This window comes from Bidens hawaiensis, unplaced genomic scaffold (genome assembly GCF_021521415.1).
Source record: "Bidens hawaiensis isolate Kalapana, Puna unplaced genomic scaffold, B.hawaiensis_p1.1 tig00005003_1, whole genome shotgun sequence".
Taxonomy (NCBI): domain Eukaryota; kingdom Viridiplantae; phylum Streptophyta; class Magnoliopsida; order Asterales; family Asteraceae; genus Bidens; species Bidens hawaiensis.
In genome coordinates, this window is record NW_027491315.1 from 1723410 (window position 1) to 1790152 (window position 66743).

The window sequence follows — 66743 nt, forward strand, 5'->3', positions numbered from 1 at the left end:
AAATTATTATTATTTTTTATTTGATCTCAAATGTGAAGTGCTTCTTTTTTCTCTTTGATTTTCAATCAATTAATATACTGTAGGTTTATCTTATGTAATGTATACATAGTTACGTAATGTTGTGTAGGGACACTTTAAGATGTTGTGTAGTCAAAACTAATGTAGTGTAGGCACACTTTTAAATATTTCGTAGTCATAACTAATGTAGTGTAAGCAAAACGAATGTAGTGTAGGTACACTTTCAGATGTTGTGTAGTCGTAACTAATTTAGTGTAGACAAAAGTAATATAGTGTAAGCACACTTTCAAATGTTGCATAGTCATAACTACTATAGTGTAGGCAAAACTAGTGTAGTGTAGGCATACTTTCAGATATTGTGTAGTCGTAACTAATGTAGTGTAGGCACAATTTCAAATGTTGTGTAGTCATAACTAATGTAGCCTAGGCAAAACTAGCGTAGTGTGGGCACACTTTCAAATGTTATGAAAACATAACTAACATAGGGTGTAGGTAAAACTAATGTAGTGTAGACACAATTTCATATGTTGTGTAGTCATAATTAACAATGTAGTGCATGTAAAACTGATGATGTGTATTTTACAATGGCAGAAAATCCATAAAAGTATTAATTTGTTTTTTCCAAAATCATTAGTTAAAGAACGTTAACAAAGAACAAATTTTATATCCATATAAAAAAGAACGAATATTAAATTTAGCTAATTTAAATAATTTATGTTTTGATAATTATAAATCTTTTTAGCTTAAGTTTAGGAGTAACAAGTGAGAGTTTCATTATTGAGTGCATACATTTAACTACAAAAATACCCTTTTCACTTTAAAAACCATGTATATGAGATTATTAATAATTACTAGTTTGCCATTATCAATATATACCATTGATTAATGTAATCAATGGCCCATATTGACTTCTCGCTATAACTTGACTTCTTGCATGATTCATCCCCTATATATATATATATATATATATATATATATATATATATTGGTTTCAGTTTCATAATGAATGTAACCAAAGCCGACCCAACATGAGTCAACTAGCCATCGCAACACGTGGGTTTTACTGACTGAATAGACTTTGACTTAAGTATGCTATTTTTTATGTCATAAGCTATACGAGTGTTTTGGACGTTTATTAATTAATTTTTTGTGTTTAGTTTCGTGTACTGTAACGTCCTCGTTTCGATAATAAATAAATAAAGTATCCTGAGTTTATTCTAGCTAATGTGTCAGGTGACGTTGAATTAAATTATTAAATATTTTAAGAGAATGGATAAGTTAACAGAGGCTAATGAACTTAAGAAAAATTATGGGCCTAAAAGCCTTTGTGCTCTGCATATTTAAACCCCTAAACCCTAAATCCTCATCATTGTCACAAATATCCATGCACACACAAACAACCTACTGTACCAAACATTTCCAAATCCAATTTCATCCATCCTAGATCTAGCTCAACCACACCAAAAAGGTAAACTTTATATTTATTGCAATTTCTTTTCTTGTTAAGATTATCAACACGTAAACCGAGTCAAACCGACTTAAACGAACTAAGATAAACGAGTTTCCATCAAACTAACAATGAATAATAATAGTAACGGAATTGACAAAGAAAATAAGTAATACAAATAATGAATCGACATGAGAAAATAAATAATACAAAATAGTAAGATAATGCAAACGGGTCTTCTACGAGACCCGAATCCGAACAGTCGGCCGAAACTTAAACCCGAGCTAGATCTGCTATATCGAAACTCGAACCGCAGGACCCGAGGGGTATCTGTTCTTCGTGATAGTCACAAATGGTCGGGTTATGATCCGAATCTCTGTTCCGGCGAGAACGAAACCCGTCACCAGTAAACAGTAGATACACGCGAAACCCGAGGTGTGACCCAACAGAACCAGATCCAAGCCCAACCGGACCCATGACGGCCCGATTTGTAGACCAACGTAAAGACCAGATCTGTTTTGCATAAAAGAATTCGCACCTCGTGCGAATGGGGTGCCGGAAAATATTCGCATCTCGTGCGAATGGCTTACCGGAAAATAATTCGTATACCGTGCGAATCATCTAACATGTGAATTCTCTGATGCGAATCGATCTAACCTATTCGCGCGAATCGTCTAATGCGAACCTTTTTTAGACGCGAATTCTGGTATGCGAATCCTTTGGGTGCGACTTGTTTCACGTAAATCCCTTGCGTGCGACTCGTCTGAGATCCTCGTGCGATGGAGATTGATGCGACTCAAATAAAACCCACACGACTTATGTATATTCCATGTTCCCCATAGCCTTGCCGGAATCAGAAGTGGCGGCGGCAGTGCGGTGGCCGTGGTTATGAAAGAAAGAAAGAAAAAAGGAAGGATGAGGATGGTGATGGGGGTTAGGGGGTTGGGGGTTTGGTATAATAATAATAATAATAATAATAATAATCTATATTACATATAAAAGATAAGAAGGACAAAATGGTAATTGATTATTTCCGGTGAGACGCCGTTATATTTCCGGTGAGACACCGTTATACTTATTATCACCGCCCATCTCCGGCTAGGCTTTATGACATACGGCGTTCAATTTATCAGGAGACCTTAGCCTTCAATTGCAATCAATCCAATTAAAGGCTACAATGAATTCACCTTATCGATTAATTTCCTTTCACCATAGGTTACAACCAGACAGACGTATTGTGTTTCCATCCACCGGTCTCAATTCAATTGAATTCTTTTCAATCATCTTCAATTTACAGCACTGGCGATTCAATGGTACAACATGTGCAGACCTCGTACTAGCCAATTTAACCTATCTTCCTCTAAATTTCTTAAAAACAAATCAACACTCTATGCCTGGTTCCTACTTAGGGTTGATTTTGATTTTGTAATTAACTTTCCTTTTATTTGGGTTTCTTTGTTCGCTTTGGGATTATGCTTCATTCTCGGCTCGTAATCAGTTACAAAACTACACATTGAGAGAGGCTATGTCATCAATTAAAGACCCTATCGTCCATTACCCTCAGGCTTTAAGCCCTCCCCAATTCACAGTTTCTCTTCAAAACCCCTGTCTTAACTATGCAATTAATCTAGGTATTGGTACAAATTAGTGTCGATTATTTTAAATTAGCATTCAAAATCGTTTCTCCATATCTAAATTTACAGTTTTATTTTATTTATAGTTGTAAGAGATATTTTCTGATAAAACCGGTTTTGGTTTGTCTTGAAACTGCTTTCATCGTTGGTTGTTTTTTAAATCGGTTTCTGACCAGTTTTGGTTTGAATTAACTGGTGGTGAAGCAGAAGGAGCTATTGATGTGGTTAATTTATTCAAACTCACTCTTCGTGGAGTCCAATTGCAGGTTACTCCGGTACCAATAATATTAGTATTCTACTACTCTTGTTACTGTTATTTATTGTGTTTTTTTGCCAGTGCATACGAATACCAAAAGCCTATTGAAAAAGATCCAGTGATACAGAGACGGTTGCAACCCGTTTAAGTGGCTAACCTGTTTGTTGATGAAGCAATAACAATTTTAAGGGGACTTAGATAAAGATATGAAATACGTCGTAAGCTTTGGTACAATGATACTGCTTTAGTAGCATCAACTGAGTTGTCACATCAATATATAAGGTATTTAATATTCATATGATTGTATATATATCATGTTTTCACACAACTGTGATTTATTTGTGCCATTTTTCAATGTTTGATGAGTTTTATCACTGGCCGGGTTCTGAAGTGCAGATGTGAATAAATTAGGCTGTGCAAATTGCTGACCTAATACTGGAGGTATGTATATTTCTTTGATATTTTTATTATTGTTTTTGATTGCATGCAAAACTTATGTTTTACTATATTGATGCAGAAGATAAAGAAGATGTTTCAAAATTTATCAAACCGCCCGGACGACCCGAACGAACTGTGAACAGCCTATGATCTGCCTAAAGATTCAGCGGACGACCCGAACAAACCATGAACAACCTATCATCTGCCTAAGCCTGGAAAAACGGGTCGGCCGGGTCAAGTAATGGGTAAAAATAGGTTTGGGTCAAACGGGTTGTTCTAAAACCCTGGCAAAACGGGTCGCCCGGGTCAAGTAATGGGTCAAAGCAGGTTCAGGTTAAATGGGTTGTTCTAAAAAGTAACAATTTGGTTAAAGGTAAATTGGGCTTTCACCAAAATTGGGTGAGGTTGAAACGGGTTGTTATAGATACAAAACATATATCAGCCACCATATGTTTTTTATCCTGTTCGTTTAATTTTATTGATGTGGTTTAATCCTTTTTGTGTTTGTTTATAGACTGCCCAACATATCACAATTTCCCGGTGTTCAAACTGGATATCAAAGAAATATTCTTGATAAATTACTTTGACGGTCCTGAATCTCTTACGATTGATCAATACCTCCATGTTCAAGCTTACAAACATGTATTTTTCCCATCTGCAATGATGATTGAACAACAATTTAGTAAAAAAAACGAGCATGATTTCAAGCGTGTTTTGAATAATCAATTCGAGAGTTTGTAAATTGTGTCAAGTATTTGTGTAATATGACTACTTGAACATTGAGTATTTGTATGCCAAATGCCATTGTTACATGAAAATAACAGTTACAGAACAATCAAATCTAGAAAAGTTTTTGTAATTTACCTATATGTACATTTAACATGATGTAAATGAAAAGGTTTTTTTTTCTAATATGCATCTATTTAATGTTCAGATCATGCTACTAGCTCTGTTTCGTTTGATGTGTGAGCTTGAACCAGCAAAAGTTGAAACAGCTGGGTCTTGCTAAAGGGCGGTAAAAATGAAGCTTATGGTTCGTAAGGCACACTTGCCTTTGAGTTTATGATACTTGGAATTCCTTATCTAACAAAGTTATTTACTCCTTGGTTGATAACATTTATATATTTTTTTAATGTGCTGTTAATTTTTTAATGCCAAAACATACGCACACTTTCACTGAAACCGACATGCTTGGTTATGTGACAGTTATCACCTACACCGAAATCGATAATTCGGTTATGGTCGGTTTGGTAGCCAATGTATTCGATCTGAAATACAAGGTAATCTTAATTATCTTTTATTAATATTGTTATCATCTTGAGTAGGCTCTTGTTTTATTTTATGGATGATCGATGTTTTGTTTATCAAATTAAAGGTTTTTATACCTTTTTAATAGGAGCCCTAATCCTTCTCGAATTGGATTAACCGGAGACTAGCCCCTCTTGAATCGGACCTTCTATCAAATTAATATTTTTATTCTTTGGGGGGGGGGGGGGGGGCATTGGGTTTATGATTGCTGGATTGGTGTTTTATATAATGTCTGTCATTGTATCCACTACTTTGGTTCAGGTTGTTGATTTGGTCTACTGGTTGATTTGGGTTTTGACTGGGGAAATTTCAAACAGTGGTTCTGCTGCGTTCATTAGGGAGTTATGTGCTTTATAGTGTTATAAAAGGTCTCTACAAATGCAACTGGATGAGAGTGAAGACTTCATTACACTTTGCTTATGTTTTGTATTGGTTGGTTTGTTTGAATTTTGTAATGTTTGTTAGGCGGTTTGATCTTTTCCAGAATGAACATGTCGATTAAATTGTGTTGCCAGTCCTTGTAAGGTTGTTTACATTGATTTTTGGTTACGTAGAGGATGGTCTTGGTGAAATGTCTCAAAAAAAAATAAATATCTGCATACGGCTTTTCCAATAATTTCATTCTTTCTTAATACAGTTGTCTAAAATGGCAACTCTTGGTATCGTAAACTAAACAAAATCCAAATATTAATGTCGAAAATGTCGGTAACAAAACGACCCCCTATGAACTAAATCACAATTGTGTCCCCGCCGTAACGCGCGGGAACTCTTGCTAGTAATAATAATAAACTTATAATAATAATAATAATAATAATAATAATAATAAGCTTATGTTAAAAGAAAGGAATAAGAAACTAAATGAGACCCAAACCCGAGACCCGACTCGTTTAGAACCAGCAAACCGCCTTATGCTAGGACCGAGGATTTATGGGACCCGTTCAGTAACACTTGAACATAAAAGCCCGTCATATCAATGGAGGAATTGAAAGGAATGTACGGACGGAAGATAAATTATTAAATACTATACACACACACACACACATATATATATAATGCAAAGTGTGAAGACGAGGACTTACGACGAGTTAAGAATGTGAACTAAAATAATAATGAAATAGTATAATAATAGATATGCATACAATAATAATAAATATCGTTAAGAGTGCAAACTAAGGAAGTCGGTCCAACAATAAAGTGAGGTTAAAGTATAATATATTACTATGAACGGATAAAGAAGGTTACGTGTCGGTTCAGTTAACTTAAAAGTTAACCCTGCTAACTTAAGAGAATGATTAATAAATGAATAAAGGGAATTCATATGTGTGTATTATTAACAGTTAGTCGAGCTCAGTTAAAGAAATGAATTACTATTAATTCAGAGAGGAATCGACTAAGGGGCCAGACCCTAATAATATCTGAGATAGAAGGGACCAGACCCTAATAATATCTGAGATTGTGATAGATGGGACCAGACCCTAATAGTATATAAGATAGTAGGGACCAGACCCTAATAATATATGAGATTAGAGGTACCGGACCCTATTAATATCTGGGATAGAAGGGACCAGACCCTTGAAAATATCTGAGATTGAGGGACCATACCCTAATAATATCCGAAATAGTAGAAGTAGGATAGTTTACGGTATACCTTAGGAAAGTAGGAAAGAAAGTGTGTAAATACGTATGTATGTACGTTAAGTATATATGTATGAGTAATAGCAAGTAAAGTACAAAATATGAATCTTTGGAAGCGTATAAGTATGGACGTGAATGTATTGTATGTTAATTGATTAACTAGAACTCACTCAAGCTGACTTTTAGTATGCACGCAGGTGAGTAGGATGAGACAGGTTGCATGAGGGAGACACGTGGCAAATAAACGAATACTGGCATCGAAGAAAAGAAGAGTCACGTGTTATAAATGTTTATGTTTACGAATTGTGTTATTTCTGTTTAAGACAAAGCATTTACGCTATATATGAATGGTTGACCTTTATTTCCGCGTAATGTTTTAATTAACTATGATTTTCCGAATTATGTGAATGAGTATATCCAACCATCGAGAAAGTAGGGCACCCTGGCTCGGGGGCCTTACAAGTTGGTATCAGAGCATAAGTTCGAGAGAATAAGCATCCTACATGCTTATACTCGAACAGATAATCATACAAAAAGAAGAAAGAAATAAGATTTTAGTCAGAGAATGCCATGTGTCACTCAAACAAGTAGGGATAAGTAAGGAAAGCTATATGAGTTGTTAGTGATAGAATTGTTCGTTTGTATTTGAAATGCTTGATTATTTGACTGCTTTAAGTAAAACCGAGTATAAGTAGACTCACGAAAGGAAGTGTATAGGACACGGAAAGTAACGTGAGCAGCTAATCCCAGCTGGCCACTGTTATTACCTGTAGCCTTACTATCCTTGTACTAAATAGTTCCTCACGTGACGATGTTTGCGTTTTTCCGTTAGAATTCGAATGGCTGGCGCTAAGACGACTACTGAGCGAGGAGGGCGCACGGGACACCTTGGTAGGCAACGTTTTAACCGAATACCCTCTGAAGAACCAATTACTTACTCTAGTGAAGAGGAAAGCAAGACCGTACATGAAGAAGAGAATCAGGTCGACCCTGCTATTCAAGCTGCCATTACTCGAGTAGTAGCTGCCGCAGTAAAGAATCTTCAACAGGAAAAGTCTACTGAGGGCTGTGCAAGAACTGTGGAGAAGAAAGAGAAGGAGTGGATTGCTCCTGCTAAATGACCTGGTACGTAAATGTGGAATCCCAAGGATAAGAAGCAGAGGACGGGAGAGAGAAAATTGTGCAAGACTTGTGGAAAGATACATGGTGGTGAGTGCAAGTGGGTTGCTGGTACTGCTGTTTGTCACAAGTGTGGAAAGGCTCATGGTGGTGAGTGTAGGTTGGGGTCGAAAGTGTGTTACAGATGCGAGAAGATGGGGCACTTTTCTTGGGAATGCAATATTGCGGAGCTGGTGGTCACAAGGATTACGAATGTAAGAAGCCTAAAGCAGGAGGGGGAGAAGCAGGAAAGAAGTTGCAGACTTAGAGTTCGCTGTCAATGAATGAAGCTGGAGGAAGGAGCACTCAAAAAGGACGAGTTATTTTGTTTAAATATTAGGTTATGTATGACTTTAAAGATTTCGTGCTTACTATTTAAGTTTAAATTTTAGATTTATGATTGAATGTAATGATTATGGACTGAATTATGATATGAATAGGTCCTTGTGAACGGCAGTCATTTGATACGTGACCTTATAGTTTAAAGTAAACGATAGTGTTAGAATAGTATAATACAATGCCTCTTAAAGAGACGAGACGAGACTTGTTAAGTTAGGACAACAAGCATATCGTCAAGGGCTTCATGGGCAAGCTACCTTAAACAGCTAACACTCATGAACACCACTCGATGACTTCAATATCGAGAGTAAAAAGGATAAACCGGTAAACTAGTAAGCTAAGACATTTGAAGACTCATGAAAGTACATACCCGACGCATGACTTAGAGTTACCAGCTGTAGTACATGCTCTTAAGCTCTGGAGACATTACTTGTATGGTAGACGTTGAAGAACTCCCGTATGCTGGGGAGAGATTGGCCAGAAGGAGATGGGTAGTTTGGAAGTCGTGCAAGAAACCTCCTCGAGGTTTGACCAGATCAAAGCAAGAATGAAAGCTGCTCAAGATCATCAGAAGTCTCATGCCGATAAACGGCGACGACCGATCGAGTTTAACGTTGGCAACAACGTGACGCTTAAGGTCTCTCCATAGAAAGGTATCATTCGTTTTAGGAAGAGAGAAAAGTTGATTCCGAGGTATATTGGACCGTTTAAGATCATAGCTCGTGTAGGAGTGGTGGCATATAAGCTCGATCTACCTGCAGAACTGGAAGGGATTCACTCTACCTTTCACGTTTCTCACTTAGGGAAGTGTCTTGCAGGTGACATGTCCCACGTGTCGTTAATGGACACAGAGGTAGATAAGCGATTGAATTACGTCTAGCAACCAGTTGAAATCGTTGATCGAAAGGATAAACAACTTCGTCACAAAGTCGTTCCTTTAGTTAAGGTGATTTGGAAACACCGTAAAGGATCCGATGCAACATGAGAAACAGAGGAGGAGATGCATAAGTTCTACCCGCAATTGTTCATGTTTTAGGAGAATGGATAAGTTAATAGAGGCTAATAGACTTTAGGAAAATTATGAGCCTAAAATCCTTTGAGCTTTGCCTATTTAAACCCCTAAACCCTAAATCCTCATCATTTCATCATCATCTTCCCATCATTGTCACACATATCCACACACACAAACAACCTCCAGTACCAAACATTTCCAAATCCAATTTCATCCATCCTAGATCTAGCTCAACCATACGAAAAAGGTAAACTTTATATTTATTGCAATTAGTTTCTCATTAAGATTATCAACACGTAAACCAAATCAAACCGACATAAACGAACTAAGATAAACGAGTCTCCATCAATCTAACAATGAATAATAATTGTAACGGAATTGACAAAGAAAATAATTAATACAAATAATGAATCGACATGAGAAAATCAATAATACAGATAGTAAGATAATGCAAACGGGTCTTCGACGAGACCCGAATCTAAACAGTCGGCCGAAACTAAAACCCGAGCTAGATCTGCTATATCGAAACTCGAACAGCAGGACCCGAGGGGTCTCTATTCTTCACGATGCTCACAAATGGCCAGGTTATGATCCGAATCTGAGTTCCGGCGAGAACGAAACCCGTCACCTGTAAACAGTAGATACACACAAAACCCGAGGTGCAACCCATGACGGCCCGATTTGCAGACCAACGTAAAGACCAGATCTGTTTTGCACAAAAGAATTCGCACCTCGTGCGAATTGGGTGCCGGAAAATATTCGCACCTCGTGCGAATGGCTTACCGGAAAATAATTCGCATACCTTGCGAATCATCTGACATGCGAATTTTCCGATGCGAATCGATGCAACCTGTTCGCGCGAATCGTCTGATGCGAACCTTTTTGAGACGCGAATTCTATTATGCGAATCCCTTGGGTGCGACTTGTTTCACGCGAATCCCTTGCGGGCGACTCGTCAGAGATCCTCGTGCAATGGAGATTGATGCGACTCAAATAAAACCCACACGACTGATGTATATCCCCTGTTCCCCGTAGCCTTGCCGAAATCGGAAGTGGTGGAGGCGGTGCGGTGGCTGTGGTTATGAAAGAAAGAAAGAAAGAAAGAAAAGGAAGAGGGAGGATGGTGATAGGGGTGGGTACGGGTGGGGCTTGGGTGTTTGGTATATATAATAATAATAATAAGAATAACAACAACAATAATAATAATAATAATAAACTTATAATGATAATAATAATAAATAGTAATAAAAGTAAAAGTAATAAATAATAATAATAATAATAATAAGCTTATGTTAAAAGAAAGGAATAAGAAACTAAATGAGACCCGAACCCGAAACCCGACTCGTTTAGAACCCGCAACCCGTATTATGCTAGGACCGAGGATTTATGGGACCCGTTCAGTAACACTTGAATATAAAAGCCCGTCATATCAATGGAGGAATTGAAAGGAACGTACGGACGGAAGATAAATTATGAAATATTATATATATATATATATATATATATAATGCAAAGTGTGAAGACGAAGACTTACGACGAGTTAAGAATGTGAACTAAAATAATAATGAAATAGTATAATAATAGATATGCATACAATAATAATAAATATCGTTAAGAGTGCAAACTAAGGAAGTCGGTCCAACAATAAAGTGAGGTTAAAGTATAATAAATTAATATGAACGGATAAAGAAGGTTACGTGTCGGTTCAGTTAACTTAAAAGATAGCCCTGCTAACTTAAGAGAATGATTAATAAACGAATAAAGGGAATTAATATGTGTGTATTATTAACAATTAGTCGAGCTCAGTTGAAGAAAAGAATTACTATTAATTCAGAGAGGAATCGACTACAGGTGAGTTCCAGCCCATTTCTCTGTGACGTTTTTCGGGGTTGTGTGCATACTCCTATATGATAGTTAATACACTTATCCTAAGCGATAAGTGTATGATGTGTGTATGATTATTTATTTAATGTTGTTATTAATCGTTGTATGAACATGCGTATATAAATATAATTATTATATATGAAGTTGAAAGATGTGTAAAGTATGCACGTATGATAGGAAACATAGGAAGTAATGTATGGACGATTGACGGGACATGTATGGTTGTATGGTTAAATGAGACAAAGGGGCCAGACCCTAATAATATATGAGATAGAAGGGACCAAACCCTAATAATATCTGAGATTGTGATAGAAGGGACCAGACCCTAATAATATCTGAGATAGTAGGGACCAGACCCTAATAATATCTGAGATTAGAGGGACCGGACCCTATTAATATATGGGATAGAAGGCACCAGACCCTTGCAAATATCTGAGATTCCAGACCAGACCCTAATAATATCCGAGATAGTAGAAGTAGGATAATTTACGGTATACCTTAGGAAAGTAGGAAAAAAAAGTGTGTAAATACGTATGTATGTACGTAAAGTATATATGAATGAGTAATAGCAAGTAAAGTACGAAATACGTATCTCCGGACGCATATAAGTATGGACGTGAATGTATTGTATGTTAGTTGATTAACTAGAACTCACTCAGCGTAGCTGACTTTTAGTTTGCACGCAGGTGAGTAGATGAGACAGGTTGCATGAGAGAGACACGTGGCGAATAAACGAAGACTGGCATTGAAGAAAAGAAGAGTCACGTGTTATTTATGTTTATGTTTACGACTTATGCTATTTCTGTTTAAGACAAAGCATTTACGCTATGTATGAATGGTTGACTTTTATTTCCACGGAATGTTTTAATTAACTCTGATTTTCTGAATTATGTGAATGAGTAAATCCAACGCGAGAAAGTAGGGCACCCGGGCTCGAGGGCCTTACATGTACCATAACAAACCTAACCGATACCAACAGAATTTATGTCGCTTTGATAATAAGTTGTATTATATGTTAATTTTTATGTCATAAGTTACACGGATGTGGCTACTCTTTTCTACTGACATGTTATTTTTTTTTCAATTTAGTACCGATATGTTACTGACTTAACCCATACCAACTGAATAATGCGCTGCCACAACGCATCGGTACAACTCTAGTTGAAATCAGTTTTCCGAAAAATCAAAAACTTTAAATGTGACCATCAAATATTTTTTTAATTCATTATTAATTAACTAGCAAAAGTATTCGCGCATTGCTGCATGTTCGAGCAAGTTATCTTCTCGTATTGATTTATAGTGTTTGGCGTGGTGTGTAATGGTTTATTAGTGCGAGCACGTTTCTGCATGTGCATTTGGATTATTGGGTGTTGTTTTTGTTTTTTTGGATTTTGGGGGATGGGGGTTGCACGCTAAAATATTAACAGGTGTATATATATTGGATACATTATGTTTTGTGAAATATTTGTTGATATTCTTGCTTGTCAGTTTGTAAGGCACCAAACAAAAACTTTTTGTTCCTGCAAGTTAAGTACCAGTTACTTTATAACATCATCGATCCAATATATATGCATGCTCAACCAACTTATGTATGCCCATCCCTTTACCCTTTTTACCATTCGTTAAGTGACATCTTACTCGCTTTAATTTGAGTATATTTTTCATCTTCTAGATAAATTTCAACTTTAACTACATACCAATTAACACACGTTCAATCCAAGCCAGTCAGGTTCTAAAGCTATTAAATGGAGTAAACTTAAAAATAGCATCTATGTGACTTTTGAATTTGATTCTGATACTTCACAAAGGGTAGATCTTCATAATGTTCCTATGTTGGATGTGAGCTTATTAAGGACTCTGATAGAAATGTCACTGTAGATGGAAGAGGATGATAGTTTGGGTGCTAAGTTTGTAAAGTTCATCAAAGACTCAGCCGAGAGAATATTATCAAGATAAGACAATAAAGCAAAAAATAAATTGTTTAGGTATCATCAGTTAAGGGGGAGATTGTTGAAACTAGTAAAGAACTTATGGCCAAACACCAAACAACTAATGACATAAACATCAGTTGTTCTTAATTATGTTTTGACAAACTGTTGCTCCAAGCATCTAATCTTACAAACTGTTGATACGAACGAACTGAAGACTCAACAGTTGTTCAAGCAAACTATTGAAGATCCCAACAACTTAAGACTAAAAATTGATGACACAAACATCAGTTGTTTCAACAAAGACTAGTAGTTAGCATAGGATTCTTAAATAGACAGTTGTTTTGTATTTTGTTCATCGATAGTGTGTAACTGATTTGTTAGATGTCGCTTTCACCTTTAGCTCATCAGTTGTTTCACACATGTATATAATGAAGAAGAGAGTCTTTTCTTTATTAACACTTTTCGCACGTTACAACATTCACCTGATCAATGTACTCTGTACTAGAAAATCATTGAATGAATGATGATTGAGGGGGAGCAATATGTTGTAATCTTTCGATTATGATTAATTCAAAGTTGTTCTTCATGAACCTGTTTTTAGCTTTATGATTTTCACTACTTAACTTGTTTTGTTAAATACTAATTGAATTATAGTTCAAATATTAATTGAATTAAAATGATACTAATTCATACAAAGAATTAAACATTTTTTTACTGTTTCATTGGTTGTGATTGTGTTCATTAGCTTAGATTAAGATCTAGAATCCTAACATCATGTGATGAAAGTATATTTGGCCAGTAACTTCTAGTTACTTGTCATATTCGATGTTATCTGATTTTTTTTTTTGTGCAATCTGTTCTAGTTAACAAACCTTTGTTCTCTAATATGATCTTCTGGCCATATTATTTATATGTAATATGAAGATATTTAGTATCATTTTCGTTTACAATTTTAATGTGATAACCGTTTTTATAGAAATTTTTGAAACTTAATTAAGCTTCTTTAGGTTTTACTAGAATATAAAACATTTATTAAATAATAAGTTTGCCACCCATATGGAAGATGTTGATGCTCTTCAGGAGCAATCGATATCTATCATGTATGTTAGCCGCATTCACTTCAAGGATTGTGCTAGCACCAACTGGTCATGTCTGGTGGATTTTAAGTATGAGTTTGTTTTGATCAACGACCAAAGACATGATATGAAATCCAACAATTTTGTTAAAAAGATATTATTTTGTACCGAAAAGACATTTGTGTGCTTATGTACACACCACTCAAAAACAAGTAATTATCTATTTCACCAAGCCTATTAAGTGATTTATTAGGGACGATGTCTTGATTGTGTAAACTATTGTGGCATGAATTGGATTAACAGAGCTAAACAAGGTATTTGACCCACAATAAATTAAAACCACAATATTAATTAATAAATAATTCTAGGCATGCTTCTTTGTGTAGTTGGTTGTATGAGAAACTACAGTGTCCTTTAAGTTAGAATACTTTACATAATATCTATTTTATAGAATCGACTACTATAAATAAAATTTGTCACTGATATTCGTGCCCATGTTTAAGATGTCTAGAAAGTAATATTGTGATTTAGAAATGTGCTTTTATATATATATCAAATAGACCAGTATTCAATATTGATGATTAAACACATGATTAGAAATATGGATTCTATATTCCAATAATGCTTATATTTATGACATATTTGAACTAATAATCACCTTTATCCTTTGGAATTTGGACATAATTGTGATTATTCAAAATATATGATGTAAATTAAACTCATAAATAACTTACAACAATATTAGTCAAGTCATTTAAGTAACATCACATAACTAAAATAAATAGCATCTAACAGATTCATTTAAGTAATCATTAATTCACTAATCAACCCTTTTATAAATTGCATTATTAATAAACCAACGTTTGCTAATAAAATTATATTATATCAACAATGCCCATTATAATAGAAAGAATAATACTTATGTCATTGTATTGGCATAATTTAAGACCCGCATCTTTATTTCTATAACAAAAATATTATTATTATTATTATTATTATTATTATTATTATTATTATTATTATCCAAAACCAGTCAAATAAAAAAAACTAATCAATTGTATTTATTTTGGTATATTAGCCAATGCTCAAATGCTCAATTCTAAGTTGGGTGAAAACTTTAGATGAAAAAAATGTGTGGGTGATATTCATAACAGTTATAAGATATCGATTTAAATAATTAAAAGAAAGAAAATATTAAATGCATTATTTGGAACAAGAACCTGGCAACCTGCAGTATGCAAACCAGCGGCCCTCTCGATTATATGTATTTCTTGCTCCTTAAAATATAATAATGTGTATATCTCATCTCAATCTTCACTTTTCTTCCATGATATTTTTTAATGCAGTCATTAACGATGTATGTAAAACCCAGAAATCAAACACTAATGATGCGTTCGTTTCACGGACTTTTTTTAAAGGATTTGAAATTGGAATTGGAATCGGAATGGAATGTTTGAGAATCCATATCATGTGTTTGGTTGGTTAATATGTATTGGAATTGAAATCTTCTTCATTCTCGGTTTTTTTTTTTGAAGAACGAGAGCGAAGGCGGAAACGTTTTAGTTTTTTTTACATTTTTCGTTTTTGACTTATATTTTTAGTTATGATTTTTTTATTAATTTTTTTGAATATTCAAAAAAATTAATAAAAAAATCATAACTCAAAATACAAATCAAAAACAAAAAATGTAAAAAATACTAAAACGTTTCCGCCTTTGCTCTCGTTCTTCAAAAAAAACGACCCGAAACCATTTTGACCTGTTCCGAACTTGACCCATTCCGACCCGGACCCGTTCTGACCCGAACCTTTTGACCCTAACCGGTTCCAACCGAACCAAAACAGCCCTTTTTTTAGTTGACCCATTCTGACCCTAACCCGTTCCGACCGAACCAAACCTGATTAGGGTTAATAAAATAATCCTTTATTTTCCATAACAATCCTTATAAAATAGGTGGGATTTTAAAATCCCATGAAATATAGGATTTGATAGGATTTAGTTTTCATTCCTATTCTTTCATTTAATGAAACGAACATATGAATTTAAAATCTCATTCCATTAAATTCCTTTCAAATTCTTGAAACGACCAGGAACTAAGAGAACACATACATAAATATAAATTAGGTATAATAGCAAGACAATCATTTGTGTGTAACCTGGTTGATGGTACATAGGCAAATGATGTAATTTTCGGTCTTGTAGAAACGTGGGTTATCTGCGTCCTTGTGATTAAGAATAATAAGGAGACTAATGTTAAATAATATGAGTGGATAGAAATTTGAATGCTCTTTGTAGAGCAAGCGCAGTGATAGCGTGCTAAAAATAAGAGATTGTAAAGAGAAATTGGTGTGTAATTCATCATTATATTGTTTACATTATATGGTTACAAAAACTAGGATATTGTTCGTGTAATATATGAGTGGTTAAAAAAAACAAACAAAAAAGTTAAATTTAATAATGTACGAACATACTTCATGGATTCATAAGTTATAAAAATGATTAATAAAATTTTATAATTTAAAAATATCTAAAAACTAATTTAATACAACATTTAGAGCATGTTTGGGATTGAGTTTGAAAAATGTTTATTGGCTTATTGGTGATTTCAAAAGCTAATAAGTTAAAATGTGCTTGGTAATCACAAAAATCTTTTTTATTTTAGTTTTTTGAAAAGGCTAAAAAACAGTTTTTCAAAAGCCCAAATCCTGGCTTTTCAAAATAGCTTTTTGGAAAAGCCAATAAGCGTTATTCAAACTCAATCCCAAACATGCTCTTGAAGTTACATTTATAGCTTTGTTAGTAATATTATAAATGGTAATAGTATTAGTTGGCATCCTAGTTGGCCACTTTAGTTGAATGACATGTGGAAAAATGGTTTTGCTTTAATAGTATACTAGGTTATTGACATGTGTACTACACGGGTGGGAAAAAAATCATCTACTAAACACAAATATAATTTAAAACGACAACATATTCTTGAATATGTTTGTTGAGAAGAGAACACGATTTATTATTGCAAGTGTTATTCAAACGAAAACATGATATTGAAAGATATATACTTTAAAAATAACATAGTAGATTGTTTACAAACATAAATTATAACTTTAAAAGTAGGTTTATTGGATTTTAATAATCCCTATTGACTTATATTAGCCGATAATAATCCATATTCACTTTATCACCACTGGCGGTCCCAAATTTAAAAACGTTGGTCCCCAATGGTCCCCGTTAAAAATGACTTAACGGTGTTATCTTTTTTCCGAATTTCAAACTAATGTTTTAGGGCTTTTGATTAGAAGAAGGATACGAGTCGATTGATGTGAAACTCCGTTCGAAACGGTGCTCCAAAACGACGAAACAATGCTTCAATTCGGGTGTTTGAACTTACAATTAACAAAAATCAAGTCGTCTGGATTACAGTTTCGAGCTAAGTTTTACATCAATCGACTCGTATCCTCTTTCCGATCAAAAGCCCTAAAACATTAGTTTGAAATTCGAAAAAAAGTATATACGTCGTTAAATCATTTTTAACGGCAGACCATTGGGGGCCAACTTTTTTAAATTTGGGACCGCTAGTGGTGATAAAATAAATATGAATTATTATCGGTCAATACCAGTCAATAGGGATTATTAAAATCCAATAAACCTTAAAAGTATAATACAAGGCACTTTTACTCTATCAAGAACATTTCCTCAAGGTAGAAGTAAGCCCTTGAAAAACAAAAAATACCTATATCGGTGCGAACTATAAAACTACATTCAAATCTAAATCTGATTTCGCGTCGATACACTTTCTAAAAAATAGACTATCGGGATGCAATTACAAATACCAGACTTAAGCCTTATCTTATAGGCCCAATCAGGAGTAAGCCCATCTTGAGTCAAGCCCAATATAGTTAACCAATTCAATTTCAATCTAATAACCCAACCTTGTACTTGAAATCTCAGTCCATGTTTTAATTCAATCCACAACGAAATCCCATTTGTGAACCACAACATGAAGACTGCTACATTAGTTGTTGCACCACCACTGAAGCAGCCTATTGAACCACCGGCCTTGACCCAGTTGCAAATTAAATGAAAAATAATTGTACTATCAGTGCCAAACTTCAATTAGCATGCATACTAAATTTGCTCATGAGCCAAAAAAAAAAATGAGCTTCAAGCAAGATACAAAAACACCACAAAAGTAAAATAATAATAATAATATATTATTATTATTATTAATACCGTAACAACTAAAAATATAAAGGTCTCAAAAACAAATTATGGGTCATGTGAAAGTTTATCAGCCACAAAGAATATTAGAGGTGGCATGACTTTCATAGTTTCTCATCACTGCCCTCTAAATATTAAAAACAAAGATAATTGCTTTGAACAACTATATATAATGAATATTTGACTCACATAAAAAACAATAATTATGAACATAAATAAATAACTGTAAGCTGGTCTAAACAGATTTGGGTCAAACATGAGAGCACGTTTAGACTGACATACATTCACAAACCTAATCAAGCTCAATATGCAAAGCAAGAGCCTTGAGCTGCTTAGACCTGTTACGCATACCAAATATTATTCTTTCCCAGTTGACATAAGTGTAATGTTAATCTGCAACTTATAAAACAGAGAAACTTAAACTTCACTTTTTGTAAGTATAAATACAAAACATTAATATATTATCATGCCTACATAAATTAAAATTAAAATATATTAAATAAGTATTAATGTGGCATCTCATATTGTAACACATAAGTCAATGTAATAATATTAATTTATTGCTCTTTCCTAGTTGACATAAGTCACTGTAATATTAATTTATCATGCCTGGTTGGGTTTAGCCCAACTAAACGGCGTATTGTGCATTTCATTTCATGGTCATCTAAATATTTTAGAAGATAAAAACTCTAAATCCATAGCACGTTCAAAAGCTAACCTCTATAAGCCAGTCGACAAGAATACTACGCATTTCCTGTGTAATATCACGCTACATGGGTTTCATTGTAACATTTCGAATTTTTCCAAACCCGTAGTCGTTTACGTTTGAACCAACCGAAACATTTTTAGACCTTTATTATTATTATTGAAAATCAAGTGTTTGTAAGTAATTAAGTTTATAATGTTCACTTTAGGCCCCTTATACTTTATATGTTGTTCAAATCTTAAACTATGCATAAAAAGTTCGTTAAATGACCTAAATTCAAACTATAGGGACTAAAGTTGACAAAAACTGAAATCTCCTTTGTTTGGTCGGAGAACCACATGGTGGGGTGGCCTAGGCCCACCACGCGGTGCCTTGGGCTTCCTGCACAGCTCGTTTCATTTAAAATCGTTTCCTAGTTCGTTTTTGGCCCGAAATCGATTATTTTAGGACATAATCGAGTGTTTTAAACCCCAAGAAAACTAATATAACTAAAATACATGTCCATATACTTAAACCCTTGTTCAAGAACGGATTTTACAGATTATAATGCTGATTTGATCATTAAAGGCCCATTTGGTTCTAAAACGAGTAAGTTACCATATTTAGTTCGTTTTAGTGAATCCTATATAAACATATCATATATTCTCTGTCACAAATCATCCCTAAACCCTAACTCACCTACTCCAGCCCTCCTCCATCTGTTCATCACCAATCTTCTTCGGTTTTTGCATTATTATTGAAGATACACTCATAAACGGTTGACTTTGCATACATGTGGACCTTTGACTCTTCGTTTCGCTTGATTCTTTCACTTTCCGGGTAAGTTGTAAACATAGGAATCGTTCATAAATATTCCCTGGTCAATAAACTTCAATCAATTTCGGTGGTTGAAGAGTGTTGACTGGTCAATTCGCTTAAAACCCGTTAAAGGGCAAAACAGTCAACAAGTTTGACTATACGTTTTCTCATACTTCTGATCGGATTCAACGTTCGGTCCAGAATACTTTTATTCTCGTAACGAAATTTTAAGGCTACTAACCAAGACCTGACTTCCGGCTCGCTGTTTGGATTCTGGTTAGTACCAGCTCACTTAAATCTTAAATACAACATAACTTGAGTTCTAAACGTACGTTTGGATTGATTCCAGTGGCCACGAGTTCGTTTTTACTTATATTATCATATCTCAAAGTTTCAGGTTCTGATCATTAATCTCGTTCGACGCGTAGTGGACGACTCGCTTAATCTTTAGTTCGTTTATCTTAATTATTAATCACTTGCCTTTAATCTAAGGTGAGTTTTATCATTCCCCTATTTTACTCAATTTTCACAACGTTTTAGGGACATATGCGTATATCATACTATATATATATATATATATATATATATCAAAAATAGCAAACGTGTAATTGTGTGTGATTGATCAAATATACTTGTTATGTGCTTACTTGTCTATGATGCATTCGTTTGACATATCCCCTTGGAGAGGATTCTCTTATTATGACCACCGCCCGATTCGCTTGGCAACGGTCTTATTAATATTTGCTCATGGTTGATTTACTGGCGCCCAATTCGCTTAGCAATGGCTTAAATCGACAACTTATTTGCTCATAGTTTGATTTCATTACCGCATTTATTACGTTTTGCTTATTTTTCTTATTTATTATGTTAACATTATTTTTGGTGTCAAAAATTGGTGATAAACTCACTCAACATATTTGTTGACAAAACTCTATTTTCTACGCATATGCAGGTTGCTTGTATTGAAGATTGAAGTTTGAACACGTAGACAAGACCTTAGGATACAAACAATAAAATATTATTTGAGCTTACATTCATGTACTTATATTGTTTGCTATATTTGAATTTTGTGTATTCTTTCAATAAAATAATCAATTAGGGGATAGTATCCTCAAGCTATGAGCAATCATGCTCACGCCCCGACATTTCCGCCTTAGGTTGGGGTGTGACAGATTGGTATCAGATCCGAAGGTTATAAGATAGGTCGTTAGAAATTGTCCTTGTCATATGTTAGGAACCCTATACGTGCCTATCTGAACTGCCTTATATGCTATTTAAATTGTTTATAGCTTGCTTAGATTAATTATTTTGTTATATTCATCTTATTTATCGATTACACGCACACACAACTTCCGAGGCTATGCCTCACATTCAAAATATTTTTCTAAATCTTTTAATTTGGTAGATTATCTTTTATTGTGGGAAATTCCTTAAGAATTCCCGTGTTTAGTTTTTGCTCCTTCACCTTGAAGCATGGGGTATGACAAATGTCGTACAACCATAACTTTAAGTGGTACCCGTAACCGGCTAAACGGTTGCGTGGTAAACATAACCGGCTAAACGGTTATACTTCTAAATTGTGTTTTTATTTATTTTAAATTTATTTGATTCGTTGATTCGATATTTAGTTGGATCGGTTAAATGCCATGTAACGCTCATAGTCCGAACAACTCCATTGATTCGATAATTCATTAATTAGTTGGGTCAGTTAAATGCCATGTACAAGCTCATGGGCTAAACAACTCAGTTGTTTATTACACATTATTTGAATTGGGCCATCAAAATGCCATGGAACGCTCATGGGAGGCCAATTTACAAACTTTATGTTGTTTTATTTAGTTGGGTCATTCAAATTTCCATGGAAAGCTCATGGGAGGCCAACTCATTGAGCATGTTTCGTTATTTAAATTGGGTTCTTGAGCTACCATGGGAAGCCCATGGAAAGCCCAACCCAATAACATTTTACTTTTGATGTAATCGTGTGTGATTAATCAAATATACTTGTTATGTGCTTACTTGTCTATGATGCATTCGTTTGACATATCCCCTTGGAGAGGGTTCTCATATTGTTGACCACCGCCCGATTCGCTTGGCAACGGTCTTATTATTATTTGCTCATGGTTCATTTACCGGTGCCCGATTCGCTTAGCAATGGTTTAAATTGACAACTTATTTGCTCATGGTTCAATTTCATTACCTCATTTATTACGTTTTGCTTTTTTTTCTTATTTATTATATTAACATTATTTTTGGTGTCAAAAATTGGTGATAAACTCACTCAACATGTTTGTTGAAAAAACTCCATTTTCTACGCATATGCAGGTTGCTTGTATTGAAGATTGAAATTTGGACACGTAGACAAGACCTTAGGATATAAACAAGAAAATATTATTTGAGCTTACATTCATGTACTTATATTGTTTGCTATATTTGGATATTGTTTGTATTCTTTCAATAAAATAATTAATTAGATATTGTCACATTTTATATATGATAGTATCCTCGAGCTGTGAGCAATCCGATCACGCCCCGACATTTCCGCCTTAGGTTGGGGTGTGACATTCATATAGTTAACTGAAGGCCTCCCCTTTAACTGCAGAAAAAGAGGTACAGAGATTAAGTGAATACAAGTGCTGAAAGTAAATGAGAATATGTAATTTTAAAAAAGTTTGACTTCATTGATTTACCAGCAGATAAAAAATACCTCTGTCACGCATAAATTGTTAAATATTCCAGTTGTATATAAGCTGAACATTATGTCAAGAATAACTTGATCATTTGCAGCCTCCACTTTGTTAATAATATGTATTTTTCCTACACAAAGCAACAATTCTTTAAAATATTAAATACCATGGATTCTGATATTGGTTTATAAAATATTAAACACGATATGTTAAAATGAAACTGGTTATGAAAGAGGATTATATAGTATGATTTGAAATCATAAAAATAAGTTTACAAATAATAACCGAATATAGATCAGTGATAATTAGGCATGAATTTAAATTTTAAATGATAAAGGTTATCATATAATACGCAACTGAATGCTTGACTTAACACTAATTTCGGTAAAGAATTAAAGACGAATGTTCAATTTTGGCATTCATTTTAAATTTTTGTAATTTCCATAAATAAAGCAATTATTTATTCAATATCAAATGAAACTCAAATGGAATTGACCAACGTTTAAATAATTGATCATTGAAATAAAAAATTCCAAAAGTATCAATTTTATTTCATAATATTGGGGATGCAACAAATTAAGGGGATTCTATGCAAGCCTGCAAATTATTAAGAAATCAAACAGAAAGAACTTTAGATTATTAGCTTTATAAACAAATATTGATTGATTAAACTAATTTCAAATCAAGATTTATAATTTTATAGCATACAAATGCATAGTTCATTTCAAATATTTGAGCATATCGGCCCAAATAAACATCATACTATCGCTCCAAATTCCACAGAGTGAAAGAGTTCTTTTTTTTTTGAGAAACTGATATCGTATGACTACACATTATCTAATTCTCATTTTCTTAGTGGGATTGATAATTAATTCTACTTATAACAAAAGAAGAGAATATGCGAAAGAGCAAAAACATGATGAATATGGCTAAAATAATAATAATAATAATAATAATAATAATAATAATAATAAAGAAAAAAAAAAGATGCACGATTTTACCAAAGCCATAGCTAATGCCCACTCATGAAGCAATCAGCTATATATCTCCGTTTCTTCCAACACCAAACAAAATCTTGATATTATTATTTTTCTTGCTCTTTTGAGTTCATAACATGTGACGGACAAACAACCTGCAAGGCTGCAATCGAATCTAAAAAAAATTCGAACAAACCAACGTGAACCATAATGAACCAGCAACCACATTAAACTTAATAACAAACCAAACTTAATAGGTTCAAGATTGAGATACGAAATAGATTATTAAGATTGATTCTTTCAATCGATGGCTATTAGGCTTTTTTTTCTTTAATCTGGTCATACCTTTAAATTGATAAATGTTTCTCGCTCAGATATGGTGTAACATTTCGGGTTTTTTATCGTATTCGTTTGTCATTGTTGGAACGTTATTCGGATCTTAATATTTATAAAACCTGGCATTATGAGTTATTAAGTTTCATTAAATTCACTTTAGGCCCTCAAAGTTTTACATATTAGTTGTAACAAACAAATTACTAAAATGATCACTATAGCTAACTTGAGGGACCATTTTTGCACAAAAGTAAAACACCCTCGCCGGAGGCCGGAGCGCTGCGCGACGGCAGGCCCCAAGGCCGCCGCACGGCGCGGTGGATGGTCTGCACAGTCAGCTTGTATTATATTGTTTCCTAAACTCGTTTAAGGCATAAAATCGCGTATTTTCGGCATATTAGAGAGAATTAAGGATCAAGATATCTCCATATAATTAAGATACATGTTATAACTCGTTTCTTAATCACCAAGATCAAATCTTTTAATCATATTCAGTGATTCTTTTATTAATTACGTAATTTCTTGCTTAAACGGGCCAAAAAGCCTTTAATTAGTTCGTTTAGCCTTTTCGTATATAAACCAACCATAAACCCCTGCCACAAAACTTTACCTAAACCCTAGCTAACATATCTCAGCCGTCACCCTCTCTGTCTCTCTCAATCCTCTTCGGTTTTTGGTGTTTCGTCAAAAATTCGTTATTATTCGGTTGACTTTGCAAGAGTTAGGATCTTTGACTCGTTATATGTCATCATTCGTGCACTTTCCAGGTAAGTTGTAAACTGAGTTTTCATTCATAAACATTCTCTAGTCGATAACCTTCAATCAATTTCTGAGATTGAAGGGTATTGACTGGTCAATTGCTTTAAAACCCGATAAAGGGTAAAACAGTCAACAACTTTGACTTCTTGTGTTCTCATACTTCTGATCGGATTCAATGTTCGGTCCAAAAGACTTTTCTTCTTGTAATTAAATTTTAAGGGTTCTGACCAAAACCCGACTCCCGACTCGAAGTTTGGATTCTGGTCAGACTCGACTTGTTTTAAACATTAAAATCGACATAACTCGAGTTATACTTATCCGTTTGGATTGATTCCAGCGGCATTAGATCCACTTTTACTTATAATTTCATATCGTTAAGTTTAAGGTTCTGTTGGTTTTCACCGTTCGGCGCGTTAATCGGAAGACTCGTTATTCTTTTTCTCGATTATTATTAACTCGCTTATTTTAAGGTGAGTTTTGTCATTCCCCCGTTTTCACATATTTTCAAACGTTTTGGGGGCGTATACGTACTTATAGTATTTCATATTATACATATCTCAATCATTAGCAAATGTTATATTGTGTGTGAATTGCTAGACATAAATGCTAATTGATTACTTGTTTAATTTGCGCATTCGGAGAGGTCCACCATATTCTCATTATAGTATGATCATACGACCGTTTAGTTTTAACCAGCGCCCGATTCGCTTGGCAATGGTTCGCTTGACACTTTATTTGCTCATTGGTTTGGTTTATTTACCACTTTATTTACGTTTTGCTATCTTTTCATATTATATATTATTGCAAAATTAATGACTTGCTCACTCAACATATTTGTTGACAAAACCTATTGTATTTTCTACATATATGCAGGTTATCGTTTGTTTTGAAGATTGGAACTATTAAATTTAAGTTATTGAATTGTTTCCATTTTTGTTATGAGATATTGGCATGGATTATTTGGTTATTTATGGATGTTTGTTTTAATTGGAATAAACTTTATTATTAGATATTGTCACAATTATTGTATGATAGTTAAGTCGAGCTATGAGCAATCATGCTCACGCCCCGACATTTCCGCCTTAGGTTGGGGTGTGACAGATTGGTATCAGAACCGAAGGTTTAAGATAGGTGGTTAGAAATTGTGCTATTCATATGTTAGGAACCATATAGGTGCCTATCTGAACTGTTTAATTGTTTCTTAATTGTTTATAGCTTATTTAGGTAATTATTCATAATATCTTTTATGTTAGGTAATTATTTATGATATTTTTTCATTTTAGGTAATTTGTTAGCTATATCTTTTATTTTATGAAATTATACATTACATCTTTCTATTTAGGTAGTTTGTTATTATTATATATTTTATTTTTAGATAAGTATTCACTAGATTTTTTATTTTTGGTAATTATTGCACACACCAAATCTGAGGCTATGCCTCACTTTCAAAAATATTTTTTTAAATCTTTACAAATCTTTAAAAATATTTTAAAAAAAACTTTAGTAGATTGACTTTCCATTTTGGGAAATTCTTTAAGAATTCCCAAGATTTGTTTTTACTCCCTCTCCTTAGGGCATGGGGGTATGACATGTTAGGTAGTAACTGTAAAGGGTGCAATAACTGTGAGTCGAGCTTTGGCAAAACGGTTCCGAGAACCCATGGTAAGACGCTATTCCTTACCTGGAGGATAACCTGCCCACTGTATTCGAGCCCCTAGGCCAAAGCTGAACAATATGTCATACAGCCGGACCTTAAGTGAATCCAACGTGACCGATCAAACGGTTGCATTCCTTTAATAAAATCCGAATTCACGGTGGTTCGTGGCTAAATTCGAAAACTTTCCTAAATGGCGTTTTAATTATTTTTAAGTGGTTAGTTGGGTGAAAAATCCATGACAATCCATGGACACTCCAACTATTCGTTTCACAACCCGTTTTGATTCGATATTTTGTTGGAGATATCACCGTGGTGATTCACGAGATTCTCCAACTACTCATTTTGATTCACGTATTCGATAATTAGTGGGCTCAGTTAAAATGCCATGTAACGCTCATGGGCCGACCCACTCCATTGAATTGTTAATTCGTTAATTAGTTGGGTCAGTTAAAATGCCATGTAACGCTCATGGGCCGACCAACTCAAATTGTTTTTTAATCGTTATTTAATTGGGCCAATAAAATGCTATGGAACGCTCATGGGAAGCCCAGCTCTCAATATTTAAGTCCCGTTATGTAATTGAGGTCATTTAAACTACCATGGAACGCTCATAGGAGACCCAATTCCCGAAGCTTAATTTTATGATTTAGTTGGGCCATTCAAATTGCCATGGAAAACTCATGGGAGACCAACTCACTTGATTTAATTCGTTATTTATTTTGAGTTTTGAGCTGCCATGGGAAGCCCATGGAAAGCCCAACCAATAACATTTTACACTTTAACTTGAAATAAATATTTTAATTAACTATCCCAAAAGTTAATCACATTATTTTAAATCGCGACTTGTCCATGATGTGGTCTCAATTATACATATTTTTATATAAGTATTTCCTACACTTGTAAGTACTTTTGAGTCAAATTTTTATTGAATAATATTATTAGTTGGTTCGTATGTGGGTTTTAATGATTTGGAAAGACAACGAGCTAAATATAAAACATTTTTACTAAACTTGAACCCAACTGTATTATGTCATATTTTACTATTATTATTAATATGTATATCTACCATATTAAGTCTATATATTATAAGTATGACATATTAGTATTAATAATAGACATACACTTAATTGATATGGATTTCAATTTATGACTTCAAGTTATTAACGTATGATGTTTTGGACAGTGAGTTAATTGAGAAAGAAAAATTTGGTTGTTGGGCCACAAAGAATCATAGAAGCTCATCAATAATTATGGACCCGCTTAAAGAATATTTGGAGAGAAAGGGTGTGTTAGGAGAGTCGGTTAAAAGAGAATTAATATATGGAAAAGAAAGGCAGCCTCAGGGGACTTTTTGGAGAATATTCAGCCGCAATATATTATTATTATTAGTGATTGATTGGGGGACGACAACCTGAGGCGATCTTTGAGAACAGAGGGCAGAACCCTACGGATCAAAAGAGAAAGAAGAGAAGAGCATTTTGGTTCGAGCAGAAAGCGTCAGGGTTCAACACCTACTCATCCAAACATCGTTATTATTGGTTTGAATATATTATTTTCGTCATGAATTTATTGTTTAAACCTATTTATTTTCTTTTGTTCTTGAGTATGGTTGTTGGCTAAACCCCTAGACCACCTAGGTTTATGATGAACTTTTGTTGATATTGGATTTTAGTTTGGACTTTTCTTTGATTATGGTTTATGATTAAGTAAGAGGTTTCTTGAATTTAAGTCGATGCATATGTGTGCTTAGGATTGTTTGACGAGTTTTATTGTTTCACAGTTTCCTTGGTGATTGTCTGTCATATGATAGGATTCTGTTAGGTCATCTACTGTGTGTTTTTGACTAGTTTATGGTTGACTTGCAATAAAGCCATAGGAACAATATTAATAAATCAAATAGACCTAAGTGTGCTGCTAATCTAAATAGCTGAGAGGTGATAGATTATATGATAAGTCTTGGTTGTTTAAGATTGCTAGATTTAGTTCTTCGTAAGGAGTCCGTCTAGGTTTGATTTTTCAGCCTTGTTTATCTAGTCGAGTGAATACTTCTAACTACCTTTGATTTTCGCGCTGTAAGGTAGAATTTCTTATAGAGGTACTTATCATAAAATAAATTAGCGACCGTAAGTGAGTCTAATTAAATTGGTGTTTTTAAGAATTTAATAGAATTCCATAGGTGTCTTCTTGAGAAGGGTCAAGGGTCCTGTTTGGGTTTTCTTTAAGTGAATAATTTAAGATCCCAGTTCCATAACATGCATTTTCCAACTAATTGACAATTGATACATTAGGGATTCTAGCCTAGATGGTTGTTTGTCATCATTTGAATTAAGTCCTAAGTTAAGTCGTCTTTAGTTTTATTAATTAGTTTTAATATTAGGTTAATCTTAGTTTTAAGTAAAACCCCCCAATAATAATAATAAATACTCGTGTCTGTAGTTGAGTCTAATTTAGCTAGTTAACGTAATCAAAAGAGTCACGTGGGTTTGATATCCGGACTTACTTAGCTGTACTAGAGTCAACCGGTTAACTTGCCGGTTAGTAGTTTTAGTTAAGTTAAGAGTCTAGAATTATTACTTAGTGTCTAGATTAGCGTTTATTTAGTTAATAAATTAATAACTACTTTTAGCACATCAGTCCACAAGTCATGACAAATCACTAACACACATATTATTCACATTTCATTGCCTTTTATTGACTCGTTTACGCAACTTACCCGATTCTCATAAAATTTCACGTTTGGTCCCCACAGAATGTCTTCTCAACTTCGTCGCCGTAGCAACCGCCGTCCATCGGCTGCTCATGATTTCCGTTTGGCTGCTCGCATCACGAAGGAGTTCACCGCTGCTTTGCCTGAGGTGGTGGCTCAACTATAAAACATCCACTCGAATGGATCAGCTACTTCGACTGCATCCACCAACAACTATCACTATAAGAATTTCACGAGTGCCAAACCTCCTCTTTACCTTGGCGAGGAGAATGTTACTAAACTCCTCCGCTGGTTTGAGAGGATGGAAAACATCTTCATCCATTGTGAGTGTCCGGACGACAAACGGACTCGTTTTGCCTCAAGCGTTTTCGAGGAACGTGCCCTTACTTGGTGGACCACATTCAAGGACCTCCAAGGTGTTGACGAAGTATTAGCCATGCCTTGGGAGGAGCTTAAGGAAGCCATGAAGAGAGAGTTTTGTCCCAAGCATGAACTACAACGGCTCGAGATGGAGTTTTATGAGCTAAAGCAAATTGGTGGTGATCACTCCACTTACTCGAACCGATTTAAGGAAATGAGCCGGGAGGTACCACATCTTGTAACCCCTTTAACCCGCGGTATCCGCAAGTATATCCGTAGACTACCCACGATCTTTTGTGACGCGGTTGTCAGTCGAGACCCTCTCACGCTGAAAGAAGCCATAGCCCTCGCTACTTCCTTGACTGATGATCACGTTTGTGATGGTACCCTATCCCGAAAGGACTCCAAGCCTGCTGCTGAAAAGAGTAAAAGCCGAATCCTCTACTGATGCTAAAGTCGATCCTAAGCCTGCCCAAAACAACAACTCTAATCGTTACCAAAAGAACAACAACAACCAAAAACGAAAGACTCATCACCAAAACTATGTTGTGAACCAACCCAAAAACCAAGCCCCGAACCAAAATGCACCCAACAAGAAGCCGTATAATGGACCGCACCCTTTGTACTCAATCTGTAACCGCCATCATCCCGCATCCACCACTTGCCGTCTTTGCACCTCGTGCAACCGTTATGGGCATCTTGCCAACACTTGTCGTGCACCTCCAAATGCACGAGCCGCTCCTCAACAACCCGCATCGTCTGCTCTGCGAGCTGCTAATAACCCCCAAGCTCAAGTCGGTGTTCCAAATACCCGTGCTTGCTACCATTGTGGAGATCCTAGTCATCTACGCAATATATGCCCATTGATAGCCCGTTCCAATCAAGCCCATGTGATGCCTCCTCCATGTTATGCTCATCAAGCCCAAGTGGTTCCCGCACCATTCTACACCCTTAGCCCCATCGCTAAACAACCTTAGCGAATGGGTATACATTAACGAATGAGCCTCCATTCGTTAGACTGTAGTAACGAATGGGCTCCTAACTTAACAAATAGCCTAGTCTTTAACGAACGAGGCCTCGTTCGCTAAACATGCTTAGCGAATGAGCCTTTATACATTAAGTGTAAAGACTAAACTAGCCCTAGCCTATTCGAACAGCTGCGGACACCAAATCCGTGCACTTACAGACTCCCCCTTTTTTGTAGCTGTCGAATGCTTTCCAATACTTTAGCATCCAATACTTTAGCGTCGAATACGTTAACGACGTATACGTTATAGGTAGAATAATTTTACCGTGAATACTTTAACTGCATATCATCAGCCGTACAGCCAACCTCCCCCTTGGCTGACGATTCTCAGGCTTGTGCAATCAGACAAAATATAACTCTTTGTAATTAAACCAACAACTTGTAGCTACTCGTATCAGATCTCCCCCTTAAATAAGCATCTCCAGGTGATCATTCCAATCATCCAACTGCCATATGATATGGATCAATCTAACGAGTCCATCCGCAGCAAGTCATCGACTATCTATCGCACTGGTAAAGTAAAAATGTCTTTACGTTCCACCTCGTCACACATCTTTATGAACAACCCGATCATTCCATATTTTTCACATCGGTCTTCACTCTCTCGATAACGTCTATCCCAAATTATCACTTTTTGAAGCTCTTCGGCAACCAATACACTTGGATGCACTAATGCTTTGGGCATACACTTGGGTACGTTCTCTATTAATAGCCATTCTGCTTCCGTGTTATTCGATACTGGTGCCGATAAGACTTTGCATACATTATTGATAAGCCTTGGGATAGGTTGTCTAGCCTTTTTCCGTAGAAGTAGCTAATGGGAATTCGATTACTATCGATTCGGTTATTCGGAAATGTGTCATAATTCTTAATAAGTTCAAGTTTCGTATAGATCTTATTCCGATGCAAATAAGGAGTTTTGATGTTATAGTTGGGATGGACTGGCTGACTTTAAATCACGTCGAGGTCGTTTGTTTTGATAAGTTCCTTCGTATCCCTTTCAAGATGGTCGTATCCTTAAAGTATACGGTAGTACGCCTGCTTCTAAGCTTAATCTCATGTCGTGCTTTCAAGCTCAACGTTATTTGCGTAAGAAGTATGTCGCCTTTTTGGCACTTGTGGTAGAGAAAGATAAGGAGAAAAAGAAGATTCAAGATATTCCCATTGTGCGTGATTTTCCCGACGTCTTTCCCGATAATGTTGTTGGACTTCCTCCTATTCGTCAAGTCGAGTTTCGCATTGATCTCGTACCCAGAGCTAATCCTGTTGCTAAAGCACCCTATCGTCTTGCACCGTATGAAATGCAAGAGCTTTCGAGCCAATTGCAAGAACTCTCCGATAAGGGTTTCAATCGCCCGAGTTCTTCTCCTTAGGGCGCACCTGTTTTATTTGTGAAGAAGAAGGATAGATCGTTTCGCATGTGCATCGAATACCGTGAACTCAACAATCTTACCGTCAAGAACCGTTACCCACTCCCTCGTATTGATGATCTCTTCGATCAACTTCAAGGAGCCGCTTGCTTCTCAAAGATCGATCTCCGTTCGGGTTATCATCAACTTCGCGTTAATGAAGATGACATACCCAAGACTGCTTTCCGTACTCGATATGGGCATTACGAATTTTGTGTTATGTCTTTTAGGCTAACCAATGCACCCGCGGTTTTCATGGACCTCATGAACCGTGTGTGTAAACCCTACTTGGACAAATTCGTAATTGTGTTCATCGATAACATTTTGATCTACTCAAAGTCCGAAAACGATCACAAAGAGCATCTATATGCTATCCTTGACCTCCTACGGAAGGAACAATTGTATGCCAAGTTTTCGAAGTGTGAGTTTTGGCTTACGAAATTTCAATTTTTGGGCCACATCATTAACGACAAAGGTATTCATGCCGATCTCGCAAAGATTGAAGCCGTCAAGAATTGGAAGACACCGACGTCTCCCACCGAAGTTCGTTCTTTTCTTGGTTTGGCGGGATATTACCGTCATTTTATTCGTAACTTCTCGAAGATTGTGTTGCCCCTCACCGCTCTTACACATAAGGGCAAACCTTACGAGTGGGGGTCAAAGCAAGAAGAAGCTTTCAAACACTTAAGGACTTTCTTTGCAATGCTCTTATTCTTGCTCTTCCCGAAGGTAGTGAAGATTTCATTGTATTCTATGATGCTTCTAACCAAGGCCTAGGTTGTGTTCTTATGCAACGAGGCAAGGTTATCGCGTATGCTTCGAGACAACTCAAGGTTCACGAAAAGAATTATACGACGCATGATCTCGAGCTTGGTGCCGTCGTATTCGCCTTGAAGATTTGGAGACATTACCTTTATGGTACTAAATGTGTAGTATTTACCGATTATAAAAGTCTCCAACATATTTTTGATCAAAAGGAACTCAACATGAGACAACGTCGTTGGGCCGAGTTGCTTAGCGACTATGATTGCGAGATTCGCTACCATCCCGGTAAAGCGAATGTCGTGGCCAACGCTCTTAGCCGTAAGAAACAAGTCAAACCCATGCTGCTTACTTGTGTTCTCGTTCAAAACGATCTCGAAGAGCGTGTTCTTTACGCGCAACACGAATCCGTCACTAAGGGCAATATGTATAACGAAATGTCGTGTGGTGCGGAATCTCAATTGGAAAAACCAAGCCCAATGGTTTGCTTTATTTCCTTAATCGCCTTTGGATTCCCGATCGTGATGACCTTCGCACATTCATAATGGACGAGGCTCATAAGTCACGATATCCCATTCATCCCGGTGCTGATAAAATGTACGCCGATCTTCGTTCCATCTTTTGGTGGCCCGGAATGAAGAAAGACATTGCTCTCTACGTGGCAAAATGTCTCACTTGCTCTAAAGTTAAAGTCGAGCATCATCGACCTTATGGTTTGCTCGAGCAACCTCCCGTTCCCGAATGGAAGTGGGAAGATATTGCTATGGATTTTATCACTAAGCTTCCTTCTACCCAAAAGCAAAATGATAGTATTTGGGTAATCATCGATCGTCTAACGAAGTCTGCTCATTTCATTCCCATCAAGGAAACGTATTTGGTTGATCGATTGGAGCATATCTATGTTGAAAGGATTGTTTGTCATCATGGAACTCCATTAACCATTATCTCCGATAGAGATGGTCGTTTCACTTCTCGATTTTGGAAATCTCTCCAATCCACTTTGGGAACTCGTTTGGATCATAGTACTGCTTATCATCCACAATCTGATAGTCAATCTAAGCGCATGTTTAAACCCTTGAAGACATGCTTTGCTCATGTGTCCTCGATTTTGGTGGCAATTGGGATAATCATCTACCGCTTATTGAGTTTTCGTAAAACAATAGCTTTCACTCTAGTATTGGTATGGCACCTTTCGAAGCTCTTTATGGCCGCAAATGTCGTTCTCCTATTTATTGGAATGAAGTTGGAGAATCTCAAATTACTGGTCTGGAGTTGGTTCAAGAAACGACTGATCGTATTGCTCAAATCCGCCAAAATCTACTCGCTGCCCGTAGTCGTCAAAAGAGTTATGCGGATAAGCGTAGGAAACCTCTTGAGTTTAATGTTGGTGATCGTGTTCTACTCAAAGTATCTCCATGGAAAGGTGTTGTGAGATTTGGAAAGAAAGGGAAGTTATCTCCTCGTTTCGTTGGTCCTTTGAAATCATCGAACGTATTGGTCCTGTAGCTTATAGACTTGATCTTCCATCTGAACTCTCAAATATTCATCCGGTATTTCATGTTTCGAATTTGAAGAAGTGTCTTGCCGAGGGTAATTTCCAAATACCTCTCGACGAAGTTCGTATTGAAGAGACCATGCATTTCATTGAAAGACCCGTTGAGATCATGGACCATAAAGATAAAGTCACTAAGCGTAGTCGTATACCGTTAGTCAAAGTGCATTGGGATCGAAGCAAGGAGCTGAGTTTACTTGGGAACGTGAAGATCAAATGAAAGAGAAGTATCCTCATCTGTTCGCTACAGCTATTCTCTAATTTCGGGACAAAATTCCTAAAAGTAGGGGATACTGTAACATTTTGGGTTTTTTATCGTATTCGTTTGTCATTGTTGGAACGTTATTCGGATTTTAATATTTATAAAACCTTGCATTATGAGTTATTAAGTTTCATTATATGCACTTTAGGCCCTCAAAGTTTTACATATTAGTTGTAACAAACAAATTACTAAAATGATCACTATAGCTAACTTGAGGGACCATTTTTGCACAAAAGTAAAACACCTCCGCCGGAGGCCAGAGCGCTGCGCGACGGCAGGCCCCAAGGCCGCCGCACGGCGCGGTGAATGGTCTGCACAGTCAGCTCGTATTATATTGTTTCCTAAACTCGTTTAAAGCATAAAACCACGTATTTTCGACATATTAGAGAGAATTAAGGATCAAGACATCTCCATATAACTGAGATACATGTTATAACTCGTTTCTTAATCACCAAGATCAACTCTTTTGATCATATTCAGTGATTCTTTTATTAATTACGTAATTTCTTGCTTAAACAGGCCAAAAAGCCTTTAATTAGTTCGTTTAGGCTTTTCTTATATAAACCAACCATAAACCCCTGCCACAAAACTTTACCTAAACCCTAGCTAACATATCTCAGCCGTCACCCTCTCTGTCTCTCTCAATCCTCGTCGGTTTTTGGTGTTTCGTTGAAGATTCGTTATTATTCGGTTGACTTTGCAAGAGTTAGGACCTTTGACTCGTTATATCTCATCATTCATGCACTTTCCATGTAAGTTGTAAACTGAGTTTTCATTCATAAACATTCTCTAGTCGATAACCTTCAATCAATTTCTGAGATTGAAGGGTATTGACTGGTCAATTGCTTTAAAACCCGATAAAGGGTAAAACAGTTAACAACTTTGACTTCTTGTTTTCTCATACTTCTTGTCAGATTCAATGTTCGGTCCAGAAGACTTTTCTTCTCGTAATTAAATTTTAAGGGTTCTGACCAAAACCCGACTCCCAAATCGAAGGTCGGATTCTGGTCAGACTCGACTCGTTTAAACATTAAAATCGACATAACTCGAGTTATACTTATCCGTTTGGATTGATTCCAACGGCATTAGATTCTCTTTTACTTATACTTTCATATCGTTAAGTTTCAGGTTCTGTTGGTTTTCACCGTTCGGCGCGTTAATCGGAAGACTCGTTATTCTTTTTCTCAATTATTATTAACTCGCTTATTTTAAGGTGAGTTTTGTCATTCCCCCATTTTCACATATTTTCAAACGTTTTAAGGGTGTATACGTACTTATAGTATTTTATATTATACATATCTCAATCATTAACAAACGTTATATTGTGTGTGAATTGCTAGACATAAATGCTAATTGATTACTTGTTTAATTTGCGCATTCGGAGAGGTCCACCATATTCTCATTATAGTATGATCATACGACCGTCTAGTTTATCGTTTGAGTGAGCAAGTCATTAATTTAACCGGCGCCCGATTCGTTTGGCAATGGTTCGCTTGACACTTTATTTGCTCATTGGTTTGGTTTATTTACCACTTTATTTACATTTTGCTATCTTTTCATATTATATATTATTGCAAAATTAATGACTTGCTCACTCAACATATTTGTTGACAAAACCTATTGTATCTTTTCATATTATATATTATATGCAGTTTATCGTTTGATTTGAAGATTGGAAGTATTTGATTGCTAGATGAGACCATAGGATTTATCGAGAACTATTAAATTTAAGTTATTGAATTGTTTTTATTTTTGTTATGAGATATTGATATGGATTATTTGGTTATTTGTGGATGTTTGTTTTAATTGAAATAAAATTTATTATTAGATATTGTCACAATTATTGTATGATAGTTATCTCGAGCTATGAGCAATCATGCTCACGCCCTGGCATTTCCGCCTTAGGTTGGGGTGTGACATCTGGTGATTCGTTAACAGAACGGCAAGATATCTATTGTATTTTCTGGTTGAATCTTGGAAGATGATGGAGAAGATAGAATGAGGATGGAGAGCGATAGTCTGGTTAATTGAAATTAGGATGTGAATTAGGATTATGTTATATTTCTTGAATCGGGTTATGGGTTATAATACACAAATGTGGGTCCATCTAGAAGATAAATTATTTTAGTTTTGAATTATTTTAATATCAAGAAATTATATGATGGATTAGTATTTTAGGAAATTAAGGTAGTGGACCAATATGAAGAAGCCAAGCGTCCAAAATAAGTATTGTTTTAATAATAGATGTAGATTATATGATATCTTAGTATTTTAGGAAATTAAGGTAGTGGACCAATAGGAAGAGGCCAAGTGTCCAAAAGAAGTATTGTTTTAACAGTAGATATAGATAGGTAGATATGAAACTCCAAATCTTATCATCAATGGTAGTTAACACATAGTTAAAATAATTTATTTGAGGTTTGATGAGGTAATAATGAGTTGTTTCATAACAAATAAGTTTATTTTAATGATTAAATACCGAAATATGCGAATGTTTTTTTTTTTCAAAAATTTCTAAAATGGACATATTTTTGAAAGAGATTTTATTTTTATTCCCCAAACTTTTAAAATTAAAAAATGTTCTCTTCTAACTCATCTTTGATCATAACTTCCTAATACATGATCAAAGATGAGTTGGACCTCCAAAACACATGCTCAATGATGTGTCGGCATCCAAACACATAGTCAAAGATGTGTTAGCCTCTTGTTTGTTTTTTCAATAACATATTACTATAACTAATTTTTACTTATATTTGAATTTCTTTTATAACTTTTAATATATAAAGATTTATATTATTTCGAATATGCCGATGAGACATGCTTATTTTTATCTACAGACTGACATAAACTTATTCAAACCCAAGCCGTGTCAATTAATATCGAAATGTTCAATAAAATTTGACCCCACAGGATTTTAAATAAAATTTATGTCAATATGTAAATAAAAATAAGCATGTATTATTAATATGGGGAAAGTGAATACGGTGCTGTATTACACCTAATCTTAGACGGAAAACCTTTCAAAACTATGTTGTTTATAATTTGAAATTTCCATATATATTTTTTACTTTTTTTTTTTGGATTCTTCATGACTCTTCTACCAAAGTTGAGCTTACTAGAAAATCCATGTAAATAAGAATTATGAAGCTAAACAAGGTTGAAGAGTGCTCGCAATTGCAAAATTGAAATTCTTTAAATCACAAAAATATTCATACTTTATAATTAAATTAGTTCTTGCAGTTTCGATTGAAAACCAACATTTTAAGGTGTAGTTTTTTAGTTGTTTTTAGCTTCAATTAAAAAATAGTAATTAAAATTAATTTCAATTATTAATTACTTTGTATTTTCTTTAATTAATTGGGACAAAACAGTAAAGGATATTGGCATTTCAAATTAATTTTGGTAATTTTTAATCAAAACGAAGTAGTTTTAAAAGGTTTTCCGTCTAAGGTTAGGTGTGTGACAGCACCGTATTCACTTTCCCCTATTAATATATTTGAAATAACAAAAATCTACCCATCTACCTATATATTATTAAAGCAACACAATTATCCACATGTCATTCAATTAAACACTCCATATAGGCGCCAAGTATACATGTTTCCATTTTTACAATTTCTCCTTCATTAATGACAAAATAAAAAATATGTTGTGGATGGGAATCGAACTCACTATCTTACTTTTAAAATATTTGTGGCTTACCAACTCATCTAGGATAAATCGATATTCTTAATTGGTATAGATTCACTACCTTTCATTTTATTTTATCACCCGTGTATCACACGGGTTCTATCCTAGTTTTATATGTATCTAACCTTACTAATAAAAGAAAATGATAAGGATGATGTGTCAATCCCACATTCATTTTTTGTCTAATCTATCTTCTCATTCATTCTACATATCCATGGGTTGTGGGCAAAACCATTTTGTTAAATGGGTTATAATTTCCTTTCTAATCTTTAATCTCATTCATCTTATCTATCGATGGATCATGGGTCAAAATAATTTTGCCAAAAGAGTTATAATTTCCTTTATAATTTTCTAATTCCTCATCTTATTTTTCCTACAAATCCATGGGTCATGGGTCAAAACAATTTTGACAAATGGGTTATAATTCCCCTTCTAATTTTCTAACCTCTCATCTCATTCATTATAGTTATCCATTGGTAATGAGTCAAAAATTTTTTAACAAATCTATAATATATATAAATGAAACCCCTAAAATCCTACGTGTCACGATGTGGTCGCTCCCCCCTTTTATGGAAGCCACCAGATTGCTTGATTTTTAAATAGAGGTCTCTCATTGATTTAACCTAAACTCATGGGTATGGGTCTTACCAAAACCAGATAGCTTTTAAATCGGTTATAACATCTCATTAAGTTAAAAATTAATCTTACCAATTATTTGATATGAAAATCCTATAAAATAGGGATATACTAAAATTTAATATCCAATTTAAAAATAAAAGGATATTATTTATAATTAATAAACAATTTTATAGTAAAAAACATAAGCAGGTCATGGGTCACCAAATCCAGATAGCTTTTAAATGGGTTATAACATATCATTTATATATGAAACCCTTTTATCATCAAACCCTAAGTATATTATTAACTTTCTTATAATAAAGAAAATTAAAATCCAAAAAATAAATATTAAAAAACGAAAAATGTAAAACAACCATTCTCTCAAGCCATCAGATTGCTTTATTTGTAAATGAAGGTTTCTCACGCATTTGACCTGAATTCACGGGTAAATGTCTCACCAAATCCAGATAGCTCTTAAAGGGATATAACATCTCATTATATTAAAAGTTAATCTCATAAAATATTTGATATGAAAATCCTATAAAATAGGGATATAATAAAAATTAATATCATATTTTATTTAAAAAAGATATTATTTATAATTAAGAAACAATTTTATAATAAAGAAAATAAACGGGTAATGGGTATCACCAAACCCAGATATCTTTTAAACCGGATTATAACATATCATTTATTTGTGAAACCATTTTATCATCAAATCTCAAGTATATTAATTATTAACTTTCCTACCATAAATAAAATTAAAATCCAAATATACATATATAAATATTAAAAACGAATAATGTAAATGCAAATACACACACACACACACACACACATATATATATAGGGGAAATATAAAATGAAAACCCACTTGAGTTGTGAAAACCCTATGTAACATCGTTTTATTTTGTTTTTTTTATTACACACGTAATATATGTTGTTACATTTAATACAAAACATCGAAAAATTAAAAAAAACATTTTGTTTTGCTATTTTTTAACATTTTTTTACTAATTTTTATATATGTTTTTAGGAGAGAGAAAATGTTATATATATGTTTACATTTTTTATTAACTTTAATTGTGGATCACAAGATTTAAACTTTAATTAAAAACATATGGTTGAGAATAATTTTTTAAAGTTTTGACAACTCGAGTGGGTTTTTATTTTAATCTAACCATATATATATATATATACATATATATATATATGTATATATATATATATATATATATATATATATATATATAGGGTAAAGATAACATACAAATAAGAAAAGTGTGAGAAGCGTACGGACTAGAACAAATTGGAGGCGGTGACATTTTTGTAAATAAGTGGAAATCATGTTTGCAGTGTAATTTAATACTCTATACAGTTTACAATAGAGTAATTTTATTACTCTATTTGTAAATTATATAGAATAATTTTATTACTCTACTTGTTTCAACTAGAGTAATTATTTTTTTGTAGAGTAATTATTAAATCTGTTTCATCTTCTTTCTCAAATTGTACTCTATTTGTAAACTATACAGAGTAATTTTGTTACTCTACTTGTTTCAACTAGAGTAATTATTTTTTTAAGAGTAATTATTGAATCTGCTCATTTTCTTTCTCAAATTGTCTGCTTAAAAAACTTGTAACTACAAATCGATTGGCAAATCACACACTTTTTTGTTTCAATATGCCATAAATAGCTTCAAATCGGCGAAATTGTAAACATATATCTTCTGATTCTTCTCTAACATCATCACAATAATTCGGTATTGCCGGAGACGTAGGGATTTAACTTCCGATCGGAACGATACATCGACTTTGGTGGTCAGCCGCCGCCAATTAGAGCGAGTATGTCGCAGCAGAGAATGACGGCGATGCCGCCACCAGAGTCAAAGTCTCGCCGGATTTGTCGCGGTTGTAGATACGGGAGATGCGGTTAGTGTCGGCGGCGAGGCAACAGAGCCTTGGTTGAAGGAAAGGTGTCGGAGGTTGGCGGTGGAGTGATTGGAGTCCGGTGATTTTTATGGTGGATGAGGAAGAAGATGGAGATAGGGTTTTGTGGTTGAATGAGGAAGAAGATGGAGATGTGGTGTGGTGCGTTTCTTCAGTTTGTATGTTTAGTACGGATTTTTTATTTGTATTTGATCCATCTCCTATATATATATATATATATATATATATATATATATATATATATATATATATACAGGGTAAGGTTAATGTAAAAACACATTGTTCTCTAGGAATGGTAAGAATAAATATAGACCATTAGTTAAACTAATCTAATGGTTGAGATTGAAAGTTGTAAAAAAGCCATGGTGTTCCTTAACTTTACTCTTCCAGCGTAGTTTCTAAGGGGTAATTTTGTCCAAGTAGTTTTACAAAAACCAATGAACCGCCAAAATCTTAAATGAGGAGGTGCGATGATTATGCTTACTTTGTAGGCGTTTCAATCAGTTTTTGAAAACCATATCTCATTTTTAAGTTAAAAAAACAACCCGATTAATTAAAAACCTATAAATCTCATCGATCGGCACATAGTTCATATTGCCAGAGTTTCCAAAGAAATATGAATCAGCAATCAAAGGTAATTCATTATATCATAATGTTTTTCAGTTTTCAGTTGTTCTTTGTCGAGTAATCGGTTCGTGATAGTTTTCTTTTTGTTCGATTCGAGTTGAATAGGCATGGCAGGCAATTCGGAGGATTCTAACCCCAAGCAAAGCAAACTAATGCGTGATTTGGCAAAACTCATAGGTGTGTTTAGTTAAATTTTTATGTATCGAAAAACCCCCAAATGTTAGGGTTCGACATTTAGATTTTTTTTGGTAGTTTTGAACTTTTGTAACCATATTGTGCTTAAAGTTTGATCTTCGCTAATGAGTGTTTACCGCATCAAGTAGTGCCATATTATAGTATGTTAGTGTGTGTAATCAGTAAGTTTTTTTTTTTTAAATTGGTAGTGATAGATATGCCTTGGCGAACATAAAAACCTTGAGTTTTTGCAATTGGTCATATGGAGACGTACAAGAGAGGCAGCATGAAAGATTGGGAAGCAAGTTGAATTACGAAGGGCCTTATTGTAGGTAGCAACAGATGAAGCTTGATGAATTACGAAGCAAATATGTTGCAAAAATGTTGACGTTAATTACATCAACATGGTAAAGGAGGACGTTCTTCGTGTTTGAAATAATGGATGTTTTATTTGAGACTGTTTTTGTGAATTGTTCTATTGGATAAATAATGTTATGCTTGTGAGACATTAATGTCCTAAATGATATTATGATTTATACGCGTTTCGAAAAATTTTGGGTTATTACTTATTTGTAAGATTTATTAAGTTTAATGAGTGACATTGTATTATGTAGCCTATATATTTTAAAACATTAGTGTGCTACAATAAAAATGGATGTTACGAAATATGAGTCACACGAATCATTTTGTGATGCCGTCTGAATGGAGAGTATATATGAACCACGATAGACACTAGTATGAAACGGTTATAAACAACAAAAAGATGTTTTACAACCATGATGTTAAGGTTACATAGTCATGGAAAATTATGAATTAAAAAATAAAAAAATGAATTTAGTTTTTTTTAATGATAAAAAACAATATATTGACCTTTACCCATTAGTCCAATAGATGTTGATAAACAAGAGCTCACAAACTAATGTGGTTTTGAGAGTGTACAGACAGAGACAATGGAGAAGAAGAATCTGGAGATGGAAAAGGCGAGATTATTAAGTTTAGCTCTCGAATTCGGATTCGACCAGGAATCCGCTCGCGTCTGCCTAGACCGTCTTGTTCATCTCTACGGTTTTATTTTATTTTAAACCCTACCCGATTCTTACTTATTATTATTATATTACCTTTAAATCTTAATAATTTTCTTTTCAATTAACTTGAAGTTGGATATGATTTTACATTTGCCTCATAGAAAATGATTGGAAAACCTAATAAATTCATTCATTCATTCTTGTGTAGGTGATGATGGCTCTGACTTCATCACTGTGGAGCATTGTGGGGATGATTTTCTTGCGTCTCTTGCTGAAACCATGCAACATTCTGAGGACTGGGATGATGATTTTCAAATTTTGGAGACCCAAGCCTGTGGGACCCTGGCTGATATTATGTTTAACAAGGACCCTGAGGAACCTTTTGTTCATGTCATTGAGGACTCACCTCAGAAGCATCGAAAGTTTTTGCATTTGGATTCCACAAGTGAAGATGAAGATCCTGATTTTGTTATCTCTAGCAGCAAGGATGTAAAAGCTACACGTTCTGCGCCTGCTAATAAAAGCAATCAGACGCTCTTACATTTGGACGAAAGCATGGTGAGCGACACTGGCTTGTTATACTCTTAAGGGTCAAATTAGCTGTTTCACCCACATCCAAACATTCCTCTTAGTTATGAGTCTAGTGTTTCACTTATGCTTAGTTATAACTTATAGCAGCCAACGCCTATTCTTTCAACAAAGACTCAAAGATGTGTACTGGAAGGGATCAATGAACAAAATAACTAAAACATTACCGTAAATAGGTTTATTTACAATATAATAGTTTTGATTTGTTTGTTATCTGTTATAGGATGGCAAGATCAAAACCACACAAACTTCAGTTTTATCATTTTTTGGTAAGAAGACTAACACCACCACCACGCCTTCAAACAATGGAACTCTTAGCTATGAAGAGTTGAAGTCACTAGACGATCTTGAACTAGCAAACGTGGTGATATTCGGTAACAAAACATTCCGTCCCTTACAACATCAGGCTTGTAAAGCATTTGTGGAAAAACGTGATTGCTTCATTCTTATGCCTACAGGTGGCGGTAAAAGTCTATGTTACCAGGTTAGTGTTGTTGTTGTTATTATTATTATTTACCTAATACTTGTTATTTTATTTGAGTTGTTAACAAATGTAACTGACATTTACATACTTATATTATGCAGCTACCAGCAACAATGCAGCCAGGTGTCACTATTGTTATCTCCCCTTTACTGTCTCTTATTCAGGACCAGATAATTACTTTGAACCTTAAATTTGGAGTACCATCAACTTTTTTAAATTCACAACAGACTGCTTCACAAGCGTCTGTTGTGCTCCAAGAATTAAGGTAAGGCCTTTATTGTCAAGTTTGAAGTCTATAGATTCAATTTAGAGACAAAAAAGTTGGTTTTCAAGTGTCTTAACTCAGTTGTTAGTTACTACATGTTCTCATTGCTATACTTGGATATACATTATATTTTGTAGTATAGAAAAAGGTTAAAATAATAAGGGTTCTAACCTGCAAAGTGTAAGAAGGATTTTGCACCCTTGATCATAGTTATTAAAAGCCCTCGCTTCTTGCGCCTAGGCCCATTTTTTAGGTGAGGCTCAATAAATGCGCTTCTAATTCCTAGGCGAGTGCTTCGGCATTGTCTATACCAAGAACATGAGAACATAAAAGCCGAGCAAAAGAAATGCAAGGTTTGCTATTGAAACTTAGATCTAGGAGAAGTCAAAGGCATTATATTGATACATTTTGTTATTCAAGTTTTGGTATCACATTTGAATGTTGACTATTTTAGAACTTTTGGTACTGATTAAATGATATCAAATGCTATATAATAGCTTTTATTTATTTTATTTGAAGAATAGTATTGTTTTTCATATACATAATATGTTTTAAATGTTTTATTTAAGTGCGCTTATTTTTCCTCAGGCCCTCGCTTTTTTTTTCACCTTGCGCCTAGGCCCTGAGTGAGGCCGGCCTATGCGCCTTGAGTGCGCCTAACGCATTTGATAACTATGCCCTTGATCAAGAAAATCAAGGGTTGAGATGATGGGGGTGCCATGTCAGCAGTCTAAGCATGAAAAGGGTCTGGAGGGGTAAAACTGGAATAGCCGGCCATTATTGATTTCTTCCAAGTTCCCCCCGTTTATTTAAAACAAAAATAACTATTTTATATGACATTATTTCTTTTTAAAAAAATTACTCTTTAAATTTAGAATTTATTCTCTTTGATTTGAGCAAAATATTGCAAACTTTTTTTAAACCGCGATGCGTTGGCCTATAACGTGCATAATGATTAATGTGCGCAACTAAAAAAAAAGGTTGTGTGATTATCATATACGTTGCGTAATACATGTGTGTTATTAGTTATAGGAAAATTGGAAATAAATAATCCCACCTTTAAAAATCACCAGCAATGGTCCCACCTTTTAACTATTTTTGTCTCACTGGTCCTCCGTTAAAAAATACTTAACGCTGTTATGTTTTTTCCCTAGTTTCAAGCCGATGTTTTCGGGCTTTTGATCGTAAGAACGATAAGAGTCGACTGATGTAAAATTTATTTCGAAACGGTGATTCAAATGGCTTGATTTTTGTTAATTGGAAATTCAAGCACCCGAATTGAAACAATGTTTCATCGTTTGGATCACCATTTCGAGATAAGTTTTACATTGGTCGACTCGTATCGTTCTTCCGATCGAAAGCCCTAAACATTGGTTTGAAACTAGGGAAAAAACATAACGACGTTAAGTATTTTTTAACGGAGGACCAGTGAGACAAAAATAATTAAAAGGTGGGACCAATGCTAGTGATTTTTAAAGGGGGGATTATTATTGGCCAATACACAAAAGGTGGGATTATTTATTTCCAATTTTCCTTAGTTATATATGTTGCACAATTATTTATAGTGTGCGTAATTATGTAATATTTGTGCGAAATTATGACGCAAACAAATTTACCCTAGCCCAAGAACACGTGTCAGTTCCGTTGGCTTAACTTTGCACGTTAACTTGACCCTTGCAGTATATAAATAGTAAACACTATACGGTTTTTTCATATTTTAGGAGAGAAAAACCGTCTTGCAAACTTTTGTATGTTACACCTGAAAGGATTGCTGGGAACCTTTCGTTTCAAGACACCTTAAAATCATTGCACCGCAAGGTTTGTTTCGAAATTTGTATCAAGAATTGCAAAACATAGAGAATTTAAATAATGTTGGTGAGCATTGTCACAGGGTCAACTAGCTGGATTTGTTGTTGATGAGGCACATTGTGTGAGGTACAACATTTAATAAACATATGCATACGTATGATTATAAACATTTACTATCTTTTTTATCATGTTTGTTCATCAGCCAATGGGGACATGATTTTCGTCCGGATTATAGATTGTTAGGATGTCTTAAGCAAAATTTCCCAAATGTTCCTGTAATGGCGTTGACTGCTACTGCAACAGAGGCGGTTCGTAAGGTATTCTTGCTTGTTTGATTTTATGTTTTTAAAGGTGCCAATTTTGACCTGTTTACCTATAAATGGATAGATTTGGGGAACGAGAGAAACAGGTTGAAAGTCACCCAAAGTCTCTATTAAATGCACACAATCTCCTATAGTCCTGTTTTATTCAAAGATTCAAGTTGTTAATTGATAGTAATATTGCTTTTAAAATTGTAACTAATTATCTACAAATTGCTTTATACAATGGACAAAAAAGTGTATGCAGGTCAGCCCGTCCCGGCCTTGCTCATTTTGACCTGTACTAAAAAAACTATTTGTTCGTTTTGACCTGTCACCCAACCTGTTCATTTTGCCGCCTTTTTACGTATTATTTATCTGCAACATTGTTTCAAAATATCAAGCTAAAAAATGATTTTTGGTCTGCATTAGCCAGAAAGTCAATGTTGACCTTTTGACCAAAACGCCATAAAATCCAATCATCTTCTGTAGTCCATTTATGTGCAATGTTGATGTTTCAATATATCAGACTACGAATAATATTTTTTGGTCGGTGTTGACCTGAAAGTCAACGTTTACCTTTTGACTTAAATTCCATAAAACCAATCTTCTTCTATAGTTCATTTATGTGCAACGTTGATGTTTTCAATATATCAGACAAAACATGATTTTTGGTCAGCGTTGACCAGAAAGTCAACGTCGAATTTTGACCCAAATTCCATTATCTAGTCTTTTTCTATAATCCATTTATGTGCAACATTGATGTTTCAGTATATCATTCTATTTTGCACAGGACATTTTGAAAGCTTTAAGAATCCCGCATGCTCTTGTTCTAGAAACAAGTTTTGATAGACCTAATCTGAAGTATGAAGTGATTGATAAAAGCAAAGAGCCATTAAAGCAGCTTGGAAAGCTACTATCTGATAGGTTCATAAACTCATCTGGGATCGTTTACTGCCTTTCCAAAAACGAGTGTGTGGAAGTTTCTAAGTTTCTAAATGAAAAATGCAAGATTAAAACCGTGTATTATCATGCCGGTTTGTCAGCTCGTCAGAGGATGACGGTCCAGCAGAAATGGCATACGGGAGAGGTGCATGTGGTGTGTGCCACTATTGCTTTTGGTATGGGAATCGACAAGCCCGATGTTGTAAGTACACAAATTTCTGTTAAGTTTGAATTTTTGTCATGAAACTAGTAACTTGATAAAGACATTTTGGTTGTGATTATCTGATTGATTTGGGGTTAGATACTTGGGTTTGCATAGTCGGTCTCATATTTTATAGCAGAATTGGTTGTCTACGAAATATTATGGTTGCATATTTACCTCCTTATGGTCATTGTAAGTAATGCTATTAGACATAATAATCTTTATACACAATCTTTTTAGAAAAAGTTTATAGTTTTTACCCTAGTTAATAAATTATAACTTTTACACATTTCAAACCTGAATACCTAAAAGTATATAAAATGTCCATTTTGGTCGGTTTATTAATTAAAACATTGTTATCTTTTTTTTTGTAACTTAATAGAAGTTGATAAATTGATTTTGATCATCTAATTGTTTTGGGATTAGAAACTTACTTCTGGAAAATCGGTCTCATACATATAGCAGAATTGATTATTTAAGAATATTTTGGTAGTTTATCTACCTTCTTTCACCATGTTAATTGCTAGTAATGCTAGTGAATATTAGTAGAATTCTATACAATTTTTTTCATAGAAAACAGTTTATTGTTTTTTCGCCTAGCTAATAAGTATAAGTTTTCCATTTTCCAAATTTGAGCACTTAAAAAAGATATAAAAATGTCCAGTTTTGGTCAGTTTAATAATTAGCTCATCATGTTATATGCATGTCCTATATAATTTTCCTTTGAAGCATTATGCATATATCTGTGTGTGTTTCTTTATTGGTTTTTATTTATTTGACGAACAATGTAATTTATTTCAGCGGTTTGTGATTCACAATACACTGTCAAAGTCAATAGAAAGCTATTATCAGGAATCTGGAAGGGCAGGGAGAGACAATCTGCCTTCAGAATGTGTTGCTTTATATCAGAAAAAAGATTTCAGCAGGATCGTCTGCATGTTACGAAGCGGAGGTAATAAAAAAGAAAGTTTTAAGACAGCAATGGAACAAGCTCGTAAAATGCAACAGTATTGCGAAAACAAGGTATCAAGCCTACTTATTATACGCGTTTGCAGTTTACTTATAGGGTATGTTTGGCAAAACTAGCCGGAAGCTGGTGGCTTGAAGCTAGTAGTTGGTAGCTGTAGCTTTTTAGATATATTTAGATGTTTGACAGAGTAGTTGGAGCTTTAATAAAATATATAAAATGACAAAAATGGGCATAACTAAAAAAATAATATTAATTGTACTTATTTTGGAAGGTTATTTAAGTAATTAAAATACTAAAAGCTTGTAGCTTTTTCTAAACGCTACTAGTAGGAGCTTCAAGCTTTAAGCTTTTTCTCATGACCTAAAAGCTTCAAGCTCCTAAAACCAAACAAGGCTTTTAATTGAGTATGAGCTTTTTCTTAAAAGCTTGAAGCCCCTAAAAGCTCCTTGCCAAACATACACATAATCATGTTAATCTCAGGGGTGTTAAAAAACTGTTAAAACTGACATGACCGGTCCAAATTGGCAGGTTTAGAGTTTGGAAAACCAGCCGAGCCGAACTCATTTAAGCTCAAGCTCGACTTGTAAGTTAAACAAGCGGAGCTTGAGCTTAAGCTCGGCATGGCTTGGCTTGTTTTATTAGCATATATATGGTTATATTGTTATTGTTGTTATTATTATTATTATTATTATAGAATAGATTGTATTTGATCTAGAATATAATTCATCTCTAAATTAGAGGAGGGACACCATGTATATATTAGGGATTATTGGTTAATGAGAATCATCGAACTTTATCAGTTATCATGGTATCACAGCCTAGCTGTAAACCTTCCCTCCTCTGGTCACCTCTCTCCATCTCAGATCAATTCCTTTAATTTTTTTTCTGCTCTTCTAAATGGATAAAATACATCAAGCGGTTACCGTTACTAACATCAAGAACTTCATCCCCCTTGTTCTTGAAACCGAAAGCTCCCAATACAACTAATGGGCGGAGTTGTTCAGAATTCATTGCAGAGCTTTCGAGGTTTCTGACCACATCGATCCTAAGGCCCCCAAACCTGCTTCCTCATCAACAGATAAAGATGACTCGACTTATGTTAGCCTAGTCCTATGGAATCGATTAGATGCGATCGTGCTCCAGTGGATTTATGCCACCATCTCTCATGATCTACTACATACTATCCCAAAACCCCAGTCCACTGCTCTTCAAGCATGGACAACTTTGGAGAATATCTTTAAAGATTAACCAAGCCACACGAGCCGTCTACCTTGGCAAAAAATTCGCCTCCACTCGTTTGGATGATTTTCCAAACATGTCAGCATATTGTCAAGCCCTAAAAATGTTGTCGGATCAGCTTGCTAATGTGAACGCACCGGTGGAAGAGGACAGGTTGGTGATTCAACTCATAACAGGTTTGAATGAAAATTACGAAAGCACAGCTCAAATTCTTGAAGGCACTACTCCCCTACCAAGTTTTTACGAAGCCCGATCTAAGCTCATTAACGACGAAATAAGGAAACAACATCATAAAAGAGTTTATGGTTATTAATTCTTTGATGATTTCATTGATTTTCTAAAAAATAGGAAGAGATATACATGAATATGGAAATGATATACAAGTCCAAAAATTAAGCAACTAATTATCACAAATCTATTCCTATAATAATGGTGGCATTATTATCGGCTAAGACATCCCTGAAGTTTGAACGGGCGGTGGACAGACGTTCAAACTGGACCGAAAAGACTGAAACAATTGCTGTGAGATTCCCTTAGTGAAAATATCCACGTACTGTAAGGAAGACGGAACATGAAGAACCCGAATATGGCCTATACGAACCTTTTCTTGGACAAAGTGAATATCAATTTCGACGTGCTTAGTACGTTGGTGATGTACTGGATTATCTGAAAGGTAGACGGCTGAAACGTTGTCACAATACACAATAGACGCCTGGTGTAATGGAGTATGCAATTCAAGAAGAAGATTATGAATCCAAGTGGCCTCAGCAACTGCGTTTGCAACACCTCTGTATTCGGCCTTAGCACTAGATCTAGAAACGGTAGGTTGTCTCTTAGAGGACTCAACAACTAAGTTATCACCAAGGAATACGCAATATCCACTAGTCGAGCGACGGGAATCCGGGCAGCCACCCCAGTCGGCATCAGAGTATGCAACTAAAGAATTAGTATCCGAAGGAGTTATATGGAGGCCATAATCTATGGTGCCCTGCAAATACCGAATAATGCGCTTCAAAAAAATAAAGTGAGGTTCATGTGGATCATGCATGAAGAGGCATATCTGTTGAACCGCATATGAAATATCGAGATAAGTGAAAGTGAGGTATTGCAACGCCCCAGCCAAGCTTAGGTAAAGTGTGGGGTCAGGAAAGGGAGCACCATCTGTTGCACTCAACTTGGCTTCCAAATCAACTGGGGTGACACATGGTTTACAGTTCGTCATGGAGGCACGTGCAATGATGTCCTTGGTGTATTGAGCCTGACATAAAAATAGACCCTTGCTGCTGCTGGTGGCCGTGATGCCCAAAAAGTGATGCAGATTACCCAAATCGGTCATGGAGAATTCCTTGGAAAGCATATCTATAATTTGCCGTAGTAGAACAGACGATGAAGCGGTAAGAACAATATCGTCTACATACAACAACAGGTAAGCCATGTCCATCCCTGAGTGATATATGAATAGAGAATTGTCACATACACTGCTTTTGAATCCTCTGGAAAGAATGAAGTTGGCAAACCTTGTATACCATGCCCTGGGAGCTTGCGTAAGCCCGTATAGAGATTTTTTGAGACGACATACAAACTCTGGATGGCGTCTATCCACAAATCCGGGCGGTTGGTGCATAAATACAAGCTCATTTAAATGCCCATGTAAAAAAGGCATTTTTAACATCCAATTGATGTATTGGCCAAGACCGAGAGACTGCTAAGGACAGAACCGTCCGAATAGTAGCCGGCTTAACAACAGGACTAAAAGTATCTTCACAATCAACTCCAACTGTTTGAGATTTCCTGTTAACAACCAACCGGGCTTTATACCGTTCCAACGAACCATCAGACTTAAACTTATGTCGAAATAACCACATGCATCTAATTATCGGTCTATCAGTCGGCCTTCGAACCAACTCCCAAGTATCATTCTCTTGTAAAGCAGAAAATTTGGTTTGCATTGCATGTAACCAATTAGGATCCACGAAGGCTTTGGCATAGGTTGTTGGAACAGGAGAGATGGACGTGGATATAAAGGTCTAGGAAGTGAGGGCTGATGTGAACTGGCTTTGGAGCGGGTGACCATTGGATGAGTGTTGGTTGGAGGGTTCGGTGCAGGTTGGGTGGGGTGACCAGGGGGTGCTGTTGGAGCTACAGTGGGTGCGGGTGTTTGGACATTGGCTGAAGGCTGTGTAGAAGTGGTAGGCTGCTGAGCAGCCAATGGCTGTGGTACAGGCATAGTCACAGGAAACGTGGTATCACCCGTGATCTATGTTCCGGATCGTTCGTATCGGAAATGGGTACAAAATCGTACTGATCGCTTCGGAAGCGTGATCTGGATTGGTAAAATTAACCGTTCCTGTTTGTTGCAAGAATCGGACAGTTTTCATCAAATTCACGTTTTAGGTTAATAAAATCGGTGTCTGGGATCGTTTATAAACGCGAACCGGCCGTAACATGGGTAAATCGAGCACTTTTGTAACTCAAATCGGAGAAGAATGTAGACAAAGAGTTACCGGAGAAGACAAAGAAGAAAAAAACGGCCGTCAATTTAGAAATTAGGAAATTAGGTTTACATATCTTACCCATTTTATATTTAGAGTTTACACTTTTTACCCTTAAAGATAGAGTTTCTATTAACATTTACTCTTAACTTTAAAGATGAATGTTAAATAAAGCTTAGTTAAAGTTAGTTTTCTTAACTTATTTTATAAACTTACATAAATTATTACAAAATATTAATTTAAACAGTTTTGTATATGATACGATGTACCCGACTATATGGTACACCGTACCACGTACCGAATTGGCGTTCCAAATGAGCCTACCCCCGCTCGTACCGAATTTTTGAAATGCACGAATCGAGTACCAGTTTCCGTACCGCGTACCGAGCCGTACCGCGATCCATGTGACTATGGGTACAGGTCTAGCTCAGCGGGTGTAGGTAATGGGATAGGGTGTGGTACTGGGGTGGGGCTGGTGTGCGGCTGTTGTGGGCGGAGCGGGGGTTCGGTAAACGAAAGGTGGAGGGATTGAATCATCCAAGAACTCATAGGAGCTGGTAGTGGATGGGATTGTGTATGGAAAGGTGTTCTCGTCGAAGGTGACATGACGAGAGATATGAACTCGACTAGTGGTGGGGTCAAAGCACCTATAGCCTCGAAAATCTGGGGGGTATCCAAGGAATATGCATCGAATCGAGCGATGGTGTAGTTTATGTGGTTGTGTGGCAGATGTGTTCGGGTAGCATGCACAACCAAAAACTTGTAAATGGTCATATGTGGGATGCGTAAGTATAGGGCAAATGTAGGTGTGTAAAAGTTTAGACGTTTTGTGGGTAAAATATTATGTAAATAGGCTGTGGTGTGAAGTGCTTCGACCCAAAACATTGGTGGTAAGTTGGCATGAATGAGTAGGGAGTGGATGATGTCGTTTAGGCGGCGAATCATGCGCTCCGCTCGGCCGTTTTGGGAAGAGGTTTGAGGGCAGGAGAATCTGAAGAGTAAACCATGTTGATTAGCAAAGGTTTTGAAAGCATTGTTATCGAACTCACCCCCTAGATCACATTGGAATGTTTTGATGTTTCGGTTAAATTGGGTAGCAATTAATCGGTGGAATTTAGTGAAAGTTGTAAATGTTTCGGATTTATATTTTAAAGGATAAATCCAAAGAAAGTGCGAGAAGTTATCAATAAGAACCATATAATATTTAAAGCCACTTTTACTAGTTACCAGAGATGTCCATAAATCACAATGGATAATGTCAAATGGTGAAAAAGTGAAAGAATTTGAAGCATAAAAAGGAAGTCTTTTACTATTAGATAACTGACAAGAATGACAAAAAGACTTGTTTTTATTACAAGGAAAATTGAAATTGCGACTAAGAACATCCAAAACTTGAGCACCAGGGTGGCCGAAGCGTTCGTGCCAAGGTAAAAAAGTAGTGGTGATGAAACAAGCAGAGGGCGGAAGTTGAGGAGCAGTGAATGGGTAGAGATCCCCGGTGCTATTGTGGCGCGACAGAATTTGTCTAGTTGTTAGGTCCTTAAAAAAAAAACCGAACGGGTCAAATTCAACAGACAAATTATTATCGCGAGTAAAGCGTCTAACAGAGAAGGTTTTTAATGATTTTAGGACTGTAAATGATATCGGGTAAAATGTATGTGCGGTTGAAAACGGTATGAAAACCTGTGCCAGATCCATGTGTTGGTAAACATTGACCACTGCCTACCAGAATTTTACTACTAACAGGAGAAGATAAAGGTTGTTGAATCATACCTTGGTTCTGAGTCACGTGCCGTTCAGCTCCTGTATCCATGTATTTAGTGGGGTCTGGTTGCTGCAGTTGCATGGTTGTGAAAGCAGCCTGGAGATCGGATGGGCACAAGGCATTGTATCCGGGCGGCAGTTGAACCGAAGGGGCTCCAGGCTGGAACTGATTCTGATCAGGTTACTGGTACATGAAGTTAACTTGTGGAGCAGAAGGCTGCCCATGCTGACTAGGAGGACCCCACACTGGCTGAGTCGGGTATGCCCATTGTGGGTACCCGGCTGTTTGATAAGACCAGGGGCTGCTGTTAGGCTGCTGAAAACGTCCACCCCACGTCCTCAACCTCCGCGACCATGGTAACCTTGTCCACGACCCCTTCCCCGACCTCATTGGTAACCTTGAGATGGCGGGTAAGTGTTGTGGGAAGGCTGGGAGGGTGGCGGCTGGTAGGAAGAAGGTGAGTGAGGACTTTGGGCTTGAGGGGTGAGGAGGACAGATTGGGGGCTTTGGCGTGCAGCTTGGCGAATGACTTCATCTTGCAACATACTTAGTGCTAGATCCCAGTCAACGTTTTGTGAATTGATAAGAGAGGCGGTAGTGTCAAATTCAACGGGCAAGCCACGTACCAGTTGTAACACAAGTCGAGACTCAGTCACGGGCTGATCAACGTCTCCTAGTTGATTAGCGAGATCTTTGAGATTTTGGCAGTAATCGTCTAGAGAAGAACAGTCTGCCAATTTGAGATTAACGAATTTAGTTTCCAGGGCAGCCGCACGTGCTTTCTTATTACCCGAGAAAATCTTCTCAATCTTGACCCATGCGGCACGTGCTGTTGTCTCGGTATCCAAGACCCGAGTCAGAATATCATCTGATATGGTACTATAAATCCACTGCAACACGAGGGCATCAATTTCCTTCCACGATGCATACTCGTCTGAGTTTTCAGGTGGAGGTGGGGTATTGTCAAGGTTATCGAGTACCTTGTAGGCAGTGGCATGGAGTTTGAAAAGTTTGGTCCATGAGGAATACTTCACCTTGGAGGCGTCAAGGGTCCGAATCTTGGATTGAATATTCGTGACCGAGTAGGCTGGGTGAAGAGCAACAGGTTTGAGAGAACTTCCTGCGGCAGCATCATCTTTAGCCATGGGGACAGCAGTAGGGTGGAGGCTGTCAAAACAGCAGGAGATCGGAAAAAAAAAGGAAAAGAGAGAAAAAAGTGAGGTATTCAGAACCTAGGGCTCTGATACCATAAAAGAGTTTATGGTTAATAATTCTTCGATGATTTCATTGATTTTCTAAGGCCTTTTAAATAGGCATAATACAACTGAAAAATAGGAAGAGATATACATGAATATGGAAAGGATATACAAGTCCAAAAATTAAGCAACTAATTATCACAAATCTATTCCTATAATAATGGTGGCATTATTATCGGCTAAGACATCCGACCACTATTAACTCCCTTCATTCTGGTGGTACAGCCCTTCATCCTTCCAATAACCGCACCAACGACACACCACCACCAGTCCGATTCCCATGCAGGTTCTAGGGGACGAGGACGTGGTCGTGGTGGTCGAGGTAGGGGACGGTCTTCGAGCAGCCGTGGCAAGGGGTAGTCGGGTCAGCAAGGGTAGTTAGCATGGATGTGGCTCGGGTTAGTAGGTTTACGGGTCTGGACAACATCACCTCGGCTACGGTCAAACATCTTATCAGCAGAATTTTCTGGTCAGCAATATTACCGACCCAACAGCCCTTCTTGGCCCACTCAGCATGTTCCATGGGGCCAACAAACTTGGGCTTACCCACCTTGCCCGTACCCCACACAGCAGCCCCTAACAGTGGGCCTAAGACAGCCCTTAATCCCAGCTTATGGTCTACCAACAAGTCATAGACCAGGAATTTTTTGTCCACGACCCCAACAGGCTTGCGCAGCGTCCGAAGCAAGCTACACACCGACCGATATTGAACAGGCCTTTAATACTATGACTCTTCACCTTCTGGACCATACCTGGTGTGCGGATTCGGGAGCAACCGCACACATGACACACTCCTCGGGTAACCTCTCGTCTTATTATAATAAAGGTCCTTTCGAAACATTATTGTCCGTAATGGGTCCCATATTCCAATCCAAGGTACGGGACATCAATACCTACCCCACCCGTTTCCACCTTTAAACCTGTCTAACGTACTTCATGTACCTGATATAACTAAAAACCTTTTGTCAGCACGTTGTTTTACAACTGATAATAACCTTTCTATGGAATTTGACCCGTTTGGTTTTGATGTGAAGGACTTCCCGACGCGGACGCCCATCCTTAGATGCAACAGCATCGGGGACCTCTTATCCATTTACTCTCCGGTCCCCGTCCAAGCTTACAAGTCCAGCAGCCTTTGCATCAACAACCAAAGAGCTATAACATCATCATCTCAGTCACCCGGGATCATCTATCTTATTATCCTTAAAAAACAATTTGTCTTTTGATTCATGTAATAAACAATCTCCTTCTGTTTGTTCTTCTTGTGTGTTTGGGAAACATACTAAATTACCTTTTACCAAATTTTTATTTATCTACCTTTTGATATTGTACATAGCGATTTATGGACATCGCCTGTTCTATCATCCGGTGGTCATCGTTACTACATATTATATTTAGATAAAACAATTTTTTTATGAACCTACCCCCTCACTAATAAATCACATGTTTTTAACAATTTTTTTAACAATTTAATACACTCATTAAAGCCCAATTCAACAAGCAAATCAAAACCATACAATGTGATAACGGTCGTGAATACAATAACTCTTTGTTTCAATCGTTTTGTACCTCAAACGGACTACAATTTCGTTTTTCCTGCCCATACACATCCCCACAAAACGGGAAAGCCGAGCGAAAAATTCGTTCCATCAATAACATCATTCGCACCATCCTCGCCCACTTGTCGACCCCTACAACCTTTTGGCACTATGCCCTCCAACACGCTACCTATTTACTCAATATCCTACCATCCGCCACCCTCAACAATATCTCTCCTACCTAACTCCTTTACAACTGGCATCCCAGTTATACACACCTTTGCACCTTCGGGTGCCTGTGCTACCCCCTCACACCTTCCGTAACATCAACAAACTAGATAAACGCTCCGTCCCTTGCGTCTTTCTGGGTTATCCATCCAACCACCAAGGATATAAATGCCATAATACCCGAACTCAACAAATTACCATATCCCGTCATGTCGTATTTGACGAGACAGTCTTTCTCTTCGCTAATCCCGCTCCGGCTGATCCCGCCACATACAAATTCTTTATTGATCAGTCCTCTACAAATCCTCTATTTCTGGTCTGTTTCTCAACATTCCATTCCACTTTCTATAAATAATCTCCCAACACCCCCCCGGCGGTAGTTAATACTTACTCCCGCCGTCCTAAACCGACACCAGCGGTTTCCACCGCTCAACCCACCTCAACACAACAGTCGGTTGCGAACAATACCCATCTGCTACTCCCACCCTCCCAGCTACGGCTTCCACGGTCCAACCGAACCCACCCTCTCGCACGGTTCATACTCGCAGTATGTCCGATATATCCAAACTTCAGCAACCATTTGTCAATCTTAATGTTTCCACACTCTCTCCTCTTCCCCGAAACCCAACCGTTGCTCTCCGTAACAAGGATTGGAACATGGCTATGAACAATGAGTTTCGGGCCCTATGGATAATAATACGTGGGAGTTAAGTCCCGAGACCTAATCATGCGAATGTCGTTCGCAGTATGTAGATTTTTAAACATAAAACTAAATCTGACGGTTCTTTATAGCGTTACAATGCTCGTTTAGTTTGTGATGGCAGGTCTCAGCTGGTTGGAATTGATTGCGGGGAAACATTTCGCCCGGTGGTAAAACCAGCCACCATCCGCACCGTTCTATCGCTAGCGGTATCCCACTCTTGGCCCATACATCAGCTCGATGTCAAAAACGCTTTTTTGCATGGTAACTTACAGGAAACGGTGTATATGTATCAACCACCGGGCTTTCGGGACACTCGGTACCCGAACCATGTTTGTTTGCTAAAGAAGTCACTTTAAGGCCTCAAACAGGCTCCACGCGCTTGGTACCAACGGTTCGCCAATTACGCAGCAACACTTGGATTTCACCACAGTAAATGTGATCATTCACTTTTTATTTATAAGCAGGGCCGAGACATAGCATACATCCTACTTTATGTTGATGACATAATTTTGGTCACATCATTCGACCAGTTACGGGACAAATTCATGTTACATTTGTCCATTGAGTTCGCCATGGACTTGGGTCCCCTGAGTTATTTTTTGGGCATTTCAGTTACCAGGATGCAAGACTCTCTTTTCTTGTCACAACACAAATATGCCTATGAATTGTTGGAACGAGCCGGCATGAGCTCGTGTAAACCGATTGCTACTCCAGTCGACACAAAATCCAAGCTCAGTACCACGGCCGGGCTGCCGCTTGACAATGGGGGTACAAAATACCGTCAACTGGCTGGGCCCTTCAGTACTTAACTTTTACACGCCCCGACATCAGCTATGCAGTTCAACAAGTTTGTATGCATACGCATGCGCCGCGAACGATTCACATGAATGCCTTAAATCGCATCTTAAGGTACATACATGGCACTATTATTCTGGGTTTGCACATATTTAAATCATCAGTTGGCAAACTACTCTCATACATTGATGCCGATTGGGCTGGGTGTCCCGACACACGTCGCTCCACTTCTGGTTACTAAGTGTATTTGGGTGATAATCTTCTCTCGTGGTCGTCCAAATGTCAAGCCGTCATTTCCCGATCCAGCGACGAGGCGGAGTACCGAGGTGTCGCCAACGTCGTGTCCGAAACTTGTTGGCTGCGAAATTTATTACTTGAGCTTCATTTTGCACCATCTCATGCAACTCTAGTATATTGTGACAATATAAGTGCCGTGTACCTGTCCTGCAACCCGGTTCAACATCAGCGACAATGCACATTGAATTGGACATCCATTTTGTTCGTGACAAAGTTGCAAGAGGCGAAGTCCAGGTTCTTCACGTTTCATCTCGTCATCAAATTGCAGATATCTTCACCAAAGGCTTGCCCTCATTTCTGTTTGATGACTTCAAATCCAGTCTCAACATTCGTGAACCTCCAGCTTAGACTGCAGGGGTGTATTAGCAAATATATATGGTTATATTATTATTATTATAGAATAGATTGTATTTGATTTAGAATATGATTCATCTCTAAATTAGAGGAGGGACACCATGTATATATTAGGGATTATTGGTTAATGAGAATCATCGAACTTTATCAGTTGTCATGTTTAAATTACTAGAGCTTGAGCTTGGTTCATTTCGAGCTTTATATCTAAAACTTGAGCTCGACTCACTTATTATTTATTATTTAACTTATATACTTTTTTAATTATTACATATATATATATATATATATTAGGGTTTGAATCAAATACAAATGAAATTAACATGCTAAACGTGAGAATCAAGTAGAGTAATTATATATACAAGTAGAGTAATTATGTAATTACATTATAGAGTAATTACGTAATTACTCTATGGTGTAATTACATAATTACTCTACTTGTATATATAATTACTCTACTTGATTCTCATGTTTAGCACGTTAATTTCATTTGTGCGTTAACCCTCCCCTATATATTAAATACAGTTATATAAATATTAGGCTCATTTAGGCTTGCGAGCCATCTTGAGCTTGATAACTGAAGCTTGGGCCTCACTTTTGTTTAAGCTTCGCTCTTTTTGATCTTTTGGCAAGTCAATCTCGAGTAGTTCATGTGTGGCTTGGCTCGTTAACGTTCCTCGGTTGAACCCAGTTTATTATGTTTGCTTATCAAAAAGTGTAGTTACGGTTTCCAAAAACTTAATGTTGAAATATAATTAATATATGTGTGTGAAATATGCAGGCAAAATGTCGTAGACAGATATTACTGGAGCACTTTGGGGAATCATTTAACGCGAGGGTGTGCAAAAATGGATCTAATCCGTGTGATAATTGTCTCAAGTCGACTTCCTGATCAGTTATTGCACAGATTACCAATGGGGTTAGGAATAGTAAGATTTGTGTAGTCAATATTAATATCATTTCACTATTTTATGAGTTTTTAAAAATTATTTTAATTGATTGATGGGGTTAATTATCTACAGTAGAAACTCGATAAATTAATACTCGATTATTTAATAAACTCTCTAAGATAATATTTTTTGCCGGTCCCGACTCGGGGATATGGTGCTAAATTAATAATTCGCTAAAATTATAAGATAATACATTTTTGATAATTTTTTTAGACTCAATATAAAATATAAATTAATAATTCCTTATATATAGCATATTACATGAATGATTTATAAAGGTTTCTTGAAAAATGACTCAATTGTCTTTTGTTTTTTGTTGAAATCAATTTCCCCTTGAATCTCGTCTCAAATTTTCCTTAGCATGGTAAGAACTTCTGGTGTTGTTTTCTCATAGCTTAACAAGAAATTGTTCAATATGATTGCCGCTTTAATAGCTTCGTTTCGCGAAGGGGGCTCCATTGTAGAACTTTCATCATCTTCTTCATCGATATTATCTTTATTAATTCTAATAACGCTTTCAATAATTTATTCATCAGTCAACAACTATGCAACTACATTTTCTTTTGGGTGAGTCAGAACATTCTACCATAAATTAATAAAATATTAATTAATATATAAATTAATAATTATTAATTTATCGATTAATTAATAACTCTTTTAATTAATAAATTTTGATTGTCCCAAGTGTATTATTTTATAGAGTTTCTACTGTATCATGTTTTTATCATTCTGAAAAGCAATAAGGGGATTAAAAAGATCAGTTTTGACCTGTTATTGTGCATGTACTTTGACTTTTTTATTTAGGTCTTTGGCATGCACATGCTCATACTCAACCTCAGTTTCAATACCCCTTGTGGAGGTAGGACGCGAGTGAGTTATGTAATGGGTTAAAATGGGTTCGGCTTAAGTTGATTATTACGGTTAGAACTGAGTTGGGTTGGGTTGACATGATAACTTTCAACTGTGAAAATCCAAGTTTACAAAGTAATAGACTTTTAACATATTTTGATGTCAAACATCCCATAAACAGCATAAACAGAGTCGTGTAAAATTCCAAAGTAAGCAAATTAAGGTGAAAATATTTAATGCATAAAGCATAATTCAAGTTTAAATGTCAATTCTGCATTGTATAGTCAAAATCACCCAAGAACACAAGGCAAAATTGTTTTACTTGAGATTAAACCAAGTATGTAGTATGAATACTTTAGATTAAACTAAGTGTAACAAGTTTAATTTAGGTTTACAAACGTGTTTTGAAACCCGGCCGGTCCGACCGGGACTCGGTCCCTATACCGGGTCGGGTCAGGGTATTGGGCTGTTTTCTAAAAACCCAGCCGGGTTTCGCGGTTGCGGTCGGCCTGGACCCGGTGACCCGGCTGATAAACCGGTAAAACATGTTTTTTCATTAAATCTAAAATGAAATGTGCATGCCATGATTTGAACTTGGGTTATTTCTAAGATAGAAGCTGTAATAATTACACCATGAACCAACCAACCAGGTTTTATTAATGTATTATTGATCAAACATAAAACATATAGATTTAAAAAGCAATATATAAAACATAAATAAACATTAAAGTTTGTTATTAGAGAAAATTACTGTTTGAGTTCATGTGGTTTTAAGACGGAGACATAATGAGTCCTCGAAAATTTTTTTGAACTAGTTGAGTCCGTGTGGTTTCAGAAACGAACCATTTGAGTCCATGTCCTTACTTAACTTTCTGGGTAAAACTTTTATTTTACTGAAACCACAGGGACTCAAATTGTTCAATTTTGAAACCACAGGGACTCAAATTGTTCGTTTCTGAAATCACGGGGACTCAAACCAGTTCAAAAATATTTTCGAGGACTCATTGTGTCTCCGTCCTAAAATCACAGGGACGCAAAAAGTAATTTTCTCTTGTTATTATTATTTTTTATATGTATATGAATTTATCAACTCAAATAAAAGACTACCATTTTTGCCACTTGTCAATCTTATAGCCATACTCACATTTTTTTCAACCAATTTTAATATATGGTCCTTATCTTTTAAGTTATTTCAATAAATGAATTCAATATTTTTATTAAATGTAAAAGGGGGTAGCGGCGCAACTTGTTGCCCGCTTGCCTTCTGTTTCGATGTAATCCAACGAACATGATTGTTTTAACATATATTCTTCAATTATCTTCTCAAATATTGGAAAATCATTTAATGTAAATTATAACCGATTTATTTATTAACATTAATGGTGAAATAAGAAAATAAGGAAATATAAAAATTGAAATTGTAGATTTGTTAGAATAAAATTTTAAAGTCACGGGTAATTGGAAATAAAGAAAATAAAGGTGCATCATTGTCGAAGAATTTGGATTTGTATGGTAAACTACAAGTTGTTTTTAAACTGGGATTCTAGCAACAGTGCATAAATTTTTATATAAGATTGGTTTCAAATTTGGATTTAATAATTTTCTCATATGCATTTGAACTCAAAAAATGTGTATTTTCTTAATTTTCTTCAAACATTTTGTATAAATATTGCAAACATGGAAAATACCTATTATATATATTTTGGTGTTTAGTATTAAATCATTAAAGTTCAATCTTATAACTATAATCCATATGTATACGATTTACTATATGAACTATCTGTTATTTTGTAAGGATACATATGAAATTAATCATTTATTTATGACTTTTTTGTCTAGTATAAAATATTTAGCAATAAGAAGATCAATATTTAGTTATCAATATTTTCTTGTATAACTCATACCGAAAATGCTTCATAAACATATATATTATAATTTGGTTTATACTTTTTTTATACATTCAAATATAGTTAATTTAATATGTCTTGTAAGACAAATTACTTAATTAAAAGCATTCAAAATTTTAAATCAAAAAATCTGCTTCAATCCTATTCCACTATTTTCGCTCTCCAAAATCATTTAGAATATTGAAACCTAGAATATCGTTTTCATTAGTTATTTACATAATTTCAATATTATATTAACTTATTACTTTTATTTTTATACATATAAAACGAATTGGGTTTACGTAAGTGTTACATGTTGGTTAGCACATAGTTAAAGTGCTTATTATGGTTTATATTCAAAATAATAAACCTATATATAGAATTTTAAAATAATTGTAGTTATAACATTATTATTAAGATATGTATAAATATAATGTAACCTAATAGAAATATTTATTATTTTTAACTTAATCATTCTCCTCATTACATTTCAAGGAATATTCCATTTTTCATTAATTAAAAAAAATACGTAATCCAGTTAAAAGTCATTTACCATGCTTCTATAAAATTCGAAATCTTTGCTTCTTTTTTGTTTTCTATAAGTTGTTAAAATATATATATCAATTGATTAAATATTCCAACAACTTCCCATAATATTAACTAATAACACGGGATTAGTATTCAAATTTTAATCTAATACTTTCAACTACTGTAAATAAGAATAACTACATTCACTTTATGCAACTTTAAATTTCTAATATTCTACCAACTCACTGTTTTTTGAACACGGCTTTAAAGTTAGTATGTTTTTATCATTTTCCTAGCAATTACATTTCATATGAAATGAAACAAATCATTTTATTATAGTTTTTTGGTTTTATATGTTACTTGATTATACAAGTGTTAATTGTAAAATATAAAATCAATTAAAAATTACACAGAATATAAATGCCAACAAATTTATCATAAATTCTAAAGATTCTAAGGATGATTATATCAACAATGTTCAGGTAATCTGGTTTTTGGGATAATCATGTTTTTTTGATAAACATGAACAGATGATCTCAAACGACATCATATTAACTGATTAAAAGGTATGATATTTTATGTGTATGAATTTTTTTTTGTTGGTTTCATAGATACATTATCATTTATCTGGGGTGGTATGTACTTAAATAATCTTATTTATTACACAAAACAGTTATAAGCAGACCTATATGTTACCTTATCAAAAGTTACAATCAGACATAGACTAAGGATTTTGATTTTCAATAAACAATGTATACCGACCAATACAATCACAAATGTAGTGTACAAGAAAGGTTTTACTTATTTATAACATATTTTTGTAATCTTAATTGTGTAATTTATGTAATTTTAATGTAAATTGTAATTGTATTAACAATATATGATCATTTTATGACTATATTTCACTTAATGGTTAAAGTTTAAAGTTTTCATCAATTATCTGGTAATACACGTGCCTCAAACTAGTTATATATATATATATATATATATATATATATATATATATATATATATATATATATATATATAGGGTAAGGATCCTAAGAGAATCCTTGACAAATTAAGAATTATCAGAATCATTTTGGAGCACTAAAAAAAACCTCTAAAAAAATATTCAAAAATTTATAAAACTCCTTTGTGTGTGTGTTGGGGGGGGGGGGGTAGCGAGGCATGCACAAACATTTTGGATATTGTAAGAATGTTTTATCTCATGGATACTTAGTGGAATTACTAACTGAAAGTCCTCACACACATTGGACCGTTAACTAAGGTTAACTAGCGAGGTAATATTGAGCAGAACTACTGGGTTTGGTAGACCCCCACCCGCGTTAGTCACACTAACACGACTCGAGGTCAAACGGATGTAACATTAACCTGAACACATTGCTAAGTTCTAATAACACTTGGCGGGTGGCACACAAACTGTCACAAACCCAACCTAACGACGGAACATGCCAGGGCGTGACATGTATCATAACTCAAAGACACTAAAATATTTGTAAGTGTCAAAATCTAAATGTATTTATTCACAACAATCATACACAAATAATTCAAATGAAAAAGGAATAAATGCAACCATTAAACTATATAATTTTAGCCTAAAGTCTAAATTTATGTCTTCACTTCAAATAACTTCATATATCAACCTGCATTATGCATAAAAAGATTTTTTCAATAACACATGTTGAGCGAGTAATTCACAGTTTCGTGTAATAATAATAATAATCATATTGAGTAAATAAAATAATTCATTGCGTTAGTAAATCACATCAATTAATATAAACAAATAGATGTGTCTTTTCAACATTCCACTAGATTCGGACATGTCTACTTGGACGGCGTATGATCATACTACGAGGATGAGGATGATATACCAACTAAACATAAAGCACTAAATACATAATTCATATGGCTAGCAACAATTAATTGAGCAATACCATTACTACGCAATGGACTTGGTTTGAGTGTAATAATAATGATAATAATTTCTAATACACATAATGCCCCCCCCCCCCCCAAACGAAAAAAAAGAAAAACAAAAAAGGGATGTGATTACTCACCTTAAAATGAATGCGGTTACGAGAAGACAGTTTAAACGAGCTAGTTAGTTCCACGATGAGTCCCAACAGTTAAACCTAATTTTATAGTTAAAAAGAAATAAACATCTAAATGAAACGAACACACTAGGCATGATAGAATAGGCTTAGAACAGGTTCGGGATCATTAAGCGTTAAAAATCTTTATAATAATTTTTATAGCATTGAATAGAATAAAAAAACAATTATTTGTTAATATAACTTAATTTTATATTTTAAACAATAAATTGCTAATTAAAATATTAATTATATATTAAAGATTTGACGAAAAAACTTGTTTCAGGAATTGGCTTGTTTAGACGAGATGGAAACTATTTTTAGTTTATTATATTAGGTTAAGTTATAGAAGAAATATAAAGATTATAAATAAAAAACATTAAATATATATATATATATATAAGGATCCTAAGAAAATTCTTGACAAATTATGAATTCTGAGAACCATTTTGAACCAGTAAAAAAAAACTTCTAAAAAAAATATTTAAAAAATTATAAAACTCCTTTGTGTGTGTGTGTGTGGGGGGGGGGGGGGGGGGGGGAGGCATGCACAAACATTTTGGATATTGTAAGAATGTTTTATCTCATGGATTACTAACTGAAAGTCCTAACACACATTGGACCGTTAATTAAGGTTAACTAACGAGGTAATATTGAGCAAAACTACTGGGTTTGTAGATCCCCAGACCCCACCGCGTTAGTCACACTACAACCACGACTCGAGGTCAAACGGATGTAACATTGAGCTGAACACATTGCTAAGTTCTAATAACACTTGGCGGGTGGCACACAAACTGTCACACCACCCCAACCTAACGACGGAACATGCCAGGAGCGTGACATGTATCATAACTCAAAGACACTAAAATATTTGTAAGTGTCAAAATTTAAATATATTTATTCACAACAATCATACACAAATAATTCAAATGAAAAAAGGAATAAATGCAACCATTAAACTATATAATTTTAGCCTAAAGTCTAAATTTATGTCTTCACTTCAAGTAACTTCATATATCAACCTGCATTAGGCATAAAAAGAATTTGTCAATAACACACACGTTGAGCGAGTAATTCACAGTTTCGTGTAATAATAATAATAATAACAATAATAATAATAATAACAACAACAACAATAATAATAATCATATTGAGTAAATAAAATAATTCCTTGCGTTAGTAAATAACATCAATTAATATAAACAAATAGACGTGTCTTTTCAACATGCCACTAGATTCGGACATGTCTACTCGGACGGCGTATGATCATACTAAGAGGATGAGGATGAGGATGAGATACCAACCAAACATAAAGCTCTAAACACATAATTCATATGGCTAGCAACAATTAATTGAACAATACCACAACTACGCAAATAACGGACTTTGTTTGAGTGTAATAATAATAATAATAATAATACACATAATGCCCCCCCCCCCCCCCCAAGGAAAAAAGAAAAAAGGGATGTGATTACTCACCTTAAAATGAATGCGGCTACGGGAATACAATTTAAACGAGCTAGTTAGTTCCACAATGAGTCCCAACAATTAAACCTAATTTTAAAGTTAAAAAGAAATGAACATCTAAATGAAACGAACAAACTAGGCATGATAGAATAGGCTTAGAACAGGTTCAGGATCATTAAGCGTTAAACATCTTTATAATAATTTTTATAGCATTGAATTAGAATAAAAAATAATTATTTCTTAATATAACTTAATTTTAATTTTTAAACAATAAATTGCTAATTAAAATATTAATTTTATATTAAAGATTTAACG

The 66743-nt window shown here is 35.3% G+C and overlaps 1 protein-coding gene across 1 annotated transcript; it reads left to right on the plus strand.

Annotated features, from left to right (window-relative positions):
* Window positions 1-42354: 42354 nt before the first annotated feature.
* LOC143628484 (ATP-dependent DNA helicase Q-like 1) lies at window positions 42355-59596 on the plus strand. The gene is made up of 10 exons (XM_077098071.1): window positions 42355-42469; window positions 42638-42987; window positions 43241-43501; window positions 43603-43766; window positions 45488-45584; window positions 45658-45701; window positions 45778-45892; window positions 46668-47021; window positions 47823-48044; window positions 59437-59596. Exons 1-10 carry the CDS (start codon window positions 42355-42357, stop codon window positions 59545-59547), a joined length of 1833 nt encoding a protein of 610 aa, XP_076954186.1. The 3' UTR covers window positions 59548-59596.
* Window positions 59597-66743: the final 7147 nt, after the last annotated feature.

What these genes read in the sequence shown, in the direction of transcription:
- LOC143628484 (XM_077098071.1), top strand. Translation starts at nt 42,355, where the DNA reads ATGGAGAAGAAGAATCTGGAGATGGAAAAGGCGAGATTATTAAGTTTA. An exon ending in TACATTTGGACGAAAGCATG is followed by an intron (nt 42,988 to 43,240) that starts GTGAGCGACACT and finishes TATCTGTTATAG; the next exon opens with GATGGCAAGATCAAAACCAC. An exon ending in AACAGTATTGCGAAAACAAG is followed by an intron (nt 48,045 to 59,436) that starts GTATCAAGCCTA and finishes TGAAATATGCAG; the next exon opens with GCAAAATGTCGTAGACAGAT.